Raw genomic sequence first — 72,089 nt, 5'->3', positions numbered from 1 at the left:
AACATTACGGCCTCTAAACTTTAACGAACGTCTCGAAATGATCGTTAACGACATCAAAATGGAAATGTTCAAGAATTAAAGTTCTTTAGAATAATAATTCATAGGATGGATTACAAATGGAATTTTTACTTGCTGAACTGTAAAACTTGTCTTCTCTAATATGAAAACCGCATATCTCGACCTTAGTCGTTTTACTTTTTTTTAACGCGTGTAATATATCTTCCGTATTTGACTTATATTTTTTTTTTATGACGGAATGATTAAATGATTATATTTATAAGGAAGTTAACTAAACATATACTATATAAAATAATATCTTTAATCTAAATCATATTATTATAAATAGATAATGTAATTAAATAAAAATATTTATAAAAAAAAATTCTTTTTGCTCCGATGGCTCTCGAGGCTCTATTCAAGGACAAATTATTAGAAGCATCCGGTTCTCAATATCAAATAGAAGATCTCTTATACATATTTTGACACGTATAATACGAACACACGTATATTATAAAAGACTACTATTTTAATTATTATGTGAGGTCACACTATACGTGTTCAAATATAAATTAAGAACCATCTGAATGACATGAAACCGAATGCTTAATATAGAAACTCCTATCTAAATACTTAAATAATGGTTGGCAGATCAGGATGCCAATTTGAAAAGGAAATTCGGATTATTAATTTCGAACTCTAGACCGTGTATATTTTTTTTATGGGAAAATGTAATTATTAGTATGTTATAAAGTAGAAACTTTGATGACTAAAGTGGTCATAATTTAATTAGATGAGGATTTAATAATAATTATTATATTTCTACTTACCTATAATAATAATAATAATAAAATCTAAAGTGGTCACAATTAATTAGATGAGGATTTAAAAATAACTATTATTATATTTTTACTTACCTATACATAATAATAATAATAATAATAATAATGATAATAAAAAATCTAAAGTGGACATAATGTAATTAGATGAGGATTTAAAAAACGTTAATGATTACAATCGGCAGTGAGAGAGTCCCTTCGCCACAACGGCGGTGTAAGCGGTTGACGGCACCGGAACTGTGAGTTCATCGGCGATTTCCTGGTGTGTCTTGATTTGTCCTCTTATTGAGGTTATCAGTGAAGCGAAAGAAAAAGTGAGGCGACAGATTCTTAGGATTGCGGCTGAGTCTGGGATTTCTGACCTAGCAAAGAATTTAATGGAGAAAGAATTGGCAAAAATTGGCTCTGACTGAGGGAGAGGTCGAAACTTTCGACTGGTCCACGGCCGCTCAGGGTGGCAATTCCACTGGGAAGGGACTGGTGCTTGTGGGGCGGTTCTTAACCGACAGGCCGGTAAATTTTAATGCAATGAAAACAAAAATGGCAGATGTGTGGCGGCCTGGAAGAGGAATAGCAATTTCCGAGGTACAACCAAACTTGTTCATTTTTGAATTCTTTCATACTGTGGATAAAGAACGGGTCCTAGCGGGAGGACATTGGTCCTTCGACAGTAATATGTTGATGATGGTAGATTGGAAGCCAGGAGAGTTGCCAGAAAACTTAGAAATGACCCGTGTGGATATGTGGGTGCAAGTTTATGACCTACCTATAGGTTGTATGTCAGAAGGGATTGGCAGACAGATAGGAGAGTTCATAGGCACCTTTCTAGAGTATGATGTTAATAACAACAGTACCTTTAGGCGAGCCTATATGCAGATTCGAGTTGCAATTGATATAAGGCAGCCGCTGAAACGCTGTAAGAAAATAAAAAAATCTGCTACTGATGTGACGTTCATTCACTTCAAATATGAGAGACTATGCAATTTTTGTTATATTTGTGGACATCTTGGCCACACGGACCGGTTTTGTGAACGGTTATTCCGATTACCTCCAACAGAGATCACAAGAGAATGGGGAGATTGGCTCCGGGCAACGATGCGTCGTGGTAATGAGACCAGCGGCTCACGTTGGTTAAGAGAACCAAGTTACAGTTGTACAACTGGTAGAACTGACAACTGGCAGACACCGAGAGATTTGGGAACTAGGAGCGGACAAGGGATAATTCAAACAGGGACAGATGAGCATGTGGCTAAAGAGGGTACCCAAGAGATGGATATGGAAGTGAATGAAGAAACCGAGATGGAATTGCTTGAAGCTCGTAAGAGAAGGAGAGAGGAGGGAGGTAAAGAGAAAGAGCAGCCAGAAAATAGTGCGGGACAAGAGGAGACACCGGGGGCAGATTCTTCCAATAATAATTTGGATAAATTGACCTCTCATCAGAAAAAACCGGCGAGACCTGCGGGACAGGTCCGCCGACCATCATGAGTTGCCTAAGCTGGAACTGTCGGGGTTTGGGCAACCCCCGGGCAGTTAGGGCACTCGGTGAGTTGTTAAAGACTCATAGTCCAGATTTTGTATTTTTGATTGAAACACTAGTTAGCAAGCAAAGAATGGAAGGGTTGAGAAATAAGTTTGGTTATGTTGGGTGCTTTACTGTGGATGCTAGAGGACATAGTGGAGGTCTGACACTGTTATGGAAGGGTGTGAATAATGTCTCTGTACGATCTTTTTCAAATCATCACATTGAAGCTGTTATCCAGGATGCGAGGCAAGGAGAATGGAGGTTAGTGGGGTTTTATGGTGTGGCTTATCACAGTAGACACAAGGAATCCTGGGAGCTTTTGGGTAATATTGCAAATAGCTCTACCCTTCCTTGGGTCGTGATGGGAGACTTTAATTGTATTTTAGATAGGAAAGAGAAAGTGGGAGGTGCACCTTATCCTCAATTGCTTATTAATCAGTTTGCTGAAATCATTGCTTCAACCACCCTGATAGAACTGCAAATGAAGGGTAGCCTGTATACTTGGGAGAGAGGAAGGGGATCGAGGTTATGGATTCGGGAAAAGTTGGATAGGGTGTTTGGTTCAATTGAATGGTGCGACCGATTCACACAGTATGAAGTCACAAATCTGGTTTCTGCCTATTCTGATCATTCACCTATCTTACTACAGGTGTATGGTCGCCGAACAGGAAAACGAAAAGGCAGATTTTGGTTTGATAGGGCTTGGCTTCGGGAAATGTAATTCGAAGGATTGGTGGCAGGAATTTAGGGACAGAACTCAGAGGGAGATTTAACTACGCGCCTTACCAAGTGTTGTGAAGCGATGGAAAGTTGGGGGCGCCACTTTAGAACTAGATTTACACAAAGAATTGCACGGTGTAAACTACTTCTAGAGCAGTTGCGAGATAGTACTGATTCGCACTCTGTGGAAGAGTCTATGAAGATTAAAAAAGAACTGAACATAGTTCTTGAACAGGAGGAGAGCTATTGGTACCAGCGAGCAAAAGCGTTTTAGCTTAAGGATGGGGATTCAAATTCTAAGTTCTTCCATGCTTGTGTGAAAGCTAGGAGGCACATCAATACCATCACAAGCCTATTGGATGAGAATCAAATTGAAGTTTCTGATCAGAGTGGTATGGGCGAAATAGCTGTCAGGTACTTTGAACAACTATTCAAAAGCAATGAGGGGTCTAGATATGAAGATGTTGATTTTCTTGTTGAAAAGGTTTCTGGGACTATGAATGAAGAGCTGACAAAAGCATTTACATTTGAGGAATTCACTGTTGCAATTAATCAAATGCATCCAGACAAATCGCCTGGCCCTGATGGGCTTAATCCAGGTTTTTTCCAACATTATTGGCCTCTTATTGGTAGGGATGTATTTGTTGCGTGTTCTGAGTGGCTTGATAAAAACGAATTTCCGGCAAAATTGAACGATACTATTGTCACATTGATTCCTAAATGTGAGAACCCCCGTCGAATGACTGACTTGAGACCAATTTCGTTATGCAATGTCTTGTATAAGATAATTGCAAAGGTCTTGGCTAATAGGCTAAAATTGATCCTGCCTGAGATTATCTCTGACAATCAATCTGCCTTTGTGCCTGGAAGGTCTCTAATTGATAGTGTGCAGATAGCCTTTGAGCTGATTAATTATATGAAGAGGAAGAATAGAGGTGCTAAGGGTGAAGTGGCCCTGAAGATTGATATTAGCAAGGCCTATGATAGGGTGGATTGGGGTTTCCTAAGGGAGGCAATGAGGAAGATGGGATTTTGTGACAAATGGGTTGATTGGATTATGCTCTGTGTAACTACAGTTTCATATTCTGTTGGGATTAATTCTAATGTGGTTGGCCCTATTGTTCCTGGAAGAGGCCTTCGCCAAGGGGATCCATTATCTCCTTATCTTTTTCTGCTGTGTGCAGAGGTACTTTCCCAATTGATTATAAGAGCTGAAAGCAGGGGTGCGATTAAGGGTTGTCGGATATGCCCGGGAGCTCCGAACATTACACATCTGTTCTTTGCAGACGATAGTTTTCTGTTTTTTCAGGCTTCGGAACAGGAATGTACTAAGGTGAGGGGCCTGCTTGCTGATTATGAGAAAATGTCGGGCCAAGCTGTGAATCTAAGCAAATCCGGAATCTTCTTTAGCTCAAATGTGAGAGGAGAGTTAAGAGAGACGATTAGTAATTTACTCCAGGTGCAGACACCACTCGATACGGGTCGTTATCTGGGACTCCCCTCTCTAATCGGCAGGTCAAAACGAGCAATTTTTGGTTTTGTGAAGGAGAAGTTAGCAAAAAGGCTGAATAGTTGGACCTTCTGATTCCTTTCAGCTGCAGGTAAGGAAGTTTTGCTCAAATCTGTGGCTCAGGCTCTTCCAACGTTTTGTATGAGTACGTTTTTGTTACCCAGATCAACATGTGATGAGCTCCAGAAGATGATGAACTCCTTTTGGTGGGGTACGAAGGAAGATGGTAGTAAGCGGATTCATTGGTTCGAATGGAAGCGTCTTTGTAGGCAGAAAAGTGGGGGTGGGTTAGGGTTCCATGAGCTACGGGAGTTTAATCTGGCTCTACTTGGTAAACAGGCATGGAAATTGATTGATGAACCCCATACTATGGTTAGCCGAATGTTCAAAGCAAAATATTACCCTAGAGGGTCTTTCCTGTCATCCAAATTGGGCAATAATCCCAGCTTTGTTTGGAGGAGTGTATGGAGTTCTATCGAATTGATGAAGTCTGGCATGAGATGGCATGTAGGGAGAGGGGATCATGTGTTGGCGCACCGTGATACCTGGATTTGGGAAGGAGAGAATTTGTGTGTTGGGCCAATTGAGAATGTGAGCAACATTGAGACAACGGTAAATGGGCTTTTTATCCCTAGTACTAGATTGTGGGACCGAGGAAAAATTAATATGGTGTTTGCACCTGACATTGCTGATATGATTAGTAAAATGGTAATCTCGTTGTCTAGTAGAGGGGATAGACAAATATGGAATTTTACGGCAAATGGGGTTTATTCGGCAAAATCTGGATATAGGCTGCTGTTAGACGAGGTGCCGCGGCCTAATCTCCCGGACGGACCGGGGGGTGGACAACCTCATGGCGACGTAACTGGTGATTGGCGCCGAAAGCAACCAATCGTGGAATCAAGCTGCTCGGCAGGACCGGAGCTCGGAGATATGGAAGAGTCGCCACCCACGAATGGGAAAATGAACACCGATCCCTTGCGGGAGACCGGTGTGGGTTCGGGAAACTTAGGTACGAGCCGAGAAGGCTAGCTCCTTTCCGGAGAAAGGCTACTAGGCACCCCGACATCGCCCGGTTATGAACCACCGGCCTCCTACTCAGCATGTTAGGCGATAACGGACTAATCGCAAATTTCTTTAAGTTTAAAATTCATTTGAAACCTTTTCTTTCTCTCTTTAGAAACCGTTTTGAGCATATATTATTGGAAAGCCACATAAGTAAAGAATCACCCATTTATATTATTCATACACAGAGAAGGGGGAAGAAAGAAGTGATTTACGACTTTATTTGAATGTCATGTTGTGTGTTTACTCTATGCTAACTCATTTCCCCAAAACGAGTTTATTTACATGGATCGCACCTTAATCGCCGTTGGAACGATTTAGGTGCGTTTTAAAACCCCGTTTGATGAAGTTTACCCGAATCGCCGTTGGAACGACTCGAGTGTTTGAAAATGCTAGGATAAAAACCTTTTAATAGGAAAACATGGTTAAACATACAAGTCAATTTTATTTTGTACAAATCTTTTAAGAAAATGGTTCAAAAACTCTATTATTCACAAAGAAAACGATTTTAATTACAATGTTCACTTAATCCGCCTTTGGAACGGATTAAGGTTTTAAAACGTGGTGTTTTGAAAACGATTTGAAATATTGCAAAAAAAAAAACAGTCCTATTTATTTACATTAGGAACCTCTAAAAATTCATTAGTTTAAATGATTAAGTTGAGAAACTCTCTTTTTGTGTTTTGTTTTCCCCTTTTATTTAATGGACTCTTTACCTATTGTAATTACAATAATAAATCCATTTAAACCAAGACTCATACTCAAATAAAGCCCATTTGAAACATGGACCCATGAATAGTCCAAAAGAATAAAGAAAATGACTTGAACATATATATATACCTTTGAATCAAAAAGAGAATATGAAAATAAAAGTTAATAAAAGGAAACTATATAATACATATATGAAAATACTATATATAATACATTTTTACTTAAAAGATGTTAAAATAGTAAATAAATCTCATAAATAAAAGAAATAACGTTTATCCAAAATAGTCTCAATTAATAATAACATAATCCAAATATCCCAAAACTATACATATACATAACTAATATAGTTTTTATATATTAAAAATAACATATATCTATATACTAATATCTACTAATTATTTCCCAAAATACCCAAATAAATAACCTTTAAAATAGAATCTAATTTAACTCAAATGAATAACAAAAAGAATATATATATACATATACTTATACTTAAAATCGAATACAAAATGATATACAAACATCCTAAATAATTATATATACTAAATGTCTAAAATAGTTTGAAAATACATATTACATAACTATATATACATATATTAAGGATTAAAAGCTTAAAAGTTAAAAAAAGGGACCGAAATGGCATTTTTTACGTTTTGGCAGATTTACCGACGGAAAATCCGTCTGTAAACAGCAATTAGTGACAGAAATGGCAAATTACAACAGCACTCCAATTATTTCCAGATTTATTCAAAAGCTTTAAATTAAATCTAATTCAATCGTTTGGATTTCCGAACTACCAAAAATGGATCATAGTCAACAACGGAAATTCCTAAAACGACGTTTTTTATTTTAAAACATTATTTGAAGATTACTTTTTAAATCAAAAGCTTATAATTACAACGTTTTCAACACCCGAACTACCTTTTTATCAGATCACGGTTCGTATTGGGATATTAAAACGAGGTTTTTTATTTTAAAATAAAACCGAATTTTATTCAACACGAAACGAAAATCAAATAAATACGCTAATTAAATAAAACGTGATAAAATAAATGAATAACTAAATAAATAAAAACTATAACATAAAAATAAATAGAAGAAGAGAATAAATAAAATAAAATAAAGAGTCTAGTCCTCGGATAATACCTTAAATTCGGTATCTGACAGTCGAAGCCGATTGATTCCACGAGTTGCGATCTCCCGTTTTTTTTATATTTTTTAGTAAAAATTCAACTTTAGGAATTTTGGAATTTTTGAGAAAAAAAAATATTTTTCTCAAAAAATTCACTTTCTCTCTCTAAAAATGTTTAGAGTGAGAAAGGCTCCAAAGAAAATCCCCCCTCTCTTGCATTGGGATCCGTGCCCCTTATATAGGGAAACGGGTCCCGGAGACTTTGGGCGACGCCCAAGCAAAATTGGGCGTCGCTCAAAGCCATTGGGCGGCCGCCCAACGATTGTTGGGCGATCGCCCAACAACGTTGGGCAAGCGCCCAACGCGAGGTTGGGCGTCCGCTCGACGCGGTTGGGCGCTCGCGCCCACCTACCGTTGGGCTTCCGTCCGACGCGGTCGGGCACTCGCTCAGCGGCCGCCGGGACGCGTCTCACGTCGTCGGGCGTGCACGCCCTGCGGCCGTCGAGCTCGCGCTCCGTGCCGTCGGGCGTTCACGCGTCGTGACCGCCGAACGCACGTTCCGCGCTGCCGGGCGCACGCGCCCCGTGGCCGACGAGCGCGCGTCCCGTGCCGCCAAGCTCGTGTCTTGCTCGGACACCGAGCGCGTTCAACTCATGGTTGGATGCGTGCGTCCGACAGACGTCGAGCGCGCGCTTTGCGTCGTTGAGCGGGCGTCCGACTGTCGTCGAACGCGCGCCGGCCGCCGCTAAGCACTCGCACCGTGCGGTTAAGCCTTCACGAGCTATCCGATCGACAACAGCGACCGGCCGTAACTTATTTATTTTATTTTTTTTGAAACTTTCAGAATCAATCGCTTCAACCGTCTTGTTTCCAGGTTTTCGTCACAGTTCCTCCGACTCAGTGTCTACAGTTGCCCCTACTTTTCTATTTTGACAGTGATGTGTGTGTTTTGAAAACGTTTTTTGCTAACGTAACACATGCAATGTAAAACATATAAAAGTAAAAGACACGTAAAGAGTAGGAGGAAGCATACCTGACCTTCGCACCCCACGCTCGGTGGTCGTTCCCTGATTCCTTCCGTCGTTGCCTCTGGAGCGGCCGTCGACGAATGTTCTTTTCTCGGAATCTAGCGTACGTTGGTTATGGGTAAGAATGGCTCAAAAGCAATTTCGGTCTACGATCGTAAGCGAAATGGCTCAAAAGCGACCCTGGTCCACGACCACGGGTAAAATGGCTCAAAAGCAACTCAGGTCTGCGACCGTGAGTAAGATGGCTCAAAAGCGACTCCGGTCTGCGACCGCGAGTCAGATGGCTCAAAAGCAACTCCGGTCTGCGACCGGGAGTCAGATGGCTCAAAAGCGACCCTGGTCCACGACCGCGGGTAAAATGGCTCAAAAGCTACTCAGGCCTGCAACCTTGAGTAAGATGGCTCAAAAGCAACTCTGGTCTACAACCGAGAGTAAGATGGCTCAAAAGCGACTCCGATCTGCGATCGTGAGTCATATGGCTCAAAAGCGACCCTGGTCTACGACCGCAGGTAAAATGGCTCAAAAGCTACTCAGGCCTGCAACCTTGAGTAAGATGGCTCAAAAGCAACTCTGGTCTACAACCGAGAGTGAGATGGCTCAAAAACGAGGATTGTTTCTGGATTCTCTTACAATACTGTTGTCTGTATTTTCTCACTGGAGCTATCGTCTCGGGGGTTTAACGGGAACATGTTTTAGTCTGAAATGATATAGACTAACGATTGTTTTTCTGTTGACTGTCGTCTGTATTTTGACTGGTGTCACTATTCTGTAAAAATTGATTGTTGTCTGGAGTTCATATCTTGGCAATATTGGCTGCTGTCTGGGAGAAATGCAGGCTGAAACGGACTGCAAATCGGAGGTCTGTGCACTCGGTAATTAATTATTTACTTTTCACCTTTATGTCAAATCATACCTTTTTCACTATTTACGGGAATGTCATTCCCTCTTCCTATATAAGGTGGTGGGGTTTCATTTCAACCCCACACCTTCTCTCTCTTCTTTCTCTCTCTAGACTTTGATTTGGATTATTCTCGGGATGGATTTGGATGAATGGGATGGCACCAGAGGCATGGACGAGGTTTATGTAAACCTTGATAGAGTGGACCCTTTCCACGACCCTACGACGCATTTGAGCCGGACACGCTGCAACGAGGTAAGTGATTTCTCACTTTTATTGGATTCAAACTCTAGGCTTTAGCATTCCTATCCGAACATGATTTGCATGCTAACCTTTAGACTGCTTTAGAAGACTTTAGCTAGAAAACATGAATTCCTTTACTTACACGTAACACCTGTTTATTATTTTTTGTAAGAATGTGCGCTATATGCATGTGAATAGTGACACTACGAATTTATGCATGCTAACAGTAAAAACGACGTGAATAGTAAAAACGTGAATAGTGCACGTGAATAGTAAAAACGTGAATAGTAAAAACTTTAACTAATGCACGTGAATAGTGAAAACTTAACTAATGCATGCGAATAGTAATACTTAACTAATGCACGTGAATAGTGCAAACGTGAATAGTGAAAACTTAACTAGTGCTCGTGAATAGTAAAAACGTGAATAGTGAAAACGTGAATAGTGAAAACTTAACTAATGCACGTGAATAGTGAAAACTTAACTAATGCACGTGAATAGTGCACGTGAATAGTAAAAACATGAATAGTGAAAACTTAACTAATGCACGTGAATAGTATAACTTAACCTATGCTCCTTGTCTATGCGGACGAGAGTGGATTAAAGAATTAACTAAACCTTACATGAACGACCCTAAAGGAGAGATTTTTTATAGGAAGTTGGTCCTAACTGACCGGATGTCTCTAGGTTAGATAATGAAAGAATGCCTAGTCTTAACGCGTTGCCATTAATTGCATGCTTTAGGAACTGCATTCAAATTTTCTTATCTTATTCTTTTTAGTTTATCGAGATCTCCGGGACCACCGCCGAGGTTCACTCGTGGTATGCTAGGTTGGGTGCCGCGGCGAGAGCCCACGTGCGCGAGTTGGGCTTTGAGCCCTTTATTTCAGCGTTGCCCCGCACCAACGGGGTGTGTGACCGTTTTGGCCTACGCGCCCTATGTGAGCGGTGGGTTGACTCGACCCACACATTCCACCTTTCTTTCGGGGAGATGACCATCTCGCCCAGAGATTTTTCATTACTGACAGGGTTGCGAGGGAGCAGCACTCCCGTTCCCTTTTATTTCGATATGATGCGACCACGGGTCGACCTTGCTAGGCTTGCTGCCTTGATTGGACCGGGGGTTTGCCCATGCGCCAAGTCTACTCCGGTGAAGTTTATTTCCACCGCGAGCCTTTTGAGTCGGCGAGATTTCTGCGAGACCGACGACACCGACTTGGCGGTTCGTAGTTTCTTGGTATATGCTCTGAGTGAGACGATTTTCCGCACGAAGGGCGGGAAGGTACACGCGGGTCTCATTCAGGCACTCAGCGATTTGGATGCGGCGGCTTCCTATGATTGGGTGGGGGCGGGCTTAGCCTTTCTCTACAAGTTTTTGGATCTGACTTGCTGGAAGCGCAAGGATTTCGGTGGTTACACCTTTGCTCTGCTGGTACGTGACGCCTTTTTGACTTGCCCGTCTTATCTTCTTTGCGTTTTTCACACTCCTAATCCTTGTTTTTACCGCAGGTTTGGGCGTATGAGAGGCGGATTCTTCCCAGCCGGTCTCGACCTCGACCGAGAGTACCGAGGCCGCCTCTCATGACCCTGTGGAGAGATTTCAACTTGGGTGCCGAGAGGATACGGACGGTGCCGCGACTCCTAGATTGGATCGACTCGCTGACCCTGGGACAGGTAGATATCTTCTAGTCGTGCTAGATTCTTGTTTGAACCGTTCTGACTTTCTCTTTTGTGTATCTTTTTTAGTGGACCACCTCGACTTCGGTCCCGATTATATATATGTATCGATGGTCCAGGAGCAGCAGTGCGTGCTTACCGGCCCCTGTGTGCGGGCATGGTATTTGGGGGACCGAGGCATCACCGGGGTTAGTGACGCACACTGGACACCGGGCGAGATTCCCGTTTCCATGTTCGCGGTGCGGTCCATGCCCCTGTCGGTCATCCGTCGGGACTTGACCCGTCGGTTCGTTGGTCGAGAGGTATGGGTTCACGCCGGGGGCCGTGCTCCTTACTTATCTACTCTGCTGAGTGCGAAGGATGCCCCGGCGGCAGCGATGGAGGTGGATCCGGTGGCTGATGTATTTTCGAGGGAGGCTATCGCGGCAGTCTTTGGTCAGGAGGAGGTCCCGGTAAGTGATTCCGCCTTTTTTTTACCCTTTATTCATGAGATGATTAGAGGTATTTATCGTGTTTTTATTTGCAGGAGGGGTCCTGGAGGAGTGCCCATCTATCTGATTTCTTTGACGGCACTCGGGCTCAGACACCTGTGTGCGAGCCACCCTACTACGTCGGCGAGTCCTCCAGCGCCGCCCGACCGGAGAGTTCTTCCCTAGGTGTGCCTGTACCGGACTACGGGAGAGACTTTGCCACGGTGTGTTATGATGAGTCTAGGGCAGCTTATGCGGGATTCGAGACAACTCCTTCTATCTTTACCTCGAGGGTCCTGTTTGATCCTTCGGATGCTTCTCTGACTACGAGGGAGACCTGTTCGGATTATGTGGGGCTGTCTGGTTATCTCCGAGACCGCCTCAGCTTGCGCTGCGCCGATCACCTGGTATGTATCGTTACTTTACTTTAGTGTAGTGGAATGTATGCATGTATGTATGATTTATGTTCTTGCCTATGATGTTTCTTATTTTTATCTGTTTTTCCCTTCTTCTTCTTTAGAGCGATCTGCGTGCCCATGAGCGGAGACAGAGCGAGTCGATGCGGGAGGCCGATGCCCGGGTTGGTCAGGTGTACCAAGAGCGGAACGACCACTGGTCGAGGGTGATGCAGCAGAAGACTGAGGGTTGCCTTGCTGCCGAGGAGAGAGCGCGTGATGAGTCGATTGGACTCCTCGCTGCCGAGGAGAGAGCACGAGTTGCCGAGGAGAGAGCACGAGTTGCCGATGAGAGAGCGCGAGCTGCCGAGGAGACACTATCTGCGGAGCGGGCATCGCATTTGAGGGAGTTTGAGGCCTATTGGGACTTCCCTCCATATTAAGCTTATTATGTATTGCTTTGTAGTTTTTATTAGAGTTACCCCGATGTATAGCTGATGTATAGGGAGTGGGGTGGATAGCAGGTAGGCTTTTTTGTGAAAAGTAAGATAGGAAATGTATAACTCATGATTCATATTACCATGCATTCAGTAGATTATGATGATTCCAATCATTCTCGTCAAATATATTCATGCCTTTATTTATTTACAAACAACAGAAATACTTAGCCTCTTATACATTGTTTTTGTAATTGCTCAAGTTATAACTATTGTTACCAGGACCCGCCTTTCGGTTTTCGGATCCTGGCGATTTTTCTCCTCTCCTTTTACTATCCCAGAATTTTCAAATGAGTGCCCTTTCGGGTTTTCACCCATTGGGATGTCCCTGACTGTTGCATAGGTCGCCCTTTGCGGGTTTTCAACCTATCGGGAATTTTTCTTTCTTTTTTTTTTACGAAAAGTATTTCTTAAGCCTATCCAGGTTGGTAGGTTCGGAGAATTCCATGCCATCCATAGTAGTTAACTTCACCGCTCCTTTGCTTAGTATCTTCTTCACGATGAACGGCCCTTCCCAGTTAGGCCTGAACTTGCCCCTAGGGTCGGTATGCGTCACACGGATCTGCTTTAGCACCATATCCCCTTCTTTGATAGGGCTGGCCTTGACCTTTTTGTTGAAGGCTCGGGCCATCCTCCTCTGATATAGCTGCACATGGTAAAGGGCTTCCATCCTTTTCTCGTCTACTAGTGCCAACTGTTCATATCGCTTCTTCACCCATTCTGTCTCGGGAATCTCTACTTCCATTGCTATTCTCAACGATCGCTTTTCAATCTCAATCGGGAGAACGGCTTCTGCACCATATACCAAGGAGAACGGCGTTGCCCCAATCGAGGTTCTAACTGTCGTGCGATAAGCCCATAATGCGAGTGGGAGCTGCTCGTGCCAATTCCGATGTGATTCCACCGTTTTTACGAGAATTCTCTTAAGGTTCTTATTAGCTGCTTCTAGTGCCCCATTAGCTTGTGGACGGTACGGAGAAGACCTGTGATGTTCAATGCCATATTTTCAGAAGAGATTTCTTACTTCCCCCTGAAACTGGACCCCATTATCCGTAATCATGTGATGAGGCACTCCGAACCTGGTGATCAAGTGTTTCTCAATGAACTTTCTCATCTGCTTGGACCCCAGGTTACTAAACGACTCTGCCTCTACCCACTTGGTGAAGTAATCGATGGCGACTGCAATAAACTTGTGCCCATTCGAAGCATTAGGCCTTACCTCACCAATGATGTCAATGCCCCCAAGCAGCGAATGACCAAATAGGTGCTAACACATGTAATTCCATGGCCGGCAGATGACTACAATCGCCGTGGATTTGACAATCGTGGCATTTCTTCGCATACTCGTTACAATCTCTTTCCATAGTGAGCCAATAGAAGCATTGTCTGATGATTTTCTTAGCTAACACTGCTCCTCCCATATGGGCCCCACAAATTCCCGAGTGTACAGATTTCATCGCCTCGCGGGCTTCTCCCGCATCCAAACACCTTAGTTGTAACCCATCAATGTGCCTTTTGTAAAGTAAATCGTTGTGGATGATGAACTGCTGAGCCAATCTTCTAATCACAGCTTGATCTCTAGGTTCTGACTCTGCCGGATATGTTCCACTCTTCATGAAGTTCACGATGTGGAAATACCATGGCTTTTCATCTACCCCTAATAGCATTACGTCTTCGTAGCATGGTTTGTGAGATCTCCTCAATACCAACGGTTTCGAGGCGAGGTTCCGGGGATTGTCCCAAACTGACACCAAAGTGGCCAAAGCATCCGCTGCTTGGTTCTGTGCTCGAGGGATATGATGAAAACAACATTCTTTGAATCTTTGTGCCAACCCATCTAGTTGGTCTAGGTATGGACGTAGCCTTTCTTCCCTTACTTCCCAGTTTCCTTGTGCCTGTTCGATGATCAGCTTTGAATCACCCCAAATTTCGACATACGATGCTCCCAGTGCTGCTAATGACTCTAAACTATAAAAGCACGCTTCATATTCGGCCATATTATTGGTGAGAGGGAAGGATAACTTTTTGGCCATCGGGATCCTTTCTCCTTCCGGTGAAATAAGTAGTACTCCAACTCCGGCTCCATTCGAATTAACTGCTCCATCGAAGAACATTTTCCAGGGTATGACTTCTATTGCGTTCAAGTGTTCCTCGGGGAAATCATAGCTTATCTCTTCCTCTTCTGCATTCAGGGGTTGGTTGGCCAGAAACTCTGCCACGGCCCTCCCTTTGACAACCTTCTTCGTTACATATTCAATGTCAAACTCGGATAAAAGTAGTAACCATCGGGCTAACTTCCCTGTCAAAGACGGAGTTCGGTACAGATACTTCACGGGGTCCATCCGAGAAATAATGATCACTTTATATGATTGAAAATAATACCGTAGTTTCTTCGTTAGCCATACTACCGCCACACACGTCTTTTCGATCATGTTGTACTTGAGCTCGTACTCCAGGAACTTCTTACTCAGATAATACACCGCGTGGTCCACACCGGTGTCTCCCTCTTGGGCCAGCATTGCCCCGATAGATCGCTCTTCAATCGCTACGTAGAGGAGAAGCGGTTTTCCTAGTTTAGGCGGTCTCAGCACTGGCGGATTAGACAAATAGTTCCGGACGCTCTCCAAAGCTTGCTGACACTTATCATTCCAGATTGTGGGTTGGTCTTTCCTTAACAACTTAAAGATTGGCTCGCAGATTGCGGTGAGTCTTGCTATGAACCGACTGATATACTGAACCTGCCCCAGAAACCCTCTCACTTCTTTCTCATTCTTTGGTGCCGGCATTTCCTGTATAGCCTTCACCTTGTCAGGATCCACTTTGATTCCTTTATTTCCGATTACGTAGCCTAAGATTTTCCCCGATGAAACGCCGAAAAAGCACTTCTTCGGGTTTAACCTTAGCTTGAATTCTGCAATTCGGGCCAAAAACTTCTCAAGTGCAACAAAATGCCCCTCTCTTGTCTCTGACTTGACCATCATGTCATCCACATAAACTTCTACCTCCTTGTGTATCATGTCATGGAACAATGCTGTGGCCATTCGTTGGTAAGTTTCCCCGGCGTTTTTCAAACCAAACGGCATCACTCTGTAACAGTATGTCCCCCACTCAGTTGTGAACGAGGTTTTTGCTTTGTGTTTTTCGGCCATCTGAACTTGCATGTAGCCCATGAAACCGTCCACATTCGTGTGTAAGACACTTGAAGCTGCACTGTCGATCAATACGTCAATATGAGGCAATGCGAACTCATCTTTCGGGCACGCTTTGTTAAGATCTCTATAATCAACGCACATTCTCACTTTGCCGTCTTTCTTTGCGATGGGCACCACATTTGCGACCCAAGGGGGATAGTCGATTACTTCGATGAACCCTGCTTCTAACTGCTTCTTCACTTCCTCTCTGATCTTATCCGCCCATTCTGGTCTCATGCGTCGGAGCTTCTATTTTACGGGCTTCGCCTCGGGATATGTTGGAATGCGGTGAGTTACAATTGATTGATCAATTCCTGGCATGTCTTCGTATGTCCAAGCGAACACTATTTCGTATTTTTTAATTATTCTCTCGAATTCTTTCCTCTCTTCAATAGTTAAATATTGAGCAATTTGTATAAGTTTAGGATTTTCATCCGTACCAAGATTGAAAGTTGACATTTCTATTGTATTGATTTCAAATGTAGGCATGTTATATGAATGAGAATGAATGGTATGATCACGATCAACATCAAGCAAGTAAGCAAAATCAGAATTCATTTCATTGATAGTATTGGCGATTACATCATCTGATTCAAACAAAGCAGTAATACAATTTTCATCATCAGGGTTCTCGGGTTTCTCATAAGCTTTGGAGGTACTAGGCTCATTCACCGCTCCTGCAGTTGCTTCAATAGTGATGACTTGTTCCTCGGCATTCAAGTCTAACATCATAATCTCCTCGACAAAGCAACTCGCCTTTCCTTTGCCCCAGTCGGTCACATCATTGAAAATTTCAAACCCTGGCAGAATCTTCCCTTCGGTGCTAGTCCACGACTCGGGAGTCCCCGAATAAACCTTTCCATGCCCCTCATTCACGAAGTATTTTCTTAGGCCCACTTTTCCTTCACTACTTGCATTGGACGGACCTCCGTGCTCATATCCCAAACCCCTCCGGGTTTTCTGACTCTTAAAGTCCGGAAATTCTGGCAACCCCTGATGGTGTGCTCCTAAGCCCATTCCTGGGATGAAACCTCCCTTCATCATCTTCACCACATCGGTGGTCATGCTAGACTCGTAGATCCCAGAAACTTGGAATCCGGAGAAAATCTGAGGCTCGATCCCCAATGCCGCCACTGAGCTCAATTTTTCTGCTCTGATTGTCACTATCTCTTCCCCGAAGGGAAACTTGATCATTTGATGGAGTGTGGAGGGCACACCTCCCAACTTGTGGAACCATGGGCGTCCCAACAATACAGCAAAGGTTACCGGGATGTCCAGCACTGTGAACTCAGTTTCTTCTTCATGTGGCCCCACTTTCAACTTGGCCTTAAAGACTCCTTCAATATGCCTACGACTATCATCATAAGCCCTAATCACAATTTCCGAGGCTGTCAAGTCTCCTCTTTCCACTCCCACTTTAGACAAGAGTTTCAACGGGCAAACATTAATAGCCGATCCATCGTCGACCATCACACAGCTAGTCTTCTTTCCGTTAATCTCAGCTCGGATGTACAAAGGCTTGTTGTGAGCTTTTCCCTCCTCTGGGAGATCCTCGTCAGTAAACGTGATCTCGGTTTTCTTTCGAGCCATAATTGCCCCTACTAGCGCTGCTGGCTCAGTATCGGTAGAAATGACCAAACTCTGCAGCTCTTTCATCAGGTTCTCACGATGATACTTAGAATGGCATAAAACTTCCCACACCGTGGATTTAGCTTGTGTCTTCTTCAACTGCTCGAGAACTTGGTCGTCGGGCTTAGGAGCCGACCCTTCCCCTATCTCAGTCTCTACCATAGGTGCCTTTCCTTCGGCCACTCGACCTGATCTTGTTATGACGGCAATTTCCGGCTCATCATCCGATTCGTCCCAAATGTTAATAGGAATCCTCCGATTAGCATCTTCCTCGTCCGAAGAGCTCTCCCAAATGTCTACAATCATTAAATCCATAACATGAGGAACGTTCGGATTCAAATAAAAAGGATCCGTCGATCCATACAATGCCCAGCCTATCAGATCATCGTAATCCCGGAGGGACACTCTACTCATCCTTCTAGCTGCTAACGGAATGGCTCCTCTCTGTATGCACATAAGCTGCACCTTATCGCTCATTGTCTCGTGACACTGCTCATAACGGTGCCTCCACCTTCTAGCATAATCTACAAATGGTTCCTCGGGGAATTGCCTGATCCTATCTAGATCCTCCAGGGATCCCGTCCATGGAACATACATCTCACATCTTGCCACAAAGGCCCTCCTAAGCGGTATCCAATGACCCATTTCCTCCTCTGACAGGCCTTGGTGCCACAACAAGGCTTCTCCCATTAACGTTTCCGGGAAATGTTCATGTAATTCACACTGCGGAAATCCGGCGTCATACATATGATTGCGGAATAACCTCGCATGCTCAACAGGATCCTGGTATCCACCATACCTAGGCATTGCTAACACCGCATCGGGTGTTTGATAAGAGGGGGAATCTGGGGTTTGCTCTACCAGCATCCATACCGTATACTCTTTGATAAATCTTTTCGTCATTGCCGCCCAATCGGTCTTAACATACATCGGCAATGACATGTACCACATTAACGGTTCACCCATCAACGAATTACAAAACAAGCTAGTGATCTCTTCTTCTTTAAAACCCAAAGGTGCCATGGCCGATAAGTAGAAGTGAAGGTGTTCCATAGGATCTTTGTTGCCATTATACTTGCTAACCCTCGGTAACGGACGCTTGATAGGTCCAATCTGCATTGCGAAGCGTTCTGCGGTCCTGTCCTCGGCTCTTTGGTACTTTTCTAAGAATAAATCTGATAATTGATCCCAATCATGCTTGCAAGAGTCAGGTAACGAGTGGAACCACCCCAAAGGCTCGCCTACCAGCGAATGGTGAAACCACTGAGCAATCTCGTCCACCCCGAAGGATTCAACAAACATGTCGCGCATATATTCACGCAAGTGCACCTCGGGATTACCTCCACCACTAAACAGACCCAAATTAGGCACAATAATTCGAGATGACCCTTCTCCGGTCTCTTCAGCACTATCTTCATCATACGGTGCTCCACTGTCCAACCTTTCATTCATCAGTTCATCCTCCTGTTCCTCGCCAAGGAAGGACACATACATACCATTTCCTACATTGCTCTTTTCGTCGGAGTCCAACAACTCCTCTACATTCTCCTCGAAGGATTCCACCACTACACATTCTGTCAGACCAACTCCGATCATGCTCACCCTATGATTAGGCAATGGATTACGCCTAACGGAAGGGTTCGCTGACGAGGGATCAGCTATCTTCTTCTCCTCGATTAGATCTTGGATTTCGTGTTTCAGCCTCTCGCAATTCTCAATTGTATGCCCATAACTGCTGTGGAACTCACAATACCCTCTAGCCTGTATCTGCGGAGTAGGTGGAGCTTTGTTATATGGGGTAAGGGCTTTCAACAATCCCTTTTTCTGCAAACGTTCGAAAACTTTTGCGTAGGTTTGATCAAACTTGGCGAACCGCCTCTTTTCAATAGCATTTAGATCAAGCACTTTCACTGCTACGGATTCTGTACTCGCACTTGGCCCTCCGGCACTATATCCAGACTTGGTCCATTTGGTATAAGCTTTCTTTGGTTCTCCATCCCCCTCAACTGTCAAGGCACAACTGTACATCTGGTTAAAATCGGTAAAAGGCATATACCGCAGCTCATTCTTGATATACGACAACGTGTTGCCGACTACCATTCGGATCTGATCCTGCTCAAGCGGCTTCTGCTTCATAACCGCAGCCTTGGCCCTCCATCTTTTCACAAAATCGGAGAAAGATTCCCCAGTCTGCTGCTTAGTGCTCTCAAGCTCCTTCAAAGTGACCTCAAGCATGGTGTTGAAGCTATACTGTGCAATGAATGACTTCGCTAACTCTTTCCAATCCCTCTTCGTCACCATCGGTAATGCATGAAACCATCTGAGGGCAGCCCCCTCTAGATAAGTGTTAAACATCCCCAGGACTTGATCCTCAGTCAGGATCGTGTGCTTCATCACCGCAACATACTGATTCATGTGGGCCGTGGGATCCCCAGTTCCATCGAACTTTTTCATGTCAGGGAGTCGGAATTTCAACGGCAGAGCAGTTGCGGACAAACAATTCTTCAAGTTATAAAAGTCCTGACTCCTGGAACTTCCCCCACGTAGATCCTGCACTTCCTGCGTGATGTGTTGCTTCCACTCCTCTTCCTTAGCTTTCTCTTTCTCAAGCTGTTTTCGGATATAATCCTGATAATCATCCTCGTTCCCAAAGCGAGGGCCATCGTTCACCTCATTCTCAGCGTGCTTGCTGCCACTCTTGTCCTCCTTCATGGCCAACTTAGCTATCTGGGCCACTATCGCAGCCAACTGCTCATTAATGTTGTTCACAGAGTTTTCCAATCCGGCCACTTTTTCGTCGGTTGCAGACATACTGACGGAAGAATGAGAATACTCGGACGAAGATGAATTAGAAGCCACAATTGCTGATTCGGGATTGTCAATCTGTAGCTGATCAAACTGCCTAACTAGCCGACTGCTCTCTCGGTACCACAACCGCTTAATGATGACGTCTGCGCGAACGGTATCCATTAGTATGTATGCATGATTTTATATGTATGATTCGTGGTGTGTGCGTTTATTATTTACGGATATATAAGATAAGAAGAACAAACGTTTGTCTTAATTACACGTATCACAACATCTCTCTTCCACCCTTATTCCTCCACACACTCGTTGGTCCAGGTCTCTTTCCTAGGATTTTGGTTTTGGGCTCACATTGCGGTCCAGGGGACGCGTGATGCCGTCGATTATTGCGGAAAAAGTAAATCATCCATCAGACAACACAGTTCGTTTTGACGTATCAACGTTCAGTGACTAAGAAATCGACCAAGTTGGATTGTCCTTTCGGAATAACTCGTCTTTTGTCCTTTCGCGAGACGCATTAATTCGGGTTTTGACTCCCTTTGAGCGCATCTCAGTTTTTAGACGTGGTACGAGTTATTCTTTTAGTCCAATCGCTCGTTATCGTCAATGACTCGTTCCCTTTCATTCGCGTGGGTTCGTGTCTCGATTTTTGGATTACAACGGGATCTTTTGGATCTATCGAGAGACGTAACCACATGTTTATTTAGTGATGAGATCACTTTTGAATTTAGGGAACGGACTCATCGTGTAACGCGTTCATTTTTAGCGTTAAGACTCCGTTTGCTCGTTTCGGCTACGTGAAAAGACGGCGAGTCTTATTTGAGCGTACGGTAATCTTTCGGCTAATTACTACTCTTTATTCCTTCCAATCTACGGGATATATCATCTTAGCGTGGTTATAGAAAATCAACGTTTCGTTGAATCGCGTGCTTATTCGAAGCAGGGATATTACCGTTCTTTTTCATTTAGGCACGAGTTTAAGCAAACGTGCATATCGGGCCATATTTCTTGTAGTTTTGGTAACGGTCGAAATGATCGAGCCATTAGTCAAATCCACAGTCTCGTCCATATGGTGCGATAATGCGGTTTAGCTTAATTCGGCTTTGTGATTTTAAACGGCGTATATACCAGTTCGAGGCACGTATTTAACGGCATTGGTTTATTTTCTTTAACTACTCTCGGGATTGACATATATCGTAGATAAAGAATGGTTTTGGTCGTTTGTTTATTTTTGCCTTTTCTTTTATTTTCTTAGTCACCTTTGCGGACACGTCCATTTCTCTTAAGAATGACACACGGCATAATGTAAGAGCTCGTCTTTTATTCGGAAGGGACGGGTCACGTTTGCGAAACTCTTTACGTTACAACAGGGTCATTCGAAATAGAAATGTTCTTCGTTTTCGTTTCGCCATAATTTCATTTTATCCCAACCTATTTAAAGAATGTGAATAACGGCTACTCGTTAATATAGTCTTTTGAATCGAGATATAACTATCCTTAATATCAAACCGATCTGTACTAATACGTGCTTACGTCATAACATATTTCTATGAACATGTGCCTTCTTCGGGACACGGAAAGGGACCAGGCGGGTCGCACAAGTTCATTCATACGAGATGACTAAGTCGTCTTTAGTTCGAATTGTTTCAATATTTGGGGTAGTTTATATATCGGTTTCAACGTATATATTAACGTATCGTTTCATTTTCTTTACATATGTTAGGATTGGACACGTATCATGGCGATTTGAAAACACGAATTGATTCATTTATCACATCAAAAATAGTAACGGGTAATCATATGGCAACTTCTAAGGCTACTATATGCTGACACGGCTGAGCGCGGGACCTCACAGGATCGCACAAATTTGCCCCTAACGAATGGATGGGGACCCTTTGGCGCCTTACTGTAAGGGGGAACTTACACTAGCCTCTTTCGAGCGACGAATGGACTCTCGCTAGAGGTTTCGCGGAAATTACCCAAAAGGTTTGCAATAATGCTTATGAATGCATACGAAAAGAAATAATACGATCCGTCCCCGTAAGGGCTTAATACACGCCTTCCGGAATCAAATTTCTCACTTTCCCAGCAGAGTCGCCACTTGTTAGACGAGGTGCCGCGGCCTAATCTCCCGGGCGGACCGGGGGGTGGACAACCTCATAGCGACGTAAGCGGTGATTGGCGCCGAAAGCAACCAATCGTGGAATCAAGCTGCTCGGCAGGACTGGAGCTCGGAGATATGGAAGAGTCGCCACCCACGAATGGGAAAATGAACACCGATCCCTTGCGGGAGACCGGTGTGGGTTCGGAAAACTTAGGTACGAGCCGAGAAGGCTAGCTCCTTTCCGGAGAAAGGCTACTAGGCACCCCGACATCGCCCGGTTATGAACCACCGGCCTCCTACTCAGCATGTTAGGCGATAACGGACTAATCGCATATTTCTTTAAGTTTAAAATTCATTTGAAACCTTTTCTTTCTCGTTTTAGAAACCGTTTTGAGCATATATTATTGGAAAGCCACATAAGTAAAGAATCACCCATTTATATTATTCATACACAGAGAAGGGGGAAGAAAGAAGTGATTTACGACTTTATTTGAATGTCATGTTGTGTGTTTACTCTATGCTAACTCATTTCCCCAAAACGAGTTTATTTACATGGTTCGCACCTTAATCGCCGTTGGAACGATTTAGGTGCGTTTTAAAACCCCGTTTGATGAAGTTTACCCGAATCGCCGTTGGAACGACTCGAGTGTTTGAAAATGCTAGGATAAAAACCTTTTAATAGGAAAACATGGTTAAACATACAAGTCAATTTTATTTTGTACAAATCTTTTAAGAAAATGGTTCAAAAACTCTATTATTCACAAAGAAAACGATTTTAATTACAATGTTCACTTAATCCGCCTTTGGAACGGATTAAGGTTTTAAAACGTGGTGTTTTGAAAACGATTTGAAATATTGCAAAAAAAAAAACAGTCCTATTTATTTACATTAGGAACCTCTAAAAATTCATTAGTTTAAATGATTAAGTTGAGAAACTCTCTTTTTGTGTTTTGTTTTCCCCTTTTATTTAATGGACTCTTTACCTATTGTAATTACAATAATAAATCCATTTAAACCAAGACTCATACTCAAATAAAGCCCATTTGAAACATGGACCCATGAATAGTCCAAAAGAATAAAGAAAATGACTTGAACATATATATATACCTTTGAATCAAAAAGAGAATATGAAAATAAAAGTTAATAAAAGGAAACTATATAATACATATATGAAAATACTATATATAATACATTTTTACTTAAAAGATGTTAAAATAGTAAATAAATCTCATAAATAAAAGAAATAACGTTTATCCAAAATAGTCTCAATTAATAATAACATAATCCAAATATCCCAAAACTATACATATACATAACTAATATAGTTTTTATATATTAAAAATAACATATATCTATATACTAATATCTACTAATTATTTCCCAAAATACCCAAATAAATAACCTTTAAAATAGAATCTAATTTAACTCAAATGAATAACAAAAAGAATATATATATACATATACTTATACTTAAAATCGAATACAAAATGATATACAAACATCCTAAATAATTATATATACTAAATGTCTAAAATAGTTTGAAAATACATATTACATAACTATATATACATATATTAAGGATTAAAAGCTTAAAAGTTAAAAAAAGGGACCGAAATGGCATTTTTTACGTTTTGGCAGATTTACCGACGGAAAATCCGTCGGTAAACAGCAATTAGTGACAGAAATGGCAAATTACAATAGCACTCCAATTATTTCCAGATTTATTCAAAAGCTTTAAATTAAATCTAATTCAATCGTTTGGATTTCCGAACTACCAAAAATGGATCATAGTCAACAACGGAAATTCCTAAAACGACGTTTTTTATTTTAAAACATTATTTGAAGATTACTTTTTAAATCAAAAGCTTATAATTACAACGTTTTCAACACCCGAACTACCTTTTTATCAGATCACGGTTCGTATTGGGATATTAAAACGAGGTTTTTTATTTTAAAATAAAACCGAATTTTATTCAACACGAAATGAAAATCAAATAAATACGCTAATTAAATAAAACGTGATAAAATAAATGAATAACTAAATAAATAAAAACTATAACATAAAAATAAATAGAAGAAGAGAATAAATAAAATAAAATAAAGAGTCTAGTCCTCGGATAATACCTTAAATTCGGTATCTAACAGTCGAAGCCGATTGATTCCACGAGTTGCGATCTCCCGTTTTTTTTTTATATTTTTTAGTAAAAATTCAACTTTAGGAATTTTGGAATTTTTGAGAAAAAAAAATATTTTTCTCAAAAAATTCACTTTCTCTCTCTAAAAATGTTTAGAGTGAGAAAGGCTCCAAAGAAAATCCCCCCCTCTCTTGCATTGGGATCTGTGCCCCTTATATAGGGAAACGGGTCCCGGAGACTTTGGGCGACGCCCAAGCAAAATTGGACGTCGCCCAAAGCCGTTGGGCGGGCGCCCAAGGCTTGTTGGGCGGCCGCCCAACAACGTTGGGCGAGCGCCCAACGCGAGGTTGGGCGCGCGCGCCCAACTGCCGTTGGGCGTCGGCCCGACGCGGTTGGGCGCTCGCGCCCACCTACCGTTGGGCTTCCGCCTGACGCGGTCGGGCGCTCGCTCAGCGGCCGCCGGGACGCGTCTCACATCGTCAGGCGTGCACGCCCCGCGGCCGTCGAGCTCGCGCTCCGTGCCGTCGGGCGTTCACGCGTCGTGACCGCCGAACGCACGTTCCGTGCTGCCGGGCGCACGCGCCTCGTGGCCGACGAGCGCGCGTCCCGTGCCGCCAAGCTCGTGTCTTGCTCGGACACCGAGCGCGTTCAACTCATGGTTGGATGCATGCGTCCGACAGACGTCGAGCGCGCGCTTTGCGTCGTTGAGCAGGCGTCCGACTGTCGTCGAACGCGCGCCGGCCGCCGCTAAGCACTCGCACAGTGCGGTTAAGCCTTCACGAGCTATCCGATCGACAACAGCGACCGGCCGTAACTTATTTATTTTATTTTTTTTGAAACTTTCAGAATCAATCGCTTCAACCGTCTTGTTTCCAAGTTTTCGTCACAGGTCCTCCGACTCAGTGTCTACAGCTGCAGGCAGGGAGAGGTAGGAGGATCCCGGAGGAAAAAGGCTGGATTAAATTGTGGCAACAAAATCTACCGCCTAAGGTTAAGTTGTTTGTTTGGCGCCTTGCCTCAGGTATTTTTCCCCTTAGAACTCGCCTTGCTGATAGGAGAGTTTCGATACCAACATCCTGTTTACTATACACAAATGACCTGGAGGTTGGGTGGCATCTGTTCTATGGTTGTGATTATGCAAAACAGTGTTGGTTCTTGGTTGGAGCCGCTGCTCCGGGGGAGGATTGGGATAGAATGGAGGATTGGATAATTCATATGCTAGCCGAGGAGAGTCCGGATGCCATTAAGTTGAATATTGCAGTGTTGTGGGCTATTTGGCAGGTTCGAAATGATGTGCTGTGGAAACAGCATAAAAAAATTCCCCAGGAAGCCATAAACTCTGTCTTGATGTTTATTGGTGATTGGATCAGGGCCCAGAGGGGTAAGATTGGAGGAGAGGAAAGAGGAGGTAGTGAAGGTGGAGAGCTAACGGTTTGTTGTGCAGGTACTTATGCAGGAACCGAAAGAAGATCAGCAGCAATTCTGCATTTACATGATGCTGCCCAAATAAACGATTATGCAGGTTCTGTTGCTGCTGGTGTTGAGCAAGGAGAGGATCACGATGTCTTTGGTGCTGCTGCGGGTACCCAACAAGCAGAAATTGTTGAAGTTGGCGATGAGCCCAGCACAGATAGAGTAGTAGGTGGTGTTGTAGATGAACAGCTCCGAGCTGATATGAGTTTGCTGCGTGCCATTCATAGGACAGGGCGTACCAACCCTCATTGACGAGCCGACGATGCACCAGGACGGGAGCAATTAATAGGAGTCACACGGGGACAGAGTGCTGCTGCAATTGACACTACTGCACGGTATTGACGGTCTGTAGAAAATGAGGCCGAACCAACTGAGTCAACCCCAAATTTCAACCTTGAAGATGTACCAAGTAATAATATAACACAGTTCAACAATGATGGAGGCTTTACATTGGGAGAGAGCAGCAATACAATGCAATTAAGGGGCCAACTGCGCAAAACAAAATGGAAAAAACCGAGAGCAGGTACGATCAAATGTAACACTGATGCATCGATTTTCGCTGATTCCCGATCTTTTGGGGCTGCTGCAATTCTCCGAGACAGTGAGGGCGACTTCATCTTAGGCCTTAGCTTGCACTTGGAAGGAACTGTGTCGGTCCGACTAGCAGAGGCGATGGCGCTGAAAGAAAGCATCCTTTGGGCCAGCTCCATAAACACTACTGATATTATATTTGAGTCAGATGCAAAAAATGTGGTTGATGCCATTTTGTCAAACCACCGAGATTTATAGCGTGATTCATGAGGTGAGAAAGTTATTGGTAAACCATCCAAGTTTTTCGGTGGTATTTGTTCCAAGGTTAGCGAACGAAGCAGCTAATGCACTTGCTAGGCTTGCTCGGTCCTATGCTAATTCTTTTATTCATTATTCTTTACCTGTTGACATTCAAGGCATTCTAATTCGGGATGCCATGTTTAGTGATTAATAAAGTTTCGTTTCTTCAAAAAAAAAATAGATAAGGATTAAAAAATATTAAATCCAAAAGAGGACTTCCAATCGAACTGAATTATAAGATTCTATTTTTTCAAAAGATGTGGATTTTCTTTAAAAAAACAAGGATGTGGATCAAAAAATATTAATTATTGAATTCTAAAAAATATATTAATTATTAAAGTGCTTAAATGATATAAACATGATTTGTAACATTTTGCTATTTATGGTTAGATCCAGCCTCATAAATCTAAGTCGTGGAATGCTTTGAATATTTACTGTAGAATTCTAATTCGATATTCAGGATCTAGGTAAACACTATTGTAAGCATAATTTCATTTCACTTCATCCATCTATATTTTATTTTGTTTAGAATATATCAGTGAAATAAAAGAAAAAAGTAGAGAGGGTCCTCCTTTCTACATTTTCTTCTCTCTTTGCCGAGTTCTTCTTAGCCCGACACTACTAACCAACTGCTCTTTTTTCTTCTTTTTCCTCAATTCTTTCCGTTCTAACCCTCTAGTCAGGTTTACTCACATTTATGTTTTAGATTTAGTTTTTAGCTTCACATTTATATTGTCTTGTTGGTTTGAAGTCTATATACTTTATCAAACTTTTTTTTTAGAAAGATACACACATGTTAGCTATATCTTTTTCATTTATTCTTTTTTTAGTCGTAGCAAGAGCAAAACATGTTCATCTTGTCAGTATATCTACAAATCTGCGTGGTTGCAAAAAAAAAAAAAGACTCGGATCCGAATGTCCGGAAGAGCATGAATGGTGAAAAATGGATTACAACGGTATTTCAACGAGATTCGACTTACGCTAAGGATATTATTTATATCTTTGTTATATTTGCACCTTTTTATGGTTTTTAGCTCTATGTGATCTTTTTTTCTCCCCTTTTGTAGATCTTGTACTGATTGTAGCCTATTAGACCTGTCTATGGGTCGGGCCTGACGGGTTTTGGTGTAAAAGTGCTCATCCCAAGCCCAGTCCAGCCAAGTAATAATTTAGGCGGGCTGGGCTCTGGCTTAAAATCAAATCCCAAGCCCAACCCATATAAGCCCACCTAAAAAAATATACATAATTTTTAATTATAAAAAATTAAATTTATACTTAAAATAAATATTTAATTATAAATATATAAATTTCTTAATTAATATTAATAAGGCGGGCCGGGCTGGACCGGTCCGTGATATTTTCATATGTGCCTAGCCCGTCCAAAAAATATGCGGGCTTTAACGGGCTGGGCCTAAGAGTAAATTTCATTGTCCAAGCCCGGCCTAAGGGACACGGGCCTGGGCGGGCCGAGCGGGTACCTGGGCCCGTAGACAGGTCTATAGCATGTATGAGTGCGATGTTTTATTCCTCCTAATTTTCTTGGTTGTAGCTTGTATGAGTAACGTAGGTTAGACGAGACCGGAGTCTGACAAACTCGCTCCATTATCTAAGTCAATTTGTGATTAGGACGGAATTGAAGGGTATGAACTAGTTTAGAGGTAGTAGTTAACGTACCGTGCTCTGTGTCAATACATGTCTATTTATAGGATTTTTTAGGTTAAGATTGTCACCTCTATAGGAATCCTTATGAGTTTAGGATTATGTATCCCTCAAAGATTCTGAATCCTAGGGGGAATCCTTCATCTTTTAGTATTTTGGAGGCTTCCTTTTTAATAGAAGGCTAGAACTCTGATGTGTTTGTATCGTGGGCCGTTGTGTTGAACGTGAATCTCACATTTGCGGCTCATTTATGAGAACGCCTCTTTCAACGATGAGAAACTCTTCCTTTTCCTTCGAGTCTTTTTGTTTCCGTTTTTCAAATGCTTTTATTCTTTTTTCCCTTTCCTCACTCTTACATCTTGTTACTTCTCATATTCCTTGCTCTCTCTCTCATTTTTTGGTGTTGAGATTTTGCTCTCGCTTAGCTCCTTCTTGTCCCCTTTTTCACTTTAGAAAGTTGTTGTGCCTCCCAAATAAGTAAGTTCTTTATCCTTTTTACTCTTCATATTCCTTTTTCCCATGACTTAATGGTTCGAGCGGGCTCATCCAATGGTAAGGGTAAGAAACCACATGCAAGTAAAAAGAGTAAGTCTCGAAGAAAAATGAATGAAGAGGTTGAAGAGCCTAAAAACCCGAGAATTCCCCATTTGAGGAATCATGAACAATCGTTTACCTTTGATGACTTCACATAAGCTATACTTGTGTCTAGGTATCATGAGTTCGCACATCTAGAGGTTAGGGTTCCAACTCTTGATCAAGTGATAATGGAGGCGCCTGAGGTCCACTTGGGTTTTTTTATGAAATCTTTCTTGAAAATGGGGTTCATCTCCCCTTCTAACAATATTTTAAATATCTTGAAGGAGCTCAATATATGTCTAGCACAAATATCTCCAACTGGCTAGCTGGACGTTTTAGATTTGATTAAGGTCTGCGAGGATCTGGAATTCGTGCTGATGAGTCCTTTATTTCGACATATCTGGACTCCCTCCCTGAAGGAAACTGACAATTCCTTATGGATTTCCAATCTTCTAGCAATTTGCCACCTTTTGTGAATGATAAACCCTCTAGGAACAAAAAGTTTAAGCCTTGCTAGTTTTGGATTTGCCTTCCTATGTATGGGAGGGGTGAAATTTATGAGGCCTCTCTCTATCCCATTGGCTTTCCTTTCCGCTCTTCTTGGAATTGGGCTATTATAAAAAAGGATGGCTTTAGTGATTTGGCTCCCCTTACTGATGATGAACAAGACATGTATGATTGTCAGACCAATCTGCATCTTACTTTTACTCGGGGATCAACTATTGAGTCACTTGGCGATGAATAAGCCCTTTTTTATAGTAGATGAGCATGGAAAAGTTCATCTAGAGAGAACGCCCTCATATGCTTGTATCTTTGTAGGTAAGAAGTGAACACTTCCTTTTTTTATTGTTTTGATTTTTTGATTCCTGTGTGAGCAGGTTTTAACTTGAGTAATGTGTGGCTCAAATTGCTAACTCACCAATTGGTCGCGAAGATACATGCTGAGAAGGAAATATTGTGCTATACAGCTGCCACAAAGCGTGCGCCACAAACTACGCCAATAAAGTGACATCCACGCGTGGCATCGAGCACCCAAACCCAAAAAATGACCTTCGAATCAATAAATCGACCGGACGAGTAACGCACTCACATGAAATGGTTCGTAAGATGGTCCGGTTCGGGGGGGACCACTTAATAAGGGATATGGATCAGGCCCAACCCAACTCAACTCCCTAGAAGACTCTAAGCCCATCAAAAAGGTACCCACTATCTATAAAAGGAGTTTCCAAACCACCAATAAGAGGTCTGGCTACTTTCTCTCTCTTATTTAATACTTTATCTCTCTATTCTTTCCGGAACTAATATAGGCATCAGAGTGTTTTCAGGAACCGCTCCCTGCACAGAGAACATGTCAGATCTCAAAAGCCTATTGCTCCCCCACATCTCCATTATGTAGTATTATTTGGATAAATCTTTAAAAAAATGCTCTTTTTGAAACTAATTAAATATATATATATATATATATTGAGTTAAAAAAATTGAACTGTAATTTTCTTTTATCTTTAATTTAATTAAATGATATCCTCCTATCTGATATGGTGATAAACGTCCGGTCTTCCTCGACCATCTTAATCTGGTTATATCAATAGAAAGCATCCGTAAAGGACATCATCTCATGTCCAGTGGTGTTGTCCACCAGAACATCGATGTGAGGAAATTAACAGTTGAAAACTCAATATTTTTTTTTTTAAATTAGCTTTTTAAAAACATTTTTTTAAGGATTTATCCGTATTACTTTGAGTCATATAAATATTATAATTAATGAAAGCATTTGTGAGTTGTCAAAAGACTTTTTTTTTTTTTTTTTTTTTTTGATGAAGAGTTGTCAAAAGACTTAGTATATCTACAACTTGCTTAACTTAATGATAAACAATGCATCAAGCATGTGATGTGACTCAAGCATTTCATTGATCCCATCTTTACTTTTTAATTGTCTTTAAATATCCACTTTCCCACTAATAATCTAAATTATAATCCAATAATTCAATACAATTTAAGTACTTATCTCAATTGGTGGGAATGTAAGTATTGAATATTTTAAAACAATATTTAATAATATATGCCAACTCTAACATGTGTTAAAATTTAATTAAAAACGAAGTATATCAAATTTAATTAATAAATAGAGTTTTATGTTTTAACCTTGATAATTAATAAATGAAGTATATGGACTTTTTCTCTCGTGAGCGGCGATCACCCTAACCCCAGCTTTCAACTTGATGCACACGGCACCGCCGAAGCCGCCGGAGACGGCAGCGAATGGGGTTAGTGAACCTGTCGCCATGGATTCTGATGGAAGGAGCTCCTATAAGGATTCTCTTATGGGAGGTGTTACGATGGAAGAGGTGCACACATCAAAAGATCTATTAGCCGAAGGCCTACTGTCAGTTTCGCACTCTAATCCCCTTAAACCCAGCTTTGTTATTTCCGATGAATTACTGGACACTTGGGCTGCCCCATGGCAGTCGTCTTTGATTATCAAAGTACTTGGACGAAACATTGGTTATATTGCCCTCCAAAAGCGCACTTTGGAACTATGGAAACCTAAAGGGGCTGTCGATATAATGGATGTGGGCTATGGTTTCCACATAGTCAGCTTTAAAGATCCTCTAGATAGAGAAAAAGTGATCAGAGAAGGTCCGTGGGTTGTTCAAGGACACTATCTATCGGTCCGCACTTGGTCAACTGATTTTCATGCAGCTTCAGCTACTATTGCTTCAACCATGGTTTGGGTTAGATTTCCAGATTTACCCGTCCAAATGTATGATGCTGATTTTATTATGGCTATTGCCAATTCTTTTGGTAAGGCAGTGAGAGTTGACAAAAACACCCTTAAAGCGACAAGAGGGAGGTTTGCAAGGGTGTGTGTAGAGATCGACCTGCAGAAACCTTTGATTGCAGAATTTGAAGTCAATGGGGTAACTTACAGAATTGAATACGAGGGACTTCATGTGGCATATACTAATTGCGGGAGGTATGGACATACAAAACCGACTTGTTCTTTACCTAGCATCAAACCGAGGGAGGAACATCATACGGGACGGAATATGAGCCAAGAGGAGACTATGAATGTTACAACAACCAAATCTACTACTAACAGCTTAAAGACTCCTACAGATGATGACGAGTACGACCCATGGATGATGGTACCGAGAAGACGTTATTATCCACGAACAGATAAAGGTGGGGCCGAGGAGACACAGAAGATAATTCGAAATAAAGACAAAAAGAGGCAAGAGAATGCTAAAACGGTACAGAGTGAAGATATCCTGAATAAAGGGAAAGGGATCCTAGGAGGTGGTAATGTGACTGAAGGGGCTATCACCAAGAATGATAATACAGGACAGATACGAAAACCTGATGGCATACAAATTCAGACGACCATGACTCAGAATCCTTTCAGCGTTCTAAGCCAAGAGACGACAAATGATAAAGAAGAGACGGAGATTATGGAAGGCTCTTTTAACCGAGCTAAGAGAAGCAGGGCTGAACAAACCTCATTTCCTACCCATCGAAGCAGCAAGAGTAGCATTCAGCCAATGGTTTTTGGACAACAGACCATATTGTGCAGAAAATTAAATGTTGGAAATGCTGAAACTAGCCACAAGGTTGGAAGTTCAGCTAACGCTGGACAAGGAAGAGCGTATGAAGTTGGGCAGGCTGATTTTGCTGATCCCAAGAGTTCTCATTAGCGATCCTAAGTTTCTTAATTCTGTATTTTATTAATGCGGATTATTTCTTGGAATTGCTTTGGTGCAGGCGGCACTGAGTTTTTTTAGAGCTTGTCATTTTCTTATTAAGAAGAATGATCCTGATATCCTTGTACTGCTTGAAACAAGACTCCCAGGGTCTCGAGCCATGGACCTGTGCAAGAAATTACAGTTTTCTGATGTTGAAGTAGTTGAGGCTAAGGGATTTAGTGGAGGAATATGGGTCTTCTGGCATAACACTCGGGTCAACATTGAGGTTCAACAGACAAACAATCAATTTCTCCATACTCATATAACGAGTTTGGGAGGGAAGCTTGAAGGAGTTGAGTGTGCAGTAACTTTTGTTTACGTTCGTCCGCAAATGGAGTTCAAAAGACAGTTCATGACGGATCTTCTTCACTTAAAAAACAACATAAATAAGCCTCGGCTTATTATTGGTGACTTTAATTGCATTAAGTCGGCTGACGAAAAGTAGGGTGGATCGTGTAGAAAGTTGAATGGATGTATGTTTTTTGCTGATTGGATTAATAATATGGAAGTTCTCAACTTAGGTTATCAGGGACCAAGGTTCACATGGTTCAAGGGTTCTCTACCCCGTACTCGGGTGGCTTGTAGGCTGGATAGGGGTCTTGTATCTACAAGCTGGAGATTGCTTTGTCCTGATGCAACGATTCGTCATCTGCCGAGGCATAGATCGGATCATTGTCCAATTATGTATTGTGCTAATGAACCTGTTTCGCAACCCATTGCTAAGCTGTTTCGTTTCCAAGCAGAATGGATGACTCATGATAATTTCAACGATTTTTTTGAAGCCACTTGGTCAAGGTCGGGGGAAATACAAGCTAAATTGAGGAAACTCTCTAATAAGTTAAAGGACTGGAACGCTGCTGTTTTTGGTCACCTGGGAATCAGGAAAAGGCGTACGTATAATCGACTGGCGGGGGTTCAGAGAGCCTTGGACGTTAGAATGACAAATGGCTTGTTGCGACTGGAGAATAAATTGATGGTCGAGCTTGATGATATTCTAAAGCAAGAGGAGATTCACTGGTTCCAAAAATCTAGAATTAACTGGTTATGCTTTGGAGATCGCAACACGTCTTTTTTCCATTTATCTACTGTTGTTCGGCGGTGTCGGAACAGAATTGGAGGGATTAGGGCTAGAAATGGGATCTGGACCTGGAACTCGGAGGAGGTAAAAAAGATTGTTTTTGACCATTTTAGAAATTTGTATACGGAGGAAAGTCCGTTTCGTGGAAGCCTGCTGTTGAGCGATTTCCGCAAGTGCACGGTATACGCTTGTAGTAATAAAAGATATCGATCCCACAGGGAACGTTTTTTAACAAAAACTTATTTTGAATTGGTTAAATTTGCTTTTAAGGTTTATAATAATAAAATCATGTAATCGGATTTGGTTTTGAAATTGCTAGAATAAGAAATAGAATAGAGAATAACAAATGTTAGAAAATACTTCTGACTTAGGGATAAATTTACAACACAGGATTGTTTAGTTCTTAGAAAAGTAAACAAGTGTATTCGTTTGCATTAAGCAAAGAAAACAACTTTAAACTTTGTATAAATTATAACGATGAAATAAATGACGGAACCTCTAATTTTTAGGCTTTGAACTGTAGTCAATCCTCCTACGGTCGGGTTAGATCGCTACCTTAACCAAATTAAAACTCTACCGATATATCAATTTGTCTAAGTGTTCAACAAAGTTTCCTTGTAAAGATTTTGAATTAAACTACGTTTTAATGAAAACACCGGCAATCCACTTCGGATCCTTTACCAAAGTGCTGCATGAAAATCTATCGAATAGAACGGACTTTATTAGATGAAATATAAATTTGATACAAGTTTACAGAGAACAAGAAGCATGAAAACATTTGACGACTTGCAAGTGAACGGGTTGTCAATCCTTTCCTTGGGTTTCGTTAGAGTTTGTCAGACACAGGGCGGATTCTCTACTCAATCTTCTCGTTGTAACTTCGTAATAGGGATGTGGTCGGCCTCTACCAAAATGTAAACTAATAAGAACAAATCTAAACGCTACTGTGTTTGTAATTATTGAATAAACAATGTGTGTACATCATATTGCTTTTTACAGAAATGAAATCTAAATTCTGAATCACTTGACTCGGAATTTCTGCATAAATTCTATACTAATCTCTTTCTTCTATATATCTCCAACTCTCCATCAACTCTTTATTTATAGATGTTGAAGAGTCGTGGTTGAAGTGTCGTGTCCGTTGTGAAGGATCGTATCCTCTGTGAAGGGACATTTCTATCCATCCGAACGAACGTGTTTCTTTGAATTAAACATGTGTTCATTGTACTTGGAGGAATTTCTGCACTTACCGAGAATGTCAATTCTCAGCCGAGAATGGGGAGTAAATACTTTGTCTTCGAATGAAAGGAAGGGGAGCTGAAAAACGCGTGTCGCGGCCGAGAATTTGAGATTCTCGGTCGCGGCTTCCACAAATTCTCTACCGAGAATTTGGTTTCCTCAACCGAGAATTGGGCATTTTCTTCTGCTGCTGACTTCGTCTTTGTTCTCGTTTAGGTGTAATCGATCTTTGTCGTTTTTTACTCCTTTTATAAGGTTTTCTTCTGTTTTTAAGCTCTTTTCGTTCCTATTTGGATTTTACCAAATATTTACGTACCTTATAAGAAAGAAACATATTCGAGAGTAAAAGCATTCTAAATAGTTATAAATAGCACAAATTCGTAGCAGAACTGACGTAAATACTAATGATATTTTAGGTATATTTTGGGCTTAACAAATCTCCACACTTAATCTTTTGCTAGTCCCGAGCAAAATTTCACTGAATTTATTCTTTAACTAATCTATTTATGAAAATAAAATATATATCTTTGTGTTACCTTTTTGAATTAGTTAAGCCGAAAAAGACTAACTTCTCATGGCAAATTTATACGCAAAATATCAAACTAACTTAGTATAAAGGCGATATATCATTCGTCTTGTGTTTTCAATTTTTGAATTGAAGTATTCGGGACGATATAAGCACGCATGTTATTGAGTCTTTCGTCTCAAGGCATTTCAAAGCACAAAATTTCCTTTCCCAAACCTAAACTAATATATGAAATATATTAAATTGAGTAAGTACTAGGGTTAATTATTTGCTTAATTACGCCTGAGATAAGGGTGGTCTCAATCGTAACCTTATACATATTTTATTGCTTTGTGTTTGCTTAAGAGGTATCGACCATGCCATGGGTGGACGCAATCGTTACTTTAAACTTAAACACTCTTTATTTTGTTTAAACGTTCCTTCCATACCTCGATTGTGATAAGGGTGGTCGCAACCGTGGCCAAAAGTAAACGGTACTTAATTTTCTTCCCTTTCATACCTCGATTGTGATAAGGTTGGTCTCAATCGTGTCCAAAAGGTTAAGAATTCAACTAATTGATTAATTAATATGAATTATAAAATTGAAATTGTAAATTGGGAAAAAGAAAAATAGCACATTCATCCTATATTGACTTAAAATTCAACATGTATTATGGCTAAAGTTTCCTTAAAAACTTCAATTGGTGTTAATGTAAGACGAAATCAAACCGAGCTAAAATTGTTAGTTCAATTTAATGCCTATAAACCTAATTGAAAATTTAAAATGAGATTTATTGTATCATGAATTTTATGATATAAAATAGAGATTGAAAATAAAGAATTTTTACTTAAATACATTCACTCGAGATGTTTTATTTAAAATCGTATCGGAGATTTATGAAAAAATTTAAAAATTATTGCCCGTATAGAAATATTATTTTAAAAAGTATTTGTTGCATAAAAAGTATTCGTTGCATTTATTATTCGTACTAAAGATTAAAAATGATATATGTATATCTCCTCCCACACTTAAATTGGACCATGTCCTCATTGGTGCAAATAGTGAGATAACATGAAAAAGAAGCACGAAATAAAGCATACGAAATAAAAATAAAAATATAGCAAAGAAAAACATTCAATATAAAATTAAAAATTGTACGAAACATAAATAAAAATATTGTACCAAACTTAAATAGAAAAACATCATAATAAGATGAAAAAGAAAAGATAAAACCTAAGCTTGAGGCGGGGAATCCGGAGGTGTTGGTGAAGTTTCCACATTGCGGCGATGGAAAAATGAAAGCATCCGATGCCGAGTAGACTTATGCTCGCGCCTCAAAGTATTGAGGTTGTCATTCATCACCATGTTATTCTCCACCAAATCATAAATTCTTAAATTCATTTGGCGATTATTGGAATTGATTTGGTTCAAAATCCGCCTTAAATCTACCGGATCATCCTCTTGAGGTACTTGGGGTTGTGGTTGTTCTTGCGGTGCATCCTCCGCGCCTCCGCCTTCGGTACCTACAAATTGAGAACTTGAAACTCCTCCACCCATAGTGCCACGAAGATGGACAATACGGGAAGCATATGAAATAAAAACGGGAGGAACCGAAGTAAGCAATAAGTGAGCCCGCTCAAGTGCCGAAATGTCCAAAATCGGAACATACCCATGGTAGGTGGACATGTCATAATCGGCCAATTCACCCCGTGCTCCCAAAACAATAGCCGTGATAAAATTACCGAGAGGGACTTGAATTGTGGAAGCCCTCGAAGCACGAAATAAATTGTCAAATAGCATACCGATGCTATCAACCATCAAACCCTTAAACAGACAATCCAAAACAAACAAATCCCGAACTTGAATCTTAGAGCTCTCAACACGACCAAACAAGGAAAAACTCAAAAATTTGTGAAAGAAGAACACACAATTGTCCTTAATCAACTTGCTTGAAGTGTTTTTGGAGTTCAAATATTCTTGATCCGAAAGAGTTTGCCAAATAGAGTCATTATCAAAATCCTTAGGCTTGTCATAGAAATCACTAGTAGGGAAACCAAACATATTTCCCATAGCTTCATAATCAATGGTATAGGTGACACCATGATTTCTAAAAGAAATTGATGTTTTCTTCTTATTCATGGTCAAGGTGACCAAAAATTCTACCACATATTCATGAATACGGGGAAAACGCATAGAAACAAATTCTTGCCAACCCAATGTTTCAATAAAAGCATCAATTCGAGTAGAGAAATCCAATGCTCTTACCGAATCGAAGTCAAGAAAGTGCATATCCACAAACTCCCGCTTGGAATTGGAAAAATGAAGAAATCGAGCGGCTTCCTCCTCCGTTTCGATATCGAAATAGGCTCCGCAACGTAAACGAAGGCGATTAGCTTCCGTAACCGGAGGCTTTTGACCAACACGCTTTTTTCTAGGCATGGTAATGGTGGTGGTTAGGGTTGAGCAAAGAAGAAGAAGAAGAAGTGAAGAAAAGAGAGAGAAGCAAATGATGAAGATGAAGTGAGAGTTGTAAAATGAGGTAATGAATTGAGAAGTGATAAGAGAGGGTAAAGAATAATTGGGGAAGAGTAAAAGTAATGTATGGGGAAGAGGTTAGGATAGGTGATTGGGTGAAATTTGAGGTGATGTGAGGTTTGTGTAAGGAGTAGGTTTATATAAGGTGAAATAGGGAGATGTAGAGGGTGAATAGGAATAGTAATAGGCTTGAAAATGTGTCAAAAATCCGGAAATATTCGTCCTACAGGTCGCGTGTCGCGACTGAGAATGACGATCCGCGGTCGCGGCACGCGAAATTCAGAGAATTTGTTGCTCTGATTTCGACCTGTTGTTGCTGGACTTACCGAGAATTTTAAATTCTCGGTAGAGAATCGGTCAAAAGTGGCTGATTTTGTGTATTTGGACCTAGTTTGTGTAATTTGGTTGATTAATTGTGCCCTAAACTTAATGTGAACTGTACCTGCACTTAATTACTGAAATGAAAACATTAAATGCAAGGAAAACCAAAGGTTTATCCTTATTAATTGTGAAAATTAAGAGAAATAAATGTGTCATAGTAAGAAGTAATGAAAACTTAATGAATATTTATGTATATAAGTTAAATAAATCATATTAAGTGCAAATAAATACTAGGTCATGTATTTTTTTTTTTTGGTAGAAAAAGGAAAAGAAAACGAACAACAACAAACTACCCAGGAATTAGCCTAGGGAAGCTAACCCCAATTCTATCTTCTAAGAGAAGATGAGAGATGAAACTAGGGGAAACAGGAAGGGTAGTAACGCCTAACGTCCCTGCATGGCCCGCCGCCGCCAAGCGATCAGCAACACGATTCTGCTCTCTAAAAATGTGTCTGAACTCTACGAACTCAAAGGAGAAGCAAAGCCTTTTAATAGCTTTGATGAGGTTGCGACTGTTAAGACCCATAGAATGATTCTCAGAAATCATGTATTAATAAATTGAATTAAATCTTAATTTATTGAAAATAATAGATTAAGTTAGGAATTTAATTAAATGTGAATATATGTGTGGATTAAGAAAAACCATATTAGTTCATGTGAATCATTTTATATCTTTATTTGAGCAAGAATGATTAGAATTGGTCCATACTAAATGAACTAAGTATAGATTTATCCATGATCACATAGGGAATGGAACAAATATATAACTATGGTAAAATTAAGAAATGAACTAAAATGAATAGAATTTTTATTAAATCAAACATATATACAAAATAATTAACACAAAACAAAAAAAAATATTTACAAAATAAAATGTAAAAACCTAAATTATTCTATATATTCATCCCTATCAAGCGGGATTTATGTGGCCCTATAGCGGTCAATTTTCAACTGCACGAAAGCTTGATGTTCCGGTGCAGAAAGAAAATGTGGGCCTGCACGAAAGACACGTTTCACGAGTCCTTCAAACTCTAAAAACTCATAATCTATCGTCGGGAAGAATTCATCATCACTCCAAGGAACATCAATAGTACCCTTGGTACCGAGAATTATTCCACAAATTATATTTCCGAACCCAATCTTTTTATCCTTGGATCGAGAAGCGGCAACAAGACCCTCCATCAGAATTTTTGAAGAATCAACTGTATTTCCTTGGAATATATCTCTAAGAACATATAAATCGGTGTCACGGACCACACTACTAAATGTGCAACCGAACAAACTGTGACACAAAAATTTGTGTAAATACAGCATGGAGTTGGAGTGAAAGGAATGATTGTAGGCGAGTCTAGCATTGAAACGCCAAAAACCAGTAAGCATTCTCCATATGTATGTGGATGTCATGTCTTTAACAGGATGATGTTTGATTGTATCCCTCGGGGGAAAACCAAACCAGGCTTGCAACTCTGGATAGCCAAAAGTAAAGATTTCGCCATCTCGATGAAAACTAAGACGGACCCGTCATTTGTTAACAAAACGAACGGTACAGAAAAATTCCAGAATCCAATCGCCAATGATTGGAAATCGCATGTTGGTGAATTTTGTCCACCCTAAGCGTTCAAAATAGCGACTCATGTCATCGCTTATACCGAGTTGATCATTCAAGAAGTCATCCATATATAACATTCCGACGAAGAATGTATAACGAAGCCTCCAGTAGCGCCTTCCTTCATCATGATTGAAGATAGGAAATGGGGCCCGTAACGTTTGGATAAGTCTGGACGTTTGTTGCTTGAAGCAGCATTTTTCTTTGAGGTTTTGTGTTTAGTAGGCATGGTAAAGAACTAAAGAAACAAGGTGTCCGTAACTTAGGGAAAAAATGGTATTTTAAGAAAATCAGAAAATTGGTGTGACAAAGATGAAAAGAATGTAACAGAACTATGATCCTCTAGGACTTATTTATAGGATTTTAGGATGAAATGAGGTGTTGTTTTGATGCGAAAAGGTATAAAATTATACCTCTTTGAATTGAAGAAACTTATTTTTTCGTTTATGAAAGGGTTTGTCTACAGGTTGAAGATGATTCAGGTCTGATGGTGCAAAAATAGCGCGTGTCGCGACCGAGAATTTTAAATTCTCGGTCGTGACACGCTGATTTCCTTGCGAAAATCAGGCGTCGAAACCTATTTTTCGGATTCTCGGCCGAGAATTAAATATTCTCGGTAAATTCAGAAAAAACCTTACCTATTTGGACAATTTTGAAAAGGAGAATTCTCGACCGAGAATTCCAAATTCTCGGCAGAGAATCGCCTAAATCTTCAAATTCGAACTAATTACCTAAAATCAAATTTAAAATCATGAAATAAACATAATTTATTCATCTAAATCATAATATAAAGTCACCTAATCATAAAAATGGCATGTGTAAAACAAAAAATTTAATAATTAATTAAAAATGAAAAATGTAAATGAACAAAAATTTAAAAGAAAATAAAACAAAATAAGCTGTGTTAAAAAAAACTAAACGAATTATACTTCAGATAGTCTTGTTACGAACTCAATTCCTATATTCGAAACATTTTCGTAATAAATTTTGCATCGATTACCATTAACTTTGAAACGAACTCTGTTAGTCCTTCAAGTTCTAAAGAACCATAATCGAATGTTTTGACTACTAAATATGGTCCTATCCATCTGGACTTAAGTTTACCTGGAAATAAACGGAGTCGTGAATTAAATAACAGCACATTATCCCTAATACTAAAGTTTTTGACTTTCATCTTGGCATCGTGCCATTTTTTCACTTTTTCTTTATATATTTTCGCATTTTCGTAAGATAGATGACGTAACTCATCTAACTCATTTAAATTGAGCAAACGTTTCTTACCCGCTTGGTGCAAATTAAAGTTAAGTTCCCTAATAGCTCAATAGGCTTTATGCTCTAATTCGACTGGAAAATGACATGTTTTCCCATACACTAATCAGTATAGAGTCATTCCTATTGGTGTTTTAAATGCAGTACGGTATGCCCATAACGCATTGTTTAGTTTAGAAGACCAATCTTTTCTTGAAGATGAAACTGTTTTCTCTAGAATCCATTTGAGTTCTCTATTTGATATCTCCGCCTGACCATTTGATTGTGGATGGTATGGCGTTGACACTCGGTGGCGTACTCCATATTTCCTCATAAGTATATCAAAACTTCGGTTAATAAAATGGGTACCTCCATCACTTACAATGACTCTAGGACAGCCAAATCTACAAAATATATCTTCAAGAAAACCAGTAACCACTTTAGAATCGTTCGTTGGGGTTGCAATTGCTTCAACCCACTTCGAAACATAATCTACGACGACTAATATGTAAGTTTTACCAAAAGAAGGGGGAAAAGGTCCCATGAAATCTATTCCCCACATGTCGAAGACTTCAACTTCTAACATGGTTGTGAGGGGCATCTCATCTTTCCTTCCTAAATTTCCTGTTCTTTGGCACTTGTCACAACGAGTAATAAATGAACGAATGTCTTTAAACATCGTAGGCCAAAAGAAACCACATTCAAATATTCTATCTACTGTCTTACTAACCCCATTATGTCCTCCATAATAGCTAGAATGGCATTCTGACATTATAGACTCATATTCATTTTCGCTAACGCATCTCCTAATTATTCCGTCACCACAAGTTCTGAACAAGAAAGGATCTTCCTAAAAATACTGTTTAATGTCAAAGAAGAATTTCTTCTTTTGTTGGAAAGTTAATCCTTCCGGAACAATATTGGCTGCAAGATAATTTGCAATATCTGCATACCATGGTGACATTACACTTTTTATTTGATAGAGATATTCATCGGGGAAATCACCTCGTATACCGATAGTTTCACCTATAGGACCGCTTTCATCTTGAAGTCTTGATAGATGATCGGCGATAAGGTTTTCTACTCCCTTTTTGTCTTTAATTTCGATATCAAATTCTTGTAGCAATAAAACCCATCTAATTAGACGTGGTTTTGCATCTTTTTTAGCAAATAGATATCTTAAAGCTGCGTGATCAGTATAAATAATAACTTTCGAACCTAACAAGTATGACCTAAACTTATCACAAGCAAAAACTGCAGCTAACATTTCCTTCTCGGTCGTGGTGTAATTCAATTGTGCACCGGACAGTGTGTGACTTGCATAATAAATGACATGAAGTTTCTTATCCTTTCTTTGACCTAAAACACATCCGACGGCTAAGTCACTTGCATCACACATAATTTCAAAAGGTAAATCCCAATCGGGTTTAGCAATAATAGGTGCACTGACTAAAGCTGTTTTCAATGTTTCGAAAGCTTTAACGCAATCTTTATTAAAATCAAAGGTCGAATCTTTCATGAGTAAATTAGTAAGTGGTTTGGAACTTACAGAAAAATTCTTAATAAATCTTCTGTAAAAACCTGCATGTCCTAAAAATGACCTTACTCCCTTAACAGTAGTTGGAGGGGGTAATTTTTCTATTACTGAAGTTTTTGCTCTATCCACTTCTAATCCCTTTTCAGATATTTTGTGACCTAAAACAATTCACTCGTCAACCATGAAATGACATTTTTCCCAGTTTAATACTAAATTTGTTTCTTCACACCTAGACAAAACTTTATCCAAATTTTGTAAACATGAATCGAAAGAATCTCCATAAATGGAAAAATCATCCATAAAAACTTCCATGATATCTTCAATGAAATCATTAAAAATTGCAGTCATACAACGTTGAAATGTTGCAGGTGCGTTACATAGACCAAAAGGCATCCTCCTATATGCAAATGTTCCGTAAGGACATGTGAAGGTTGTTTTATCTTGGTCATCCAGGTAAATATATATTTGAAAGAATCCGGAGTAACCGTCTAGAAAACAATAGAAAGCATGACCAGCTATCCTTTCGATCATTTGATCAATGAAAGGTAGAGGAAAATGGTCTTTCCTAGTTGCTTTGTTTAGGTTCCTATAGTCTATACAAACCCTCCAACCGGTGGTGGTTCGTGTAGGTATTAATTCTCCTTCATCATTCCTTACAACTGTTATGCCTCCCTTTTTAGGTACACAATGGATTGGACTAACCCATTCACTATCCGAAATAGGATAAATGATTCCATTGTCTAGAAGTTTAGTAATCTCATTTTGACTACTTCTTTCATATTCGGATTGAGGCGTCTTTGTCTATCCGCTTTAGGCGGCTTATCTTCTTCTAAGTGAATTCTGCGCATTACAATGCTAGGATTAATTCCTTTTAAGTCTGAAATTTGTCATCCCATACTTCCTATCCTATTTCTAACATCTTTCAATTTCTCTTCTTGAACCTGTGTTAATTTGTTAGAGATAATTATAGGTAGAGAATCGCTTTCGCTTAAGAAAGCGTACCTCAAATGACTGGGTAATTATTTAAGTTCTAATTTAGGTGGAACTATAATTGAAGGCGGAACTGGTCCATCTTCTCGAATCAAAGCTTCTGGGTCCTTATCTTCTAATTCTTCACTCATTATAGGTTCTATTATTTCTTATTTTTGAACAATGTCATTTACACATTCTTCAACTAAATCAAGTTTCATACAAGCGAAATCCTCCATAGGATATTTCATCGCTTGGTTCATATCAAACTCAATCTTATCGTCTCATATTCTTAAAACTACTTTCCCTTCCAACACATCAACTAGAGCACGTCCCGTGTTCATAAACGGTCTACCAAAAATTAGCGGACAATTAACGTCATATGCAAAATCTAATATAACAAAATCGGTTGGAAAAATAAATTTGTCAACTTTAACTAAAACATCCTCGATTATACCATATGGTCTTTTAGTGGTTTGATCTGCTGATTGTAAAACCATATTGGTACGTTTGATATCTTCTTCTAAACCTAACTTATTAAAAATTGATAATGACATCAAGTTTATGCTTGCTCCTAAATCACAAAGACAACTTGGGAATTCAATATCTCCCAATTTACACGGAATGGTAAAACATCTGGGATCTTTGAGTTTAGTGGGCAAATGACTTGACACAATTGAACTGCAATCTTCGGGTAGTGAAATGGATGAAATTCCTTCCCAACTGATTTTCTTTGAAATTAAATCTTTTAGGAATTTACCATAATTGGGAAATTGCGTAATTGCATCCATAAACGTCAAATTAATATGCAAATTTTTAAGTTTGTCCAAAAATGTTAAAAATTGTTTGTCATAGTCCTTATTTCGGACTTTGTGTGGAAAAGGTGGTTTGGGTACAAAAGTTTTTGTGCTAGAATCAATTGGTGCATCTTTTTGGTTTAATGTATCTTCTTTGGACTTTGGTAAATCAGTTTCTGGTAAAGTCGAATTTCCGGGCATTTCCGGACCTAAGTAATTTTTCCCTGAGCGAAGAGTGATAGCCTTTACATGCTCTTTCGGATTTTCTTCCGTATGGCTGGGAAGACTTCCCTCTTTGCGGGATGGAATTGATTTAGCGAGTTGTCCAATTTGAACCTCCAAATTATGGATGCTAGATGATTGGTTTTTAATAAGCTGATCGAATTTATTCTCGATCCGTTTAAAACCATTGTCGTGATTACTTATTTTTCCGCTCATAGCATCAATAAATTTGTCGATTTTAGAAGATAAAGTGCTAATCGTATCTCTTGATTGATTTTGATAATTGGTTGTACGATTTTGATTAGCATTAGCATTATTATTATTATCTCTCCAGTTAAAGTTAGGATGATTTCTCCGTCCAGGATTATATGTATTGGAATAAGGGTTATTAGTTTGGTTTTGTCATTGGACAAAATTTACCTGTTCAATTTCGCTCATCCCTTCATAATCTACATCCGTTTGGATTTGCTGACCATTAGGATCACAAGGTGCCATAAACCTATTTTGTGCGATAAGGCAGAAAATTGGGCTTACAACATCGCAACTGGATAAAGATTCACTATACCTTTAACTAATGATGTAGTTGAGGATGATGGTTTCGCCATTGGTACGTGTCCACGCTCCGCGGGCCACATACTACTGTTGATTGCCATTTCCTTCAAAAGTTCTCTGGCTTGGGCCGACGTTTTCTTCATGAATAACCCTACGGACATAGCATCTAATGAACCTCTAGTTGTAGGATTTAATCCATTATAAAATGTTTGCATTAAAAGTTCAGCGGGCAATTGGTGGTGTGGGCATAAACGTTGAAGTTCTTTAAAACGTTCCCAAGCCTCATAAAGAGTTTCATTATCATTTTGAGAAAAAGATGTTAACTCTTTTATGACTCTTGCGGTTTTTGCTAAAGGAAATTTTTTTGATAAAAATGCTTGGGCTAATTGCTCCCAAGTTTCAAATGTTGCGGCTGGCATTGAAGTTAACCATTCTTTGGCTCGATCCTTCAAAGTAAAAGGAAAAAGGCGAAGGTTGATTGCTTCCGCAGTCACATTTGGTATTTTAAAAGTGTCACAAATTTCTAAGAAATTTGTCAAATGGGTGTTAGGATTTTCATTAGGTAACCCGTAAAATGTTACGTTATTTTGTAACATATTAAGCAATGTTGGCTTAATTTCAAATTGGTTGGCATTTATTTGGGGTCTAACTATGATGTTCGTCACACCGGCCACTCCTGGCCTAGCGTAATCCATAAGCGTAGCCATAATTTCTGGCTCAGTAATTCTAGTTTTTATTGGAGTTTTGTTTTTCTTTTTCTTGTCTTTCTTGTTCTTTTTAAGAGTCTTTTCAATTTCTGGGTCTAGCGGTTTTGGTGGAATGCCTGAACTTCGAGAACTGCGCATGAACTTGAAATTTCGCACGAACCGAAACTACCTTCAAAATAGAATTTGAAAAATAAATATGTTAGTAATTTGAAATAAGTAAAATATAAAATTTTCAATAAGTATAAATAAACCTAGATTCGAAATAAAACATGAAAAATCTAAATTTTTGTCAAAAAATTTGGCGTTCCCCGGCAACGGCGCCAAAAATTTGTTGAGCGATTTCCGCAAGTGCACGGTATACGCTTGTAGTAATAAAAGATATCGATCCCACAGGGAACGTTTTTTAACAAAAACTTATTTTGAATTGGTTAAATTTGCTTTTAAGGTTTATAATAATAAAATCGTTTAATCGGATTTGGTTTTGAAATTGCTAGAATAAGAAATAGAATAGAGAATAACAAATGTTAGAAAATACTTCTGACTTAGGGATAAATTTACAAAACAGGATTGTTTAGTTCTTAGAAAAGTAAACAAGTGTATTCGTTTGCATTAAGCAAGGAAAACAACTTTAAACTTTGTATAAATTATAAGGATGAAATAAATGACGGAACCTCTAATTTTTAGGCTTTGAACTGTAGTCAATCCTCCTACGGTCGGGGTTAGATCGCTACCTTAACCAAATTAAAACTCTACCGAGATATTAATTTGTCTAAGTGTTCAACAAAGTTTTCTTGTAAAGATTTTGAATTAAACTACGTTTTAATGAAAACACAGGCAATCCACTTCGGATCCTTTACCAAAGTGCTGCATGAAAATCTATCGAATAGAACGGACTTTATTAGATGAAATATAAATTTGATAAAAGTTTACAGAGAACAAGAAGCATGAAAACATTTGACGACTTGCAAATGAACGAGTTGTCAATCCTTTCCTTGGGTTTCGTTAGAGTTTGTCAGACTCAGGGCGGATTCTCTACTCAATCTTCTCGTTGTAACTTCGTAATAGGGATGCGGTCGGCCTCTACCAAAATGTAAACTAATATGAACAAATCTAAACGCTACTGTGTTTGTAATTATTGAATAAATAATGTGTGTACATCATATTGCTTTTTACAGAAATGAAATCTAAATTCTGAATCACTTGACTCGGAATTTCTGCATAAATTCTATACTAATCTCTTTCTTCTATATATCTCCAACTCTCCATCAACTCTTTATTTATAGATGTTGAAGAGTCGTGGTTAAAGTGTCGTGTCCGTTGTGAAGGATCGTATCCTCTGTGAAGGGACGTTTCTATCCATCTGAACGAACGTGTTTCTTTGAATTAAACATGTGTTCATTGTACTTGGAGGAATTTCTGCACTTACCGAGAATGTCAATTCTCGGCCGAGAATGGGGAGTAAATACTTTGTCTTCGAATGAAAGGAAAGGGAGCTGAAAAACGCGTGTCGCGACCGAGAATTTGAGATTCTCGGTCGCGGCTTCCACAAATTCTCTACCGAGAATTTGGTTTCCTCAACCGAGAATTGGGCATTTTCTTCTGCTGCTGACTTCGTCTTTGTTCTCGTTTAGGTGTAATCGATCTTTGTCGTTTTTGACTCCTTTTATAAGGGTTTTCTTCTGTTTTTAAGCTCTTTTCGTTCCTATTTGGATTTTACCAAATATTTACGTACCTTATAAGAAAAAAACATATTCGAGAGTAAAAGCATTCTAAATAGTTATAAATAGCACAAATTCGTAGCAGAACTGACGTAAATACTAATGATATTTTAGGTATATTTTGGGCTTAACACCTGCATACTATCACAAATTTTCCAGATATCCCAAACAGGTTCTGAAGCAGACTCTGTGTGCCTTTTATCCAAACTGAGGTGAAAGAAGCCCTGTTCAGTATGGATCCTTTTAAAGCACCTGGTCCGGATGGTTTTTAGGCCGGTTTTTATCAAAAGATGTGGGACAAAATCGGGGTACAAATGAGCTCACTGATTCTCAAGGCTCTAAATACTGGTATCTTTGAGCCAACTCTTACAAAGACTCTGATTACCATAATTCCGAAAGTAAGCAGCCCAGAATACATCAATCAATTTTGACCTATTAGTCTGTGCAATGTTCTGTATAAAGTCCCAACAAAGTGATTGGTGAATCGAATTAAGCTGATTCTTAACACTATCATTAGCCCCTCGCAGAATAGTTTCATCCCGGGCAGGAGCATTACGGATAATATTATCCTTGTACAGGAGGCTATCCATTCGTTTAATCAGAAAAAAGGTCATAAGGGGAATATGATTCTCAAGCTTGATTTAGAAAAAGCCTATGATAGAATTAGCTGGCAGTTCTTAAAGGAAACTTTGGAGTTGGTCGGTTTGGAGGAATGTTGGATTGATTTGATCATGAGATGTGTAGAAGCTTCGTCTATGCACGTTTTATGGAATGGTGAGAAGTTACCGGGTTTTACTCCTACTAGAGGTCTTTGTCAAGGCGACTTGCTCTCCCCTTATTTGTTTGTTTTGTGTCTGGAAAGACTTAGCCATATGATTGAGGATGCTGTTATTTGCAAAAACTGGAAACCGGTTAAATTATCACGCAATGGACCCTCTTTAACGCATATTTTTTTACGGATGACATTATTCTTTTTGCAGAAGCTTCTATTCATCAAACTATGACTATTACAAACATAATGTATTTTTTTTGGCGATTGCTCAAGACAACGGGTAAGTCCGTCTAAATCAAAGGTATTCTTTTCTTCAAATGTCCCTTTGGACAGCCAGAAAACCATTTGTGACAATCTGGGTTTCGAAAGGACTGAGGACCTTGGTATATACCTTGGGATGCCCCTTTTACACCAACGTATTAATAAAGATACCTACAAAGGCTTAGTGGAGAGAGTGAATAATAGAATGGCGGGATGGAAACGAAGAAATCTCTCTACTGCAAGTAGGATAACACTCATCAAATCGGTCACAGCTTCCTTACCCTCTTACACTATGCAGACCATAGCGCTTCCCGCAGGGATTTGTAATAGATTGGATCGTTGTAACCGTGAGTTTCTTTGGGGAACGTCTCGAGAGCAGAGAAAGGTTCATCTGGTTCGTTGGGAGAAGGTGTGCCGTTCAAAACAGCAAGGGGGCTTGGGGATCAGGAAGACCAGGGACTTTAATAGGGCAATGATTGCCAGACTTACCTGGACGGTCCTCACTGACTCAAAGAAGTTATGGATAAAGGTTGTTCGTGCTAATGAACAGGTCAATCCCGTCATTAAGCACCGTCCGTCGGCATCTTCTACTTGGCGAGGCATTGTTGATGGGTTATCGGTTTTAGAAAAGGGTGCTGCTTGTGTGGTTTTTAATGGAGAAAACACAAGATTCTGGTATGATAGGTGGTGTACTAAGGACCAGTTAGAAGAGTTGGCGATAAATGTTATTCCTGAGGAATCTAAGAGCTTGAGTGTGGCTGAGTACTGGGATATGGATGGTTGGAAGTGGTCGGAGATTGAATCGTATCTGCCAAGCACGGCGCTGCTGCAAATTGCGCCCAATGAGGTCCAAATGGATCAGAGCAAAGAAGATATGTGGAGTTGGTGCAGAACAAAAGCAGGAAATTATACAGTAAAGTCAGGTTTTCTATGCATTCAAGAGGAGAATGAGACAATTGAAGAGGAGGAAAAATGGACTCAAATTTGGCATATGGAAGTCCCTGAATGAATAAGGGTGTTCTTATGGTTAGTTAATCATGAGAGCATTATGACTAATCTCAACCGTTTTAAAAGGAAATTCTCTGATTTGGTTGATTACATGGAATGTGGTTCTACGGAATCGATTGCACATGTGTTGTGGGACTGTCCTGAAGCGAGAATAGTTTGGCTTGAGCTGTTACCTCATAGTGTGGTGAATGTTTTTTTTGGGATGGATTGGAAGGAATGGTTGTTAAGTAACAGCAAAGAGAAAACCAGAGTTCGATGGATGCAGTGGCATACGATTTTTGGCTTTACGGTTTGGTGGCTTTGGAAGTGGAGAAACGAAAATGTCTTTGGAAGAGGAGGGATGAGAGGTCATAAAGCTGAGTTCGTGATGTCTCGTGTTTTAGAGTTCACTAAGGCCTTGGCTTACTGTCTGACATCACGAGATGACTCATGGCTAAAGATTAACACAGATGGGGCCAGTAAAGGGAATCCGGGTGCAGCTTCAGTCGGGGGATTAATTCGGGATCATCTAGGGAGATGGAAGAACGGGTTTGCGATAAATCTGGGCAGCTGCAATGCGTTATTAGCTGAACTTTGGGAGTGTTCCATGGTTTAGCATTAGCTTGGGAGGAAGGGTATCGTCAAGTCTGTCTTGAAGTGGATTCGCGGGATGTGGTTGCTGCAATGACTGAAAATATAGTAGATAATCATCCTAATGCTTGGCTTATTCAAAAATGTCGAGACATGAAGGACAGGGATTGGGAAGTTCAGATAAATCATACGTATCGTGAAGGAAACCAGGCTGCTGACTGGATGGCTAAATTCGCAGGAAAGTGTTCGATGGGTTATCATAAGTGTGATGTGCCTCCTATAGGCCTCCAGGCTATTCTTGAAAATGATCGGTTAGGACGGTCTACTAAAAGAATAAGGTCTTTTTAGTTCTTGTTTTGTTTCGGGGCTTCGCCTTCCTTATTATAAAAAATGAAGTATATCAAATACATTATTATAAAATATCCTCTATTCAAAATATTCTAAATTTTTTTTAATATTTTCCTTTTGATAGTTGTAAGTGAGAATCCGTAGTTTTGGTACCTTTAATTAAAGATTAAATAAGAAAATTAGGATGAAAGGATTTGAACCTGAGACTAGAGCATAGAAGCAGTGACGCACGCACCATCTACCACTGGGGCACTTACTTTAATTTGTTTTTTATACAATTCTTTTATTTATAATATTATTAAATACCTCTAATGCTAAAAAAAAATCCAATACTATATTTTTTAAATAAAAATACACTTGCTTTAGTTTGTTCATTATACAATTTTTTTTATTTATATATTATTAAGTGCCTTTGATGCTAAAAAAAATCCAATACTATATTTTTTAAATAAAAATACACTTGTTTTAGTTTGTTCATTATGCAATTCTTTTATTTATATATTATTAAGTGCATCTGATGCTAAAAAAAATCCAATACTATATTTTTTTAAATAAAAATATTATATATTTTAATAAAATTTCATATTAATATTTCATTTATATAAGAAAATATATATTTTAAAACATACGTTAGAACATATATTTTAACTTTTAAAACACGAACTATGAAGTTTAGAACATACGACATATTTTTTAGAACATACGTTATATTTTTTAGAATATGCGTTATGTTTTTTCGAACTATAAACTTTAGAACATACGTTATGCTTTTCTTGTGCATTATGTCGCGCGCTGATTAATATATCATTGTCTTTGTAGCTTCTATTGTTTAATATTTGACACATGTACTTATTAATATCGATTAAATGTGCATAATAATAAATTATTATTAGAAAAAAAAAGAAATGTGCATAATAATAAATTATTAATAGAAAAAAAATCCAAAAACATGCTCCAATTTCTTATTTATTTAATTCCTCTATATTTTTTGTAATTTATGTTTTAAAATGTTAAGGACGATGTTCTAAATAATGTTACATATGTTCTAAACTTTATAATTTGTGTTCTAAAAATTAAGTATAATGTTTAAAAAAAATCAGTAAATATCTCGATCATTTTTGCATTTATTCTATAATATAATTTATAACTCATGTTCGAAAAAACGTAATGCATGTTCTAAAAAAACATAACTTATGTTCTAAACTTTTTAGTTTGTGTTCCAAAAATTAAAATATATAATCTAACGTATGTTCTAAAAAATATGTCGTACGTTCTAAACTTCATAGTTCGTGTTCTAAAAGTTCAAATATATGTTCTAACGTATGTTTAAAAAAATATATCGTATTTTCTAAAAATATTTATATGATTTTATTATAATATATAATATATTTTTATTTAAAAAATATAGTATTGGATTTTTTTAGCATCAGATGCACTTAATAATATATAAATAAAAGAATTGTATAATAAACAAACTAAAGCAAGTGTATTTTTATTTTAAAAATATAGTATTGGATTTTTTTAGCATCAGAGGCACTTAATAATATATAAATAAAAGAATTGTATAATGAACAAATTAAAGCAAGCGTTCCAGAAAAAAAATATAGAGGAATTAAATAAATAAGAAATTAGAACATGTTCTTAGATTTATTTTTCTATTAATAGTTCATTATTATGCACATTTATTTTTTTCTATTAATAATTCATTATTATGCACATTTAATCGATATTAATAAGTGTATGCATTAAATATTAAACAATAGAAGATACAAAGACAGTAGTATATTAAGCAGCGCGCGACATAATTTACAAGAAAAGTAATTGTCTTAGTGGTAAGTAGTGTGAAGTGTATGTGTAAGTACCTGAGTTCAAATTCCACTAGTAGCATTTTTTTATATTTAATTTTTATACTCAAAACGGCGTAGTTTTGAGTGTTCTTACATAACAAAGTGTCCTCACCTAAAAAAGGGTTCTCACACCTCTCCTATATATATATATATATGTATACTTGTTTTTTATAAACTTTTTGTTTCTATTTGTAATTGTTAATCTTATGAAATTTTATTGTATTTGTCTTTTTTTCAGTAGATATAAGCATTATGATAAATAAAAAATACATTGATATTATGTTATGAATTAATGTTAAATACTTATTAAATATTATTAAATAAGGTAAAAGTTATGTGTTTTTAACAAAGTAAGCCTTACTTTATAAGATATTATGTTAGTATTAATTATTTTTGGAGATATGATATTATTAGCATTAATTATCTATGGAATGGTGTCAATTTTTTATCAGATTTTTAAAAAAAATTAAGAAATCGTAGAAGTTTCTGATTAATTATTTTTCGATATTGAACTCTTGATCATTGATTCCGATATAGATTCGACTTTTATTTAACTTTTCCGTTGAATTTGAATTTCCGTTGAATTTGAATGGCATCGCACGGTGGGTAACGTTCATGTTTGTTTAGGTATTTACTTAATAGTATTATTATAGGGTTGTGCATGCAGTATGTGTTATTCGGTTATTAACACTATTTGCTTATTGATGATTGCTTTGAGAAAAGAATAATCAATACCGAGTTTTACTTAAGATGTTTAACATAAAGTTAGATAGAGATGTTAGCTTAGAATGCTAAATAGACGATATGTTTGATAAATCTATTCTTCACTGTGCTAATCTGCATGCTATTTAATGTATAGAGATATGGTTTTAGTCTTATAGTTAGATTCCTTGACCAAAGAGACGTGAGATGAATACTTATTGAACGTCTTGCTTAATTCTACCTGAAAACACACATATAATCATAGATTATCCTATGCTCTGTCCTAAGCTTATTCCATGTGTTTTTATCATATCGGTTTATATTATTTTAAATTTGTGTTGTTTAAACTATGTGATTTACTTCTTCGTATAAAGTTTGCTTTTTGATATTCAAAACTCATATATATACTCAAACTTCTTCATGCATATCGATACAAAGTAAGCATAGTCTCTACGAGGAGCATAGGGAGGGGCCCGAGGGGACCCGAACCCCTTCGGCAGCCGGAACTACTATGACCAGGGGTAGTTCCGGACCCTCCTGTCTCCATAAAAATTTAGAATGCTGAATTGGCAATTTGATTAAACTGTGATTATATATTTGATAAATTAATTGGGCATTTAACGTAGAACTTTGATTCAGTATTGATAAATTTGTCTGACTAGAGGCGGTTCCAGCCCTTGTCTCTAAGAAATAGTAATGACGTACTGGTTTAGCACCTCCAAAATGGCTCAAGAAGTGTTCGGCCTTTCCTAAATCCAAATTTCTATTTTTTTTATCTGTTGGGCCTCCTTATATCCAAAATTTCTAATTTTTTTTATCCTGTTAGGCTCTCTCAAATTTAAATTTCTAATTTTTGTTTGCCTGTTAGGCCCTCCTAAACTCAATTTTTTTATTAAACACAGTTTTTTTATATGTTAAAAATCTAATTTAATTTTAAAAAGTTTTACATTAATATTTAAAAGTTGGTTCTTAAACACTCAGATTATAACACGTAACAAAAACTTACGCACGGAAGTGCAAAATCCGCCTCCAATCTTGGATTCGCGGCTGCTCTCTACTATCTTAAAAGTTAGTTTGCAAGTTGAAATGTTAGGACCAAACATATCCAACTTTTTTAATTATTTTAGTAAAAACATATCCATTATTGATAAATTAAATAAATATTTAATATTTAAATTTAAATCATTAAATAATAATAATAATAATAATATCCTTAACAGCAACTATAAAAGCATTTATTAAGAACAGAGTTTTCCCACCAAACCCAAACTCCAATAACTAAAAATGTTTTCCCTCTCAATACAAAACCCAATAATTCTCTCTCTCTCCTTAATCTTCTCCGCCATTTCCTTCCTCGCTGAAGCTTCCGTTCCTCCCTCCGAAACTTTCCAATACATAAACGAAGGCGAATTCGGCGAATACATAGTCGAGTACGACGCCAATTACCGCGCTCTAGACCCCTTCGCACAGCCATTCCAGCTCTGCTTCTACAACACAACCCCAAATGAATACACTCTCGCTCTCCGAATGGGCACTGTCAGATCCGAATCGCTCATGCGCTGGGTCTGGGAAGCAAATCGCAACAAACCTGTTCGAGAAAATGCCTCACTGACATTTTCCACCGACGGCAATCTTGTCTTAGCCGATTCTGATGGCGCTATCGCCTGGCAAACTAACACCGCAGATAAAGGCGTAATCGGATTCAAATTGCTCTCAAATGGAAACATGGTTCTCTATGGATCAAATGGTGAGTTTATCTGGCAGAGTTTTGATTCTCCGACGGATACTCTTTTAGTAGGTCAGTCTCTTAAAATTGGGGGTGTGACTACCCTTATAAGTAGGGTTTCTAGAGTGGAAAATGTGAATGGTCCTTATAGTTTAGTAATGGAGGAAAAAACACTATCTCTATACTATAAATCCCCAAATTCACCAAATCGTTTGATTTACTTCTCGTTTAGTGATTTGATTAGTGTTTCTGAGGGTTTGAAGTATGTGACATTGGGGCCAGATTTGACATTAGAATATGAATCAGGAAGTGTTACTTTGAGAAGAGCAAAGTATAACACAACATTGACATATTTGAGACTTGAAATTGATGGGAATGTTAGGCTTCATACTTACGAAGATAATGCTGATTGGGGTGCTTGGGAGGTAACTTATGCTCTTTTTGATAGAAATTCATGGGAATCTGAGTGTCAATTACCCCAAAAATGTGGGGATTTTGGTGTTTGTGATGATAATCAATGTGTTGCTTGTCCTTCTCCAAAGGGATTGATGGGTTGGAGTGAGAATTGTGAGGCAGAGAAGGTGAGTTCTTGTGGGGTTAATGAATTTAGGTATTATAAGGTTCAAGGAGTTGATCATTTTAGTGTTAAGTATAGTAATGGAGATGGACCTATGAAGATGGAGGTTTGTAGGAACAAATGCTCAGAAGATTGCAAGTGTTTGGGTTATTTTTATCATACCAAATCTTTTAGGTGTTGGGTTGTTTATGATCTTGGCACTTCGACAAAAGTTGAGAATTCAACACATTTGGGGTATATTAAGGCACCAACTAAGAAGGTAATGTTGAGTGATATATGAAACTTGTAAGTATTGTGTAATTGGTTTTAGAAGAGAAGAATATCCTTCTCTCTTTTATGTTGTATGATCTTGTTTTATGGTTTTTATTGTGATTTTGGAAGTGATATGTAAGATGTTGTAAAAAGTTAGAATGAATAATAAAGGAAGTAATTTATTCCCTTCTTAATCCATTTTGTTGTCGTTGTTATCCGGTTGCTAGTAGCTCGTAGATATGAGCTGATTTTACTTTCAAAATAGTTATCAACAAGTGTTATTTAGTTTTAACCAAATACTCCGTAAACATAAAGGAAAACCAAATAGATACTCAACCATTTTCTATCGGTCACAAATTTTGTTATTAAGATGATTTAGCGATGGAAACAGATGATCTGTGATATTATCAGTCAATATTCGACAGTTTTCTAATAGTGCTAAGCAGACCGTGACCGCCTAGCCATTCACCTTTTTTTAAAAACAAAAATGAAAAGGGTAAAATTATTCAATAGGGAACAGTAACTAGAAATTTGAGGACGGTAAATAGCAACACTCAAAATTTAACTACTTAGTCTCAATCCCCTTTCATCTTACAATTACTAAGGGCCTGTTTGTTTTACCTACTGTTTATTGTTGTTGTTACAGTTTGCTATTTACTGTTGCTCAGGTGTAAAATGCAACAGGAGGTCACTAACCAAACACCTAATACTGCTTTTCATATGTAAAAGGCAAACAGGAGGTCACTAACCAAACACCTAAAACTCTTCATTTTGAAGTAAAAAGGCAAACAGAAACACGAAAAGAAGCAATCAAACACTCCCTAATATTCCACTTAAATTTGGCTTTCACATCTAATCAAATTATTATCTCTTTAGATTTCAAAAGAGATTTTCAAGATTTGAAAATAATATTCATATATAAAAAGAGTTCAAATTCGCACAAAGTCTATCTTATTATTACAATTGTTGTCACTTATGCTTTTATGAAAAAAAAAAAAAAAATGAGATAGCTATAATTCAAAATTATATTTAATTATTAGTATAAAGTATACATGCACTTGTGGTATGCATACAGAGAAAAAGGAAACATAGCAGTATTAATTATTTTCCATTTCTGGGTATGATTCAATGTACTTTTCAACCTTATATTATATAACACTTCAATAATTAACGTTTTCTTTAGTAATCCTCGTCTATATTTGATTATGACTACTTTTTTTAGCAATATAATAATTATTTGACATTAATTATACTCATTAAAGTTTATACGATCATATTTTGATTCTTCTGGAACATAGTTATTAGAGGCACACTGCACACTGACACCGGAAAGGGGTCCAAGACCGTGTCCACAAAATACCACAAAATAACACAATATCCGACACTCGTACATCAACATCTTAGAAGAGTCGGTATGTCATAGATACACACATTCTCTCCCTAAGTGCAACTTATTCTTTTTTTTTTTTCTGTTTCTTCTACTGGTTTTTGATAGTAGTAAACCAAAGATAAAAAATGGTACAAACAAATGAATGCATATAAGATAATGCAAATCTTGAGAGCTAGGGATCCCCCTATTTTCGCCTAAGAGCTAGGGAACACCACAATTTCATTTTGGCAATCATATTATGAGAGCTTAAGAGCTATATGCAATCAAGAGCACGAGAGTAAACAAATAAACAAACAAAAATGATAACATATAACAGATAACCGCAATTAAAACATATTGTAACTAGAACATTTTTTAACGTCTCACAAGAATCCTAAATCGCATGATCATTTGTTAATATTCAATGATCACGATAAGCTGATCAAACCCTATACTGCAACGTATGATCAAACTCTATACTGCAATGTATAGTTGAAGGAAAAAAAAAATTGAATTTAAAAAACGGAGCATGATATATTCAATATATATATGAAGAGTACACAAGGAAAGATGAGAATCAAAAGTTGTAGGCACAGGCACAGGGGACAAACCAAAAACATGAATCAGTTGCAATCTCATCCATTAATCTTCCTTCCCATTAATATCTTATCAATACGAAACAATGTCACTGAAGAAAAATAAAAATGAACAAAGTAGGCTAGGCTAGGCTCTGTGGGTTATACGCTGTTATTTCAGTATTGTATTGTAAGGAAATGGGGGAATTTAGGCTATCTATAGCTGTTTAACGTGAACCAGATAGGGACTACTGGACTAGTCGTATTGCACAGTGACCGGGTTCAATATTGCCCAGGCACACTGAATACAGCCAAGAAAGCATTTGAAGGAAAGAGAACAGTGACCGGGTTCCATTGCAATCTCGCCTTGATTATTGATGGCGTTGACATCTATGGATGTATAGCACAGCAAAACGTTCACTATCTGACCATATTTGTTTTGCATAATGCTCCAGTTTCATGTGTCCTAATTTTCCAGTTTCAAGTACTTGAATTATGCATGCTTTGGTAACAATTGTTGGGAAGAGATCCACTCATTTACTCTGCATAATCAAAAGAAATTTCTTGAATCGAGTCCTGGCATATATAATGTAATTAGGAATGGAGCTAATTCTCACTTACTTACCAAATCTAGGAACATTTCAACCAATGTCATTGCATCTATTGGCACAGTTCCTGAACTCTTGGATGATTCCATAAGTTCATTTCCCAGAAATTGATCTTTTTAGGCTCAAGGTTGAGATCATTGCTTAAAAAAAAAAAAAAAAAAGGGCGGCCCGGTCGCATTACGCGTCCCCGCTGAGCGAGGGTCCGGGGAGGGGTCCCACCACAAGGGTGTATTGGGGGCAAGCCTTCCCTTGCCAATGCCAATTTAATTGGCAAGAGGCCGCTCCTAAGACTCGAACCCGTGACCTCTGGTCACACGGCAACAACGTTTTACCGTTGAGATCATTGCTTAGCTGCAAAAAAATTCCACTCAAAATCCATTGCCAGGCAACTTGTTTCACCAAAAATCACCATACAACGTGATAAAATATGCAAAACATTTATTCAAGTTATTGAAAATTCATAGAAATACCTTATTAGTAACCATGTTGAACAAATAGGAATGAGAATGAAGGGGCATGGGTTGAAATTCATGACCCAAAACATTTATGAAAAAAAAAAATTCTAGAATCATGACCCGAAAAATTTCATACAAGTTTTCAAAGAATTTCAAATTCCGAAACATTTTGGAAACTTAAAAAGCTTTGAAATCAAAATTCTTGTGCAACGTTGGCCTCAACTAGTAATTTCGATGCTTAAGTCTTCCATAATAACACACGACATTTTATTCAACTCAAAAACAACTATTAAAATCAAATAGTACTTTAACGAGAAGATAATGAAATATATCTGAGAATTCAAACATCAATTAGTTATCCATTCGATTTCAATCAAGTGAAGAGCAATGAGAAGGAAAGAGGACAAACATTGCATATATACGATGCTCAAACAATCATACTTATACTTCTAGTAAGAAACAAGTGAAATATGTTGCATTTTTAACTGCATTCATTCAATTTTTACTATCATGCATTTTCCCTATATTTCAAGAAAGAGAAATAGAAAGACAAGAGGAAGTAGCAAATTACTCCGTAGACAGACAGAACTGCAATAACGGATGAGAAGAAATTGGCGGTTGGCATAAACTCGAAGTGTTGAAGCATTGCAGTGGTGTCTCCGTACCTTTTGCTGGTGCAACCACACTTAACTTCAACGTAATCGCTTCCTCTATTGTATCCAATCATCTCTTTTATTTTCTCCTCCGCAAATAATGTTTCACTCACCTTTACTTCTCTTTCCATCCCTCTACTTCTATCTTCTGCAGCTGCATTTTATATATAATATAAATTCCAAATTAGGAGGTTATTTTGTGCAAGCTAACAAACAAATTAAGTAAACTTCTACCTTCTAAGTTAAGGTAAATTAAGACCTCATTAACTCTGCATTATTTTTGTAATGAAGACTGTTTATTCAATATATAAAACATTATAAAAAATGTGATATATATTATAAACAAGCCATTTTATAATTAAAATAAGAAAACATGTTAAAAATATATTAAAATACCAATTGTAAGATATGATCTTCATAAATTAAAACAAGAAAAGATTGCTAATGTGTTCTAAAACCAATTATTGCATCATTTGGCTTTCATGACATAGTAAAAATAATTAAAAACAAAAAATAATAAAAAAGGCGATTATGAGATTTCATCGAAAATTTCATTTTTTTTCCATATTTTCCTTATAAAGATGTGGAAAACATCACAAAATTGGTTTCCTAAGTAAAGGTAAAATACAAATCTTGGAAAACCAATTTGCACTTTAAGACTTTCTGCAACTAAAAATTTATCTGCATTTTCCAATTTCATACAAAATGTTGCCAGAAAATGGCCCTTATTTTCTGTAACTGAACAAGACCTAATTAACTCTGCATCACTTTTGTAAACAAGTAATGCCATTTTCCACTGCTAATAGTCTAAAAAAATGTTTGACAATCGAGGTTCTCATTACATTGAATTATCAAATAGCCAATAGTGCATACATACATTTATTAAAATAGGTTGCCTTAATTTTCGAAATCTAAGGCTAGTCCTACATTTATACCAACTAAAATTGATTTTCGATAAGAACGATAACTTAAGTAGCAGATATAGATGAACATAAAACGTATATAATCCTCTCATCTATAAATTCACTCTCGTCAAAATTCAGAGGGTCATATAATTTATTCTTTTCACCTTAAAATTATATTTAGGAACCCAAAATTAAAATGACTAAAATGAATGTTTAAATCCACCTACTTGTTAGTTAGCCTTCTGATGCATTTTATTGAAACTTAATTTGGGGGTGCTAAAAGGTTTCTGAGATAAAGGACCATGCTAAATAAATAATAACCTAACCTAGGTTCTCTTCGTTAATTTTCAATTTGCCAGATCCATTATATAGTAATGATCACAGAACTCCAATTAAAACATGAAATCCAATAGAGCAAAACTACAAACATTTACTTACCCAGAAGTAGCTGGCCGGATTTAGTCAGATTTCCGATGATTTTGTATGGGTTCATGACTATCAGTTGATCGTCGACTCAATCGCAATCGCATCTATCAAAGTTCACACAGATGCTTCGTTGTTCTACGGCGGCGAGAAGGAGTGGTGGGTTATCGCACGGCAGCTGATAAGACCCACCCTTCAAAAGCACTTTCTTTCTTTCGACACAATTAGGCCTTGAATTTGTAGGCGTAAGAACAGAGTGACACCTCAACCTGATCTGTCAAACTTATCCTTTTTTTTTTTTTTTTTGAATATTTAAAATCTTATTAATTACAATTTATAAATTGGATTAAGGTAATACCCTTAACGTTTAGATCGTGATCAATTTTATCCCTACTGTTTAAAATGTTTAAAATGGTACATCTAACATTTATATCTAACATTTATAGCTAAGAGCAATTTTATCCATAATATTAATAATTTGGGTCGATTTCAAACACTATTATAAAACACATATATTTTTGTTTCTTATTTTACAAAAATTGCATATCAATTTGTTCTAAAAAAAAATTCATGTTTTTTATAATTTAATAATAGAATTAGAGATTAATATTTATAAATTCGGTAATTTTTTTGAATTTTTTTATCTAATGCGTACAAAAGACAGTATATTTTTTTATTTTTTTCGCATTCTGATAACCCGCGAAGCCCAAAACGGGTTATATTCATTTCGCAAGCCCAGCCCATATTAAAACCCCATGGGCTAAGATTGGACGGGACCCGAATGAAGGAAGCGGCCGCAGCGAGTAAACCGCCCCGAATTCCTAAACGGAGCGTCAAGACTCCCACTCACCACGTTCGTTGCCATGAAAGCCACGAAAGGGACATGGCCTAAAAAGGGGTAACCGCCCTCAGAACGTGGCCCACTAAGGAGTAACCGCCCTCGGCGGTTACCCAAAAAACACCTATAAAAGGCCTTAAGAATAAGGGGGGAGGTACGCTCACATTTTTCCCCGTAATACTATTGTCAAATTACCAACCTTCTTACAAAAACTGACTTGATCGTCGGAGAGTTTTTCCGGAGATCCTGTCTCCGGTTCTGTTTTGCAGGTAACTCTGGCAAAGAATATCAAAGCGGATCCAGCAAGTTATCACATTCCTACATATGTTTGTAATTTGTTACTGATAAAATGACACACGTATGAAGTGTAGATAACAAGATTAATGACCGAATAAACAGCTTGATGAATTATTTCTCAAATTGATCCGAATTATCAACGTTAGAAGTAAAATTGCTCTTGGCTACAAACGTTAGAGAAATTACACCATTTTCCTGACCCAAAATATTGGATATTTTTACACGTTGACCCTTATAAATTATAACCAATTTCACCATACGGCTAGAAGTGGCAATATTATAATGTGTAGTTAAGAAAATAACTCAGGATTTCTATTCACCTATTTTTATTATTATTATTATTCAAACAATATTTTAAGGATTTTTTAAAAAAAAAATTTAACACTTTAACTTCTTTCAAATCTTTATAAATTGGATGTAATGAAATAGTGGAAAAAGTACAAAAATAAACATTGTGGTTACACTTGTTTTTGAACAACACTCATGTGGTTTAAAAGTTTGCAAAATAATACTTTGAGATTCATTCCGTTAGCAAACACATATCAAATTGACTAACGGTGTTAAAAGTCAAAGAGAAAAGTGTTAATTTGGTCCTTATATTTATTTATTTTATAAATTAAACTCCCTTATTATTTAATTATCACAAAAAAACCTGAAAATAAAAAATAAAAATCAATTACACCATCTTCTCAATTTCTCTTTAATTTTTAATTTTTTTTCTTTTTTCTCTCCCCTCTCTCATCTTTGTATTACTACCGTTAATTAAAAAGAGTGGGGTAATATATGTAAATTTTTGTGTTCCTTTCAAACAAAAGGATAATAATCTATAACTGTTTAAAAAAGTAATTGCAGTATCCAATTAATTAAGTGATTTACTATACCTAGCCACAAATTCCTATCTCTAGCCTCGGGAATTGACCGAACTACCATTTGCCCAAAAATTGAAAAAACCCAAAACCTCTCAAATACCCTATACACTCTTCGATCAAATCCGGACTCGTTTGTGAACCAAATCATGGATCGTGAAAGAGCCCGTAAAGGGAAAGACAAAATGGTAAGATTTACGGTTTTATTTCGTTGATTATCGCTCTGTTTTGTAATCTGTGGGGTGTTTAAAAAATTCACCGGAATCGCTGTCGGGCGTATGAACATCACGCCCAACCTGTGGTTCCGGCGTAAGGGAATCACGCCCGACCAGTGGTGCGGGCGTGATAGTCACATGCCCGCACCACTAGTCTGGCGTGATTCTCAAAAGCCCGAACCACAGGTCGGACGTGATGCGCTTACGCCCGCACCACTGGTCGGGCGTAATGTTCATACGCCCTACCAGTGGTCTGGGCGTGATTCCCTTACGCCCAAGGTTTTTTTTTAATAAAAATTAACATTATTTACAATTTTATTAATTTAGTGTAATTTTATAATTTTAGTTTAATTTTAGTATAATTTTAGCATAATTTTTACAATTTTATTAATTTAGTGTAATTTTATAATTTTAGTTTAATTTGAGTATAATTTTAGTATAAATTTAGCATAATTTTTTACAATTTTATTAATTTAGTGTAATTTTATAATTTTAGTATAAATTACAATTATTTACAATTTTATTAATTTAGTAGTATTTTAGCATAAAATTATAACTTTTGTATAATTTACATTATTTACAATTTTATTAATTTAGTGTAATTTATAATTTATATGTTACCATTTTTTATTAACTATATGTAATCTTTTTGTAGACGGAGCGGCCTACTAGGGCTAGTTACCGGACCGGTGGATGGTGGCCCCGTTGATGGTTCCGTGATTCCTAGTTTTCTAGGACATATTGCCTCACGGATGCTGGGAGGAGAGATTCGGTCGTTTCTGACATGCTACAACAGATCATCAGCATGCCGAGATTTGTGTCAGTGGTTTTCTGGTGCAACATTTATTGTAATTTGTATTTTTAACTATAAACATCAAAAACATTCAGTAATTGTATAAATTGTATATGTGTCATTTTACAGCTGAAGGACATGATCGAGAAGACTGGTTTGTCTCACCTTCCACATGCCATGTTTAAGAACCTCGACACTCCACTGTTGACTGCGTTCGTGGAGCGGTGGCAGCCCGATACGAACTCCTTCCACATGTCGTTCGAGGAGATAACTATCCAGCTGCATGATGTGTGGCAGATTCTTCGGATCCCGATCGACGGGCTGATGGTGTCCGAGTCTCCCACTACTGACGGGCTTCATGCCATGTGCATGATGATGTTTGGGGTGGATCGGGATCAGCTTCTGTTGCCGGACCGACATTTATGGGGTGGAGGTGTATTTGTTCAGGCTGTACACGGGCTTGTCATCCAGGGTAGGGATGACGCTACTCGGGCCACAGCGTGGATGTGGCTTATGCTTGGATCCACCTGTTTGTTGACAAAAGTGGAGATAGGATTAGGTCGGTCCATCTTGCTGAGGTTTATAGCGGTGTCAGCGGGGCAGCTGGACTTTCATGGAGGTCTGCTACACTTGCCATGTTGTACCGGCAGCTGGGGATAGCGAGCAGAGGAGACTGTTCAGGTATATGCGGATGTTTGACCCTACTACAGGCATGGATATACGAGTATTTTCCGGTGTTCCGGCCGCATAAAGGAGCTCACTTGATCCCAGCTGACCATGCCCGTGCACTGAGATGGGAGGTCGGGGTACCAGGCAAGACGACCACCCGACTAGATACCATACGCGGGCAACTGGATCATATGACGGCAGCAGAGGTATTTTATAAAATTTTAGAATTAATTTAAGTATTATTTATAGTATATTATTATTTTTTTTTTGAGTATTTTTTTTTCAGGTGACGTGGTTGCCTTATGGTCCTGTCCCCGATGATGATCGGCTTCGAGTGTCCTACGCCGGTTGGATACAGTGTAGAGATATCATCGAGCCGTATATGCCCGATCGAGCGCTGCGACAGATCGGATATACTCAGCCTATCCCAACTGAGCGTATTAGACCTGATAAAGCAGTACGACCATGGAGATCTATAGCGTATAAGCTCACGCATTCCTTAGTCACAGTTAAGGATACCTGGCGGAGATTTCCATCGGCTCGGGGCATTGATCGGAGGAGATTCCGACCAGTTGGATACGATCCCACTGCCTGTGATCCTGCTTATGTGGACTGGTATATGCGATATTCGCATCCTCATCTCCTTCATGCACCACAGGCTGGACCGGTACAGCATGCTCGCGCCAACAGCGAATTTGTAAGTTTATTATTATTTAATATTAATATTTAGTATTAGTTTATATGTGTTTATTTTTTAATATTTATTTATTAATTTTTTTTTGCAGTGGGTTAGCTGGTTGTGGCGTGTCACCCAACTATCGGCTACCCACTGATCTGACGAGGATGCTCCACGCATTAAGAGGGAGATGGATGAGTTTATGGATGCGTGGAGTCGGGCGACCTAAATTATTTTTGTAGAACTTCATACATTTTAACACTTCTGATATTATATTTACTCTTTTATATTTATAAATTTTTATGTTTATTAATTTTTATTTTAATGTTTATGCTTTCAAATTTCATTTGTTAAAGGGTAATACGAGTTAAAATGTCGTAATTTTATTTCTAAACGGATAATTCGAGTTACCACAATTATGAACTCTTTTTTTGTGATTTATTCATGCGGGCGTGAGGCTATCACGCCTCACCGTAGGTGCGGACGTGATAGTCCCACGCCTCACCGTGTGGTGAGGCGCGATTACCTCACGCCCGCGTGCCGGGAGAGGTTTTTTCCCCAATTTCCCACCTCAAAGCCTAAAAGGGCACTTTCGTCCTTTCACGGGGCTAGAGGTGGGAAATTGGAGCTGGGTTTAACAACACCCTTAATTAAACCTGTAAAAAGCAATTTCTGCTCAATAACTGTTTTTGTTCACTCTTAGCTCGAGCATGTTGAACATGTCCTCGCACCTTGCACCTGCACCTGCGCAACCACTGGCCGCATAGGAGCTTTTCATCAACGGTAAATATTCTACACAAAATTACAATGTAGAAAGTTTATTTTTATACTTTTCCCTAAAATATTTATTAATTATAATATAGAAAGTTTCATAAATCAAAATAAAAATTTGATTAAAAAATTTGATAGAAATTTATTGTAAGATGATGAATTTTTTTTAGAACAACAATCCTCAAACTTAAATCCAGAATTATTATGGAAACAATGCTAAAAAAACATTAGTTAATTTTTTAAAGTTTTATCGAATAAATATAATAAAATTCTGTGTTAGAGCTAAAAATGATATCGACCATTAATATTATATTGTCTTATGAAAATATGAGAATTCTATGTTAGAGATAATTATCTTATTATCTCTACAGCTCCTTCAGAGTCTTATTTGTGCAGTAAAACTCTTTAGGATAAATACCAAATTAAACTCTTGATAAATATAAAGAGTTTACATCATTCTCCATCACTTCACCTCTAGGGTTTCTCTCTGTATATAATACTGTAATCATCTCATTATCAATCATCAGTGAATACAATTATATTCTTCATAGTATTCCATTTAAATAGATTAACATGGTATCAGACTCCCAGGCTGCCTCCTCCTCCTCCCCTATGCAACCGATCACTCTTCCTTTTCCTCTTGGTCCTCTTCCGACCGAATCCTCCAACTCCCAAACCCAATCCATTTCTCTTCCCCTGGCATCTAGCATGCCACTCTCACAATACACCCTAGTTACCGATTCCGCCGCCTCCTCCTTCCTCGCTCAACCAGCCGCACCTTCTGCTACTCTGCCTCAAATATCTCAACCCGTATCCTCGGCTCCCAATTCCCATCCCTTTTCCACCTGGAATCAAACTCCACTTCGTACCACTCGCATTACCTATGACTACCCCTCCTCATCCCTGCATCCTCCCTCCACCGGTTTTCCCGGCTCCCACACCGCTGCCATTGATGACAATTTTTCTCCTTCTTTTCCCCTCAATTATCGACCTCAAAACCGGGGATTACATCCTCAAAATCTGCCTCCTCCGTCATATCCTACCTACACAGACATCATCCCATCCGCCATGCCCTCCCTTCCGCCACCACCTGCCATCACCTCCATTCCCACCATTCCTGTCAAACTCACACCCAGAAACTATCGAACCTGGCATACACATATCACCATTACTCTCCAAGCCATTAGTGTGTTTGAAGAACACTGCACTGGAGAATTTATCCCACCTCCAAAATACTTACCCTGTTTTGCTGAAGCTAACGTTAATGTCCCTGGAGACTTCTTTTATAATCCTGCCTATTACACTTGGCACCAACGAGACAAAATTGCTCAGGCCACCATTTTGGGTTCTCTTCGTGACGAGGTTGTTTCAACTATTACCAATCTCAAAACGGCCCAAGATATGTGGTATGCCTTAGAACGCACCTATGGCGCGATTTCTGAAAATCGTCGAATTCAACTCACACTTGAACTCAATGCACTTGAGAAAAATGATCTGACCATGTCTGCCTATTTGCTCAAACTCAAATCCATTGGGGATGATCTTGATGCCGCCGGTAGTCCTCCGTCTATCACTCAGCTGCTTGCTACCATCTACAAAAATGTCGGCAAAGAATTTCATCCTGTTCTCACTACTCTCAATGTCCGCCGAGGCGAACCGGTTAAATGGTTTGAATTATATGAGGAACTTACCCGTGAAGAACTCCTCCAAAAAAGTGCTGAACCTGCTCCCTTGGTTAACTTCACAGTCAGAACCCCTGAGCCAGACACGAAATCACCAGTGAAACGACGACGAGGTCACTGCTACATCTGCCGCAACATAAACCACTGGGCAGACAAATGCCCCAACAGGAAACCGGGTCATCGAGTAGGCACGCATCACTCCTCTCGGCCTCCACGCCCTCAGGCACACATCACTTGGGCCGATGATCAAGGATATCCCACATTCAATGCAACAACGACCTACGAACAGCCCTGGTACCCCGACACAGAGGCAACACACCACATGACTCAGAACAGTGCTCCTCTTCATCAACTGGTTCCGTATCAAGGTCAGGACCACATCCGCTTTGGTAATGGACAAGGTTTGCCCATCACTCACTCTGGGACAACTTTTGTTAATAACTTTCGCTTAAATGATGTTTTACTTGTTCCTCGTCTTACTAAATCATTACTCTCTGTTCAAAAGTTCTCCCGGGACAACTCATGTTTTTTTGAATTTTGGCCCTCCTATTTTCTTATTAAGGATCAGGTCAGCAAGGAAATCCTCTTGCGAGGACCGAGTAAAGACGGCTTATATATCATGCCCACCGCATTGAGACATGCGTTAGTGGGAGAACGGATCCCGTTTGCACAATGGCACGCTCGACTTGGGCATTGCAACCCAACTACGGTGTCTTCCATTGTTCATCAGAATCAACTTTCATCTACCAAACCTACTCAGACGTGTTCATCTTGTCCTATGGGCAAACTTTCTAAATTTCATTTAAATTCAGTAGTTCATTCTAGTACCTATTTGTTTGAATCTATTCATTCGGATGTTTGGGGCCCTGCCCCTGTTTTATCAAATTTTGGACATCGGTATGTTGTTATCTTTGTGGATGAATTCACCCGTTTCACTTGGATTTAATGCTTAAAAAATAAAAGTGATGTTTAGTCTACCTTTCTTAATTTTTATGCCATGATAACAAAACAATTCAGTGCTAAGATCAAACACTTTTACTCTGACTTTGGGGGTGAGTTCCAAAAACTCAGTAACTTTTTCCTTTCTCATGGTATTATCCACAAAATAGCATGCTCTCACACTCATGAACAGAACGGCATCGCTGAACGCAAAATTCGGCATGTAATAGATACAACATTAACACTACTTGCTCATGCATCTCTCCCTTTAAAATTTTGGAATTATGCTGTCACCCATAGTGTGAAACTGATCAATTATTTACCCACATCCGTTCTTAAAAATCTGTCCCCATTCACTAAAGCGTTCCAGAAAACACCTAATTTCAATGAATTACGCATCTTTGGCTGTGGGATATTCCCTCTCCTTTGTCCGTACAACAAACACAAATTTGATTTTCGTTCGTCATTATGTGTTTATCTTGGTGACTCTCCCAACCATAATGGTTACATTTGTCTAAATCATCACACTGGACGAATTTATGTTTGCAAACATGCTACATTTCGTGAGAATTTGTTTCCGTTCACTGGTTCGGGTGCACCTGTGCTTGGTTTGTCTCCTGCTGCAGCTGTCTCAATGCCGTCGTCCATTCTCGGTCCTTATCCAGGTAATCTGCCCTCATTCTCTACATTCTCTCCACCTCTGAACTTTTCACATCAGCATGAACATTCTAATCATCTTAATGTCACAACCACGACTCCATTGGCTCCTTCTACATCATCACCACCACCTGATGCGCACTAAAATCCATTTCCCAGCCTCTCCCCTCCTGGTTCATACACACCTCTTGTTGCCTCCCCCTCTCTACTTCGCTCACCTCACCCTCCCTCGCCTCCCTAATTGCCTTTGTCACTACCTATGCCTGCCGATTCCCCTCCACCTGCCAATTCCCCTCTCCTATCCCATACACCAGACCACTCCTCACCTATATCCCCTTTGTGTGCGCCTGCTCCTCCATATATCGACAGCTCTTCTCCTGTTTCTGCAAACACGAATCTCTCTCCCTTGCCTCACTCACCTATGGTCTCCACTGCTGCTTCCCCATCAATAACATCCACGCCTGTGTCGCTTGCCTCTCCTGTTCCGACCCCTCAATCATCATCGACGACCGACGCACGACTTCCTCAATCCACCACAACTCATACGCCTCCAATCACCCCACCGCAACATTTCAATGCTCCATCTCCCTCCGCCACAATCCCCCGACAACATTACATGCAATTACGGCATTCGACTCTTGACTCCAGGGGCAAGTTTTTTGGACTTCACAGCACATTAGCCTCTCATGTTCCTGATCTGAGTTGTTTCACTGAAGCAAACAAATCCCGTGAATGGTGCGATGCCATGTCCCTTGAAATTCAGGCCCTTCTTACCAACAACACATGGGAACTGGTGCCCAGACCTCTGAATCGCAATATTATCACCTCTCGCTGGTTGTTTCGCACTAAAACTAAAGCTGATGGTACGGTTGAGCGGTACAAGGCTCGACTAGTTGCTCGTGGCTTCAGCCAACAGTCTGGTATAGACTTCAAAGAAACCTTCAGCCCCGTTGTCAAGGCTACAACCGTTCGAATTCTCTTCACACTAGCTGCAACGCATAATTGGCCCATAAACCAACTTGATGTCTCTAACGCTTTCATCCATGGCAATCTCACTGAAACTATCTATATGGAGCAACCACAAGGTTTTCGTGATAAAGAAAAGCCCGACCATGTCTGTCTGCTGCGCAAATCCCTTTATGGCCTCAAACAGGCCCCACGGGAATGGTTTAATCATCTCAAAAAGTTTATGTGCAGCATTGGTTTCACTATGTCAGGTGCTGATAATTCCCTCTTTGTGAAATGCAACAATCTTGACAAAACCTTTCTCCTCTGCTATGTTGATGACATACTTGTCACTGGCACTAGCACATCCCAAATCACTTCTATAATTCAAGCTATCGAAAGGGAATTTCTGATACGCAACATGGGTCGCGCTGCATATTTCCTTGGGATCGAAATTCAATACACTACTGCTGGAATTCACCTTTCACAAGCCAAGTACGCTCGGGATATTCTTAGCCGCGTCAACATGCTTGATTGCAAGCCGTGCGCAACTCCAATGGCAACCACTCCTAATCTCTCCAAAGACCTTGGTACACGCCTCACTTCCGATGATGAATACCGCAGTACTGTTGGGGCACTTCAATACCTCACTCTAACACGCCCCGACATCTCATTTGCTGTCAATAAGCTATGTCAATTTCTTCATTGTCCCACGGACGAACATTGGAAGGGGGTCAAGCGCATTCTGCGGTATGTTCATGGCACTCAAGACTCTGGCCCGCTCTTCTCCAAAGATCCTGCTCTCACACTACACTGCTATTCTGACAGTGACTGGGGCGGCTGCCCCTATGACCGACGCTCCACTGGAGCCTTTTGTATTTTCTTCGGTAAAAGTCTGATCTCCTGGCACACACGCAAGCAACCAAATATTGCTCGATCCTCTATCGAAAGTGAATATAAGGCTGTTGCTAACTCCACTGCTGAACTATTATGGATTCGGTCCCTTCTTTCAGAACTGCACATACCGATCCCACGTTCGGTTCAGCTTTGGTGTGACAATGTCGGTGCTATCTACCTCACTGTAAATCCGGTATTTCATGCTCGCACTAAGCATATCGAACTTGATTACTATTTTGTGCGCGAACAAGTAGCATCCGGCTTTCTTTCGGTTCGCTTCATTCCTACAGAAGATCAAGTCGCTGATGTCCTTACCAAGCCTCTAGCTACGCAACGTTTTGGCCTGCTTCGCAAACGCCTCAAAGTCTGCTCCCGCTCTCAGCTTGCGGGGGGGTGTTAGAGATAATTATCTTATTATCTCTACAGCTCCTTCAGAGTCTTATTTGTGCAGTAAAACTCTTTAGGATAAATACCAAATTAAACTCTTGATAAATATAAAGAGTTTACATCCTTCTCCATCACTTCACCTCTAGGGTTTCTCTCTGTATATAATACTGTAATCATCTCATTATCAATCATCAGTGAATACAATTATATTCTTCATAGTATTCCATTTACATAGATTAACACTCTAATCTATCAATTAAGTAGAAGTTTTTTTTTTGTGTGCCTGTAGCATGATAATTTAGGTCCATTTGGTTTACTTGTTCCTGTTTGTTGTTTGCTATTATTGATAGGTAGCAGTTAGTTGATTTTTCTGTTAAAAACAGTTATTTAGAATTTTTATCAAATATTTTTTTGTCTTCCATTTAGAATTTAAAGACAAAAAGCAGTCCAAAAATGAAAACAAA

At 39.0% G+C, this 72,089-nt stretch overlaps 2 protein-coding genes and 1 non-coding gene across 5 annotated transcripts; 2 read left to right on the top strand and 1 right to left on the bottom strand.

Annotated features, from left to right (window-relative positions):
- The first annotated feature begins 45,748 nt into the window (after positions 1-45,748).
- Positions 45,749-45,855, top strand: LOC136228091 (small nucleolar RNA R71). The gene has a single exon (XR_010688426.1). It is a non-coding gene; the product is annotated as a small nucleolar RNA R71 (small nucleolar RNA).
- Positions 45,856-54,697: 8,842 nt separating this feature from the next.
- LOC136228009 (epidermis-specific secreted glycoprotein EP1-like) lies at positions 54,698-56,199 on the top strand. Its single transcript, XM_066016838.1, has one exon. The coding sequence runs from the start codon at positions 54,735-54,737 to the stop codon at positions 56,031-56,033; it is 1,299 nt and encodes a 432-aa protein (XP_065872910.1). The 5' UTR covers positions 54,698-54,734; the 3' UTR covers positions 56,034-56,199.
- A 1,684-nt stretch (positions 56,200-57,883) lies between these two features.
- LOC136225799 (protein ULTRAPETALA 1-like) lies at positions 57,884-61,228 on the bottom strand. Of its 3 annotated transcripts, none has more exons than XR_010687313.1 (3): positions 61,009-61,228; positions 58,575-59,819; positions 57,884-58,491 (listed from the first exon to the last, which is right to left on the bottom strand). XR_010687313.1 is itself a non-coding variant. In XM_066013915.1 (3 exons), exons 1-3 carry the CDS (start codon positions 61,061-61,063, stop codon positions 58,483-58,485), a joined length of 300 nt encoding a protein of 99 aa, XP_065869987.1. In that variant the 5' UTR covers positions 61,064-61,221; the 3' UTR covers positions 57,884-58,482. The 3 variants fall into 3 exon arrangements, 1 of the variants encoding a protein (XP_065869987.1); XR_010687314.1 differs by having other exon boundaries at positions 57,884-58,908; positions 59,584-59,819; positions 61,009-61,222; XM_066013915.1 differs by having other exon boundaries at positions 59,584-59,819; positions 61,009-61,221.
- Positions 61,229-72,089: the final 10,861 nt, after the last annotated feature.

Source organism: Euphorbia lathyris, chromosome 4 (genome assembly GCF_963576675.1).
Source record: "Euphorbia lathyris chromosome 4, ddEupLath1.1, whole genome shotgun sequence".
In the NCBI taxonomy this organism is placed as follows: Eukaryota; Viridiplantae; Streptophyta; class Magnoliopsida; order Malpighiales; family Euphorbiaceae; genus Euphorbia; species Euphorbia lathyris.
The sequence above is the reverse complement of the archived record's forward strand: the minus strand, read 5'-3'. Positions and strand labels throughout refer to the sequence as shown.

Bases quoted from the DNA above. Each gene is read 5' to 3' on its own strand.
- LOC136228009 (XM_066016838.1), top strand. From the start codon at position 54,735: ATGTTTTCCCTCTCAATACAAAACCCAATAATTCTCTCTCTCTCCTTA.
- LOC136225799 (XM_066013915.1), bottom strand. From the start codon at position 61,063: ATGAACCCATACAAAATCATCGGAAATCTGACTAAATCCGGCCAGCTA. The intron at 59,820-61,008 runs GTAAGTAAATGT...TATAAAATGCAG, and splicing joins ATCCGGCCAGCTACTTCTGG to CTGCAGAAGATAGAAGTAGA.